The sequence below is a fragment of the Chenopodium quinoa genome, unplaced genomic scaffold (genome assembly GCF_001683475.1).
Source record: "Chenopodium quinoa cultivar QQ74 unplaced genomic scaffold, ASM168347v1, whole genome shotgun sequence".
Lineage (NCBI taxonomy): Eukaryota > Viridiplantae > Streptophyta > Magnoliopsida > Caryophyllales > Amaranthaceae > Chenopodium > Chenopodium quinoa.
The window spans coordinates 329,728-401,175 of NW_018744504.1; the positions used below are offsets into that span (position 1 = coordinate 329,728).

Consider the following 71,448-nt stretch of genomic DNA (forward strand, 5'->3'; position numbering starts at 1 on the left):
GTTATCTAAGTGTATATATATATATATATATATATATATATATATATATATATATATATATATATGACTTTTATTTCTGAATAGTATCGTATTTATATTTATATTTACAAGATCAATGGTTATAATGGATAAAAATATCTATTAGGCATATATACCTAATGACCTAATTGCAATTTGCAAGCCTAAATATCAGTACATTTGGTAAGTACGTAGTTCAATCTATCTATAACTAATACTAAATTAGAAACCGCTGACATCATTCCCTTCCTAAATTGTACACATGTCATTTTTGACAAAAAAAAAAATTCCACCTAAATGTATTGATAACATCTTTTTATTAATTTTTTTCTTTCTTTTGTGCTAAATTCATCCATCTATATATTATGATAGAAAATAGTATTAGGTATTTACCAATCTCAAATTAAGGACTATTCCGTTTCCTTCCAATTATTGAAACCCTTAGGGGCCGTTTGGTTGGAATTAATAATCAAAGGGAAAGGGAATGAACAGACTCCATTCCCTTTGTTGCTGTTTGTTTGTCACATCCAATCATTCCTTTTACCCATTTTTATTTTTGAGTTCACCCCAAATCCCTCTACATTCATTCCCCACCCCCTAGACTTTTCCATTCCCATTCCCTAGCCACCATTACACCACCATGCCAACATCAGCCACCACCCTTCTACCCTACCCCCACCGCCTATCCACCTTACCGCCCCTTGACGCACCGCCTAGTCGCACCGCTCCGCCTGTTCGCACCGCACTGCCGTGCCCGTTCGTCACACCACCTATTCGCATCGCACCACCCCTGTCGCACCGCCCTATTTGCACTTCCCCTCAAAAATCGCACCGCCCCTGTTCGCACTTCCCTTCAAAAACTGCACCGCCCCTGTTCGCACTTCCCCTCAAAAACCGCACCGCCCCTCGTTGTACCTCCCTCGTCGCACCGCCCTTGTTCGCACCTCCCCTACCCCTGTTTGCACCGCCCCTGTTCGCTCCTCCTTGTTCGCACCGCCAATAATTAGGGTTTTGTGTGATGGATAATTAGGGTTTTTGAGTGGGTGGGGGTAATCCGGGGAGGGGAGGAGTGGTGGAGGTGCGACGACCTCTAGGGGATGCCGAAAAGGTGGTGGCTGGGCGGTGGGATAGCTGGAGAAGTGGGAAAGTGAAGGAAAAGGGGGTTGTGTGGTGGTGGTGCTATGGTGGTGGTGATTCCCTTTGATTTTTGTAAAACAAACAACATGCTATATGGAATGAGTTTCATTCCATTCTCTTTGAATCCCTTTGTTCATTCCATTCCGTTTACCATGTACGAACCAAACGACCCCTTACTGTTTTTCTTCTTCTTCAATTGTGTTGTTTTGCCGCTTCTTTCTTAATTGTTTTGCTGCATAGATATGTAATTTACTTATGAAATATATTATGGAAAATGTTATACATATCCCTTAGGGATACATATAAGCATTAAAAATACTCTTAAAAACTGTTTAAATTTAAAAAATCATGACAAATTCACACTAATTACACTGATATACGCGTGTTTTTGTTATGAATTCCTAATTTCATACAATTTCCAAGAGTGTTTTTAATGCTTATATATAACCCTAAGGGCTATGTATAGCATTACCCATATATTATTAGTTTATTACCATTACCATTACTAGGCCAACTTCCAAATACTTTATAGGTCGGAATACTCGGGTATGCCATTAGACCACATGGCAGTATATAAGAGGGGCCGAGGGGAGTAGGTGCACACCTCTTAATGCCCGTCACGCTTCAGGTTATTGCCAGTATACAACAGTACAAATTATACTTGTAAGTCATAAGAACAAATGTACGGTATCTTCTTAGCTGATTCTTAGCTTAACAACAATCATCAATTTCTTAGTAAGTAATTAAGTATCATTAACTTGAATAGTTGAATATAACTAGTACAAAATTATCCATTCATCCGAAGCTTGAATCATACAAGAAACAACGAACATTAGTACAATAATTACCCAGTTCTAACCTAAAATATAATATTGTACGTAGGAGCTGAGACCGCAATGAATGATTCATCAATCATCGGGCCGGCGAACCTGATCGGAAATCATCCTGGCCTGATGCCACGGACCACTAAGAACATAAGTTGAAGTTAGATTTCCCGGCAATTGCTTCATATAATTGTTATTACAATGATTCCACTACTTAATGCCAGGAATAAGGAATCCAAGAAAAATAAAGTTAATTATCCCCATAATTTAAATTAAAGCTCTTTTGTTCTTTCATTAATTTTTCCTAGATTATGTACTATGTGTCTATGTACTAGTACAAAATACTAATAATATACCAGCTAAGTACTAATTTTATGGAAGGTCTAGGTGCATATTGAATCACAAAAGTGATCGATACTTATCTATATAATGCTTTATACTTGTATTATTGTTACTTTCTTTTATTATTTTTTTTAAATACATGATGAGAAGATTTATCTTACAAAACTCTGTATTTTATTTTTCATCATACATATCTATTTACAAGGAACAATACAAATTATAATTTTAGTAAAGATTATTGATGCATAATTTTTTTGGTTCTCCTTTAATTATATTTAGCTATGTTATGTGTAATTATATATATATCTATCACATATATGGACTCGATCTCTTCTGATCTTAGGGCTTCTTACCACAAATAGTATATATATATATGCTCAATTTTTTTATTTGGAAATTTCTAAGAGAATGCTTCAATTTTTTTCAATAGCTAGCTACATATATATTATTAATAATATACGGTCTTACTAGTTACTATATACCTATTCATCTATTTCACTCAATCAAATACAAGTATTCTACTTCATTATTTAAAATGTACTTAAGAGCAAAACATTTTAAGATGAAGGGAGTACAAAGTAGCAATTACCAAATATCCACCTTTTATAAGCTAAGCTTTCTAGAAGCTAAGTGAAACGATCAGCGGCGGAACCAGAAATTCTACATTAGGGTGGCCAAGATCAAATATGCTTATAAACATAAAAATATGTATCTCAAAATGATAAAAAAAAATAAAAAAAAATAGAGTAGCAAGAGTCGAACTCATAATCTCACGTTATAAATCCCTTAAAAATCTCATATTAAGCCAACTTAGCTGTGAATATTTCTTTGACAACATTTACAAAATTAAATTTTAAACATTATCAAGGGGGTGGCCATGGCCTACCCTAGCCACCCCCTAATTCCGCCCCTGGAAACGATACAAACGAAACAATCAAGCTAATCATAATTGAATGTGGTTGCAAATTAATTCCTCAATATAAAACAACAAATGTATATAGTTACTCCAAATTTCCAAAACACATATATATAAAAGCCACTGTTTTGACTAAACCCGACGTATAAAATGCACATACTGAACGTACTTATAAAATTGAGACAGAGAGTATAACTTTACCAGAAATATCGTGATGGTTTCCTAGTTCAGCGCCCCCATACATCACATGAAATTGTAAAATTCTTGTACAAATTCAGTTGTTGGCTAGCTTAGTCACTAATGACTGTGCACCTTATGGCAGCCAACACATACATTCACTAATTATAATATTTCTACCTTCCTTTAACAACCTTCATAAGAGTTCTACTCCTTTTTTAAATAAAAAATTTAGGGCTTTTTGACTCATTATAATTGCCAAATTGTAAGATCCACCGATTTATAAATGATTATAAAGGCTAAATCACTCTAGAATCATGCATATTAATATAATTTAAAACAACATAACACAACATCTTTTGTCTTTTCAAATAATTTCCTTGATTCTATTTTATTATTACTTTAGTTAGTTGTACGTACTATATATCATAATAAGCTTTATAATCTCAGTATAAAAACGGTCTTAAACAATATTTATAACTCACTAGCTCCTCACATATTATTGTAAATAATAATATACATACAAAGTGAACGAGAAAATTAAATTAATTAGAGAAGACATAACAAAGATGGGAAAGATGGAAGATCAATTACCAGCGATAGTAATGGTGTTATTGCAATGTATATTTGCAATTATGGCACTTTTAAGTAGGGCTGCCCTTGTTAAGGGCATGAATCCTAGAGTCTTTATGTTTTATAGGCAAGCTATTGCCACTTTCTTCATGTGTCCTGTTGCTTTCTTTGCAAGGTAAGCACTAACATCAATTTCGTTCTCAATTCTTCTGTGCTTCATGGTCAAATTGTTTTTGTTGTGTTAAAAATGGTCGTGCTACTAGGCATACGTTGGATTTTGGTTTAATTCAGCTTCTATTCGTCTGTGAAGTTAAAAGTTGAAAAAGATGGTGGCTGGAATACTTTTTACGAAGTATATGTTTCAATCAATTTTGATAAACGTGTAAAAAAATATTTCAGCCACGTAAACTGTACATAGCTCTTGACTTCTATTTTTAACTTTAAAAAGTGGAGTATTGTTTTTATATTGAAGTTTAAGAAAACTCTTGTTGTATTATTGTTTAATTTGCAGGGGAAAATCATCAAGTGGTTCTTGGATGGGATTTAGGACCTTTCTTCTAATCTTTGTCACTGCTTTCGTTGGGTATGTCAATTTCTTGTTTTTATTTTGTTGTGTTCAATAAATAAATGAACAAGCTCGAAAATTATAAGCTACTCCATCTACAAACATTATTTGTCATGTCTATATTGTAACTTATATTAAATGACAAATAATGTTAAATTCGGGCGGAGAGAGTACACATATAATTGTCAATTTTTTTCATTTTCGGTCTAATAATTATTGGGCGCTTATTATATTATTTTTTTCAGAGTGGTGTTGAATCAAACAATGTACTTCCAAGGATTATTTTTGGCTTCATCATCAATAGCAAGCGCCATGTCTAATTTGGTCCCTGCCGTTACATTCTTGATAGCAGCTATTATGGGGTAACTAATTAAGTTACATATAGGTTTAAAAAAAAAAAAAAAAAAAAAATTAAGTTACATATATATGAATGACCAATCTATTATTTCATCACAAAATTCCAACTTGTAAGACCTGTCACAATAATTAAATTACTCAACTATTAAAGAATCTGTCGCAACTAAATACATAGAAATTAAAAGAATTTTCTTAAAAAATAATTGTGATCCTAGAATAAGCCTTTCCAAGAAAGTTGGAAACATTTCAATTTAAAAGCAGATGTCACCATACCCTCAAAAAAAAAAAAAAAAAAAAAAAAAAAAAAAAAAAAAAAACATGATGACTATTTAAGGGATACTATATAAGATCATACAATTGTGAAAATCAATAAAAACATAAAAATTATTTGGAATTGAATTGAGGGACATAATAGTAGGATTTCATCAAATCAACACATTCATTTTAATTAAACATAATCAATATACTGTCATAATATACCGTATAACTTACACACATACTCGTATAACTATTTGATCTATTTGTTAAAACTTACTTTTGCATATAATATATGAGAGGAAACACGCTCAAACGAACAGATAGAGATAGATAAACATGCTTGTTTCAGAAAGAAAAAAAGTCATATATAATCACAATTGTACACTAATAAAAAAGTGGCAGTTCTTATATAATTAATAATTAAATCTCATAAGTTACATTACAAAACAATAGTATGCTAATAAGAAGCTAAAATTATAGGATAGTACAACTTTTACAGAAGAATATGAAATGTGAAACCATTAGAGCGTATTCTATATATTCACCTGATTATCACTTATCAGAACTTAAATAATCTTATGATGATAACTTAATTGAACTTCACTAAACTTATTGGATATAAAATAAGTGAAAATAAGGTGAACAGAATAAATACTGGTAAAATGACGATCTAACATCAACCACAGTGTCACATATGTATACATTTTTGTCATCATTTGGAATTAATTTTACTTCATAAAATTCATTATTTTTTGAGAAAATAATTAAACTAACTGTTATTACTATAATGCATGAAATAATGTAGGCTAGAACAAGTGCATATGAAGAAGTTAAGCAGCATGGCAAAGATGTTAGGGACAATCTTTTGCGTAGTTGGAGCAGCCTGCATGGCTTTTCTCAGAGGCTCTAAATTACTAAACAACGTCAAACTCCCACCATCAACCAACTCTCTTTTGCTCAACTCTTTTGGAGGTGATGACACTTGGTTGATTGGTTGTCTCTTTATCTTTGCTAGTATGTGTTGCTGGTCATTCTGGCTCATTTTGCAGGTAGGACTCTCTTCGTCCTTAAATAATACTTTTACTTTATATTATAGATCAAAAATAAAAGTCACGTACGTACACAAGTATACTATTTTGACATGTTCCATAAATAACCATACATATATCATAATTAAGGTTTATTTATTAATTGTATATGTTTCATAAACAGGTACCATTGACTGCGTGTTACCCTAACCCCTTATCTCTGTCTGCTTGGATGTGTTTCTTCTCTATGTTACAATCCGGGGCAATCGCCTTGTTCTTAGACCACGATCCAGAAGATTGGAATATGACCTCAAATCTTGAACTCACTTGTTGCTTCTTTTCGGTATGTATAATTAACATATTATAGGGTCTTTGTACATACAATATATTTTAAAAAAAAAAACGTTAGTATGAATAATCAAAACTTATACCTACATATATATAGATGGAGTACTATGTATCTTTTACGGAGTATTCTGTATTTGAATTTTGAATTGAGAATGCATATATACATAAAATAATAATAATAAACCTAATCTTGAAGGTCATATTCTTTTATCTGTTTTATTAGGGAATATTTGGATCCGGAGTTCAATTCTTTGCACAAGCCTGGTGTATCTCGAAGAGAGGTCCTCTCTACTCAGCCATGTTTAACCCTCTATGCACCGTCATCACAACTGTCTTGGCATGCATTGTTCTCCACGAAGAACTCTACGTTGGCAGGTACTACGACATACTTAATATCATCGTCCGTTTCTTATATATTACGGAGTATAAGAAACTTTTTAATTAGTTTTCAAACACGTATATATAAATTGAGAAATGGTAAATTTAACCCTAACATAACGACGACTATATGTGTAAAACTATGGTAACATTAACATACTGAATGATGTAAATTATACGTGATTTTGTCATAAATTCCCGTTAATCCTAACAAAGTGAATTGTTTTGTTGGTTATTTTTTTCAGTTTATTAGGTGGTGTTGGGGTGATCATTGGCTTGTACATTGTGCTATGGGGTAAAGCAAAGGAAAAGAGAGAAAATATAGAATATGAAGATTTTGAAAGTGATCCACCAAAAGCACCAAGCTTTAAGATTGTTGATGATCTGGAACAGCCATTATTATTGACAGATAATTGTACTGAACAAGTTTAATTAGATTTAGCTGTAACTTAAACCAAGTATTTATTATATTATTCTTTATTTCTTTAAAATGTACTTATAGTCCATTTTTTTGTCCAAACTCTATTTGGACAGATGTTACATCTTACATGTATCATGTATGTAATATAGCAGAGCACATTACTAATTAGATGCCATCGAGTAGTGTCAATTTTGTTGATTAATATGTTGTTGATACATGCCATTGTATTGGGTTATTATTTTTATTTCTCAGCTAGATGAGATTAATAATATAAATAATTTGGTAGATGATATGTTATTAATTAATACTTGTAAGATGTTTGAGCATTATCTTCCATTTTGTATTCATATGAAACACGAAGTTTATACTCGTTATATCCCTAAATAATACTCCGCAAGTTGCATAATAATAGCATAACAGCCAAAAAAAAAAAAAAAAAATAACTTCTTTAGCAATTTTGCCAAATTTAGACCAATTTGTAAAATGATTAATTCAAAGTATACATTTCTCCTTAGTACTCTAAAAAAATAACATCAATAAAAAAAACTCAATTAAAAAAAGTCACAAACCTTACATAATTAAGTTTTTTTTTGTATTAAAAAAAAATCAAATTATTTATGCCAACACTTGTACAAAAAGAGTAACCCTATTATGCAAACCAAGTCACCTTTAATTTACAACACTAGTAATTAACCCCTATATTACTAAGTATATAACCCCTATAAATGTGATGGACGTGTTCACTTCAGCTTAATTTTAGCTCAGTATGTTCAGTTCATCTCCAATAATAATTTCAGTTTAGTTCATTAATGTTCAACTTTTAATTTCTTCTCTCATAAAAAATTCATTTCAGCTCAGTTCAGTTCAATTCAGTAAATATGAACAAGCCCATAGTAACCCTATGACCGATATAATTGCGGACCTAGGTGGGTGACTAGGTGGCGCGAGCCCCACCAAACATATTTTAGTTTTCTTTTTTTGGTTTAAAACTCAATTATATTGATAATATAAAAGATTATGCCTACATAATTACTCTCTTTGTTCCTATTTTTTTTGTCCTATTGGGTCAAAACTTTAAAAACCTTAACCATAAATTCTCATTAATTAATAAAAAAGATAATATAGTCGTGTGGGGTATTATTGGATTCGTCTTATTTATATATCTTATTACTATCAAGTTTTAATAATACGCATATAGAAATAAAGTTATGTACGTTGCAAGATGCGTCTTAAAGTCCATATAAAGTCTAATATGGCAAAAAAAAATAGGAACGAAAGGAGTATTCACTAAGTGCTCAGACTTAGTATCATAGATTCGCCTCTGCCTATAACATTGACCGAGTTAGGGGTGGGGTGGCAATTCGTGTCAGTGGGTCGGATTCGGGTCAGATTTCAGGTCGATTTTGGGTTATGCTTAGAAACAATAAAAAATAGTGTAAAACTTAATAATATTACGAAATATGAAATTTTGGTCTAATCGGGTTGAATTCGGGTTATTCGAGTTCGGATCGGGTTCGAGTTTCTCTCAATAACTTCGGGTCGGGTTCGTTCGTGTTATCGGGTCGGGTCAGGGATTGCCAACCCTAGACCGAATATCCTTATGCATGGACGATCGGACGATGGTGCAAAAAGTTTGTGTATTCATGCACGGATATGATGTTGTTAAACCGTTCATGCACACACGTGACACACCATGCATCTTTGAGACCTTGAATCTTGAGGGCAGATGTGGCATAACCTCATAATGTAACAAAACATGTTTGCGCAGCCTCTTAGTATTAACCCAGCCCATATCAAGCAGCCCACCTTATATGGGCCTTGCAAAACACTTGCCTATGGATCTCAGTAGCCTCTAAGCCCAATTCAAATGAGTCTCAGCTTAATATAACACCCATGTGGCCATATATGAGTATCAACTATCAAGTTAACGTGATGTTCTTCATAAGTTCATAGGTCACTCTAGTCTAGCTTATTTGCAAAAGAATTTAGGAAAACCTAAGAAATATTTGGCACTCCTAACAGACTTGTCCTCTATCAGAGTCGGTCGTACAGACTCAAGAGTTAACCTATTGAGATTGTTTCGGGCTGAGCCATGCCATGTACATGTGGACATGAGGTATTGAGTTGGTTATCCTAGCTACGCACGGTCGGCCTAAACACAATGCTAGAAGCCAAGGCCGGCCATTAGGGTGTACAGTGTGAGTGGCCGCTCAGGACCTCAGATCATTAAAAATGTATAAGTAATATATGCTGTAGAATTATTAATGCATATTAGTTGTGGCTTAGTGATTTCATGAGCTCCGACATCTATACTGGCAAGGGGTCTGTGGTTCAATTCTCACTAAAGTCATTTTTTTTTTACAAAATGTATTTTAATTATTTTTGTTTGTTGTATTAAAAAATAAGCCGTGACTAGAGAAAATTCATAAGCCAAATTTTATACTCCATTTTTGCACAGGACCTCCAAAAAGGTTAGGACGACCCTGATTTAATGAGCATCATAGTTTGTACCCGTAGTTAAATATTCGTATAGTCGTATCCATTACTAACATCTTCACTTGCCCTTTTAGATTGTTTGGTCTTTCCAATGTTAAATTATACAACTTGTTACTGGAAACTTCACCAAAAATAAGTAAAAGAGTGTAGTAATTATATCTTATTACAGTTACTTAAGAATCAAATTAATGGGCAAACAAAAGGAGACGGAGGAAATAAATCGGTAAATTAGAAGGATTTGGAAATACTTTTAGGTCCCACCACTATTATCTATAGTCCCCACCAACAGCCATTATGAGTTGTTCTTTAAAGGTATGATTTGTACATGCAATTGAACACATATCAAATTGATCTTTGCAATCAAGTTTGCATGTGAGCTTATTTGGCTGGATTGTCTTACATTATAATTTCTGTAAATAGAAACAATGGCTATATTAACCAAAATGGAAAGTAATTCCTAACAATCTTAAGTCATTTTTAGGTGGAAGGAAATCAGCTTAGTCATATTTTGGTGGAAGGCAAGCTGGCAAGTGGTAGCAAGGACAAGGTAGCTTAGTCAATTAAGGAAGGTATAGTAGGGGGAAAATTTCACTTGTGTCAATTGTGAAATGATGCAATCTTGACCCGTTTCTTTTTGTTTTTTTATATTTTGTTTTTACGTAGTACTAATGAGGGTAAATTATTTAAAATTACAAAATTGCACATGATAATAATTTGTAATAATAACTTATTGTCCTAGTCTAAATGCATTAAGCTTTAACAAAATTAAAGCTAAATATAAGTTACTAGTATACAAGTATATTGTTGAGTTTTAAGGCTTACATAATTGAAATTTTAAACTAAGAGAATTGAAAGAAAATAATTATCCATAATACATTCATCAATATTTGTTCAATACTCATAGTAATATCTCGATTACAGTAAAATATTATATCTGATCTTATAAAACTTATCTGAACTTACCAAAACTTATCATAATTTATAAAAGCTTAATTTAGATGTAATTTGAACTAGAATAAGTCTTATTAAATTAAACTTTTCTATTTTTCTTAAAACTATCTTACTTGAAGATATGAAATCTAACTAAGCGAAAAATAAAAGGACAAAATCAAACTTGAACGAGCTTCTTTCATGCGACAATTTAGAAACTTTTACCTCATATGGCATACCTACGGGTTACGGAATAACGAGTAATTAAGGAGTATGATAATCTTGGTTTATCAATTTAGGATGAAAACTTATAACACACCTTCGTAGTTAGATCATGAGCTCATGACTATATATAGTAGATGAAAAATATAAGAGAAGCAACTAATGACAGAAATCCTAGTCATCATCTGATAGAAACAAATCTATAAACCAATGAGGAGACTCGCCGCCAGTACTATGCCAAGTATGGGTTTTAAGAGCTTTCTTTTGGTGTTCATCACAGCTTTTATTGGGTATGTTGTCTTAATACTGAGTACATATGATATTTAATTAACATCTTAATGATTGACCAAATCAAATATTAAGTGTTATTAAATCTTTTTGATTTTGTTTCCAAATACTAATTTGATATTAATGTAAAAACAGGGTTACTCTGAATCAGAACATGTACTTTGAAGGATTATATTTGGCTTCCTCATCAATTGCAAGTGCAACATACAACTTGATCCCTGCTGTCACCTTTATGACTGCACAGTAAGAGAGATATTCAAGGGTGTATTCTATTCAGCTGAATTTTACTTATCTAAACTTACTAATGGTGCGCTTAGGAAAATCTATGAGATGAGTTACAATCATTATTTTTTTTGTGGTAAATTAGACTAATATGATAATCCTTTCTTTAACAAAGTTCAAATATTGAGGTGTTTCATGATTTTGGCTAATAGTCCAACTTGTGATCTACTCATAGCATCCACAATCTAAAAGTAAGTGTATACAACATGTTCAGTCATCCCGAATTTCAAACATCTCATCTCACATAAAGGTGTAGTGATCAGTGTAATATTTATGAAATTGTGAGACTAATTCTGTAGTATAAAAGTGTTAAAGTTCAAATGAGAAATAAAATCTTTCCACAAACTTTGCTTGAAATAATAGGTTGGAGCAAGTGAACTTAAGGACACTAAGCAGTGCAGCAAAGATACTAGGAACGACCTTCTGCGTGGCAGGAGCAATTTCTATGGCGTTGTTGAGAGGTCCTAAGCTACTTAATACTCAACTTCCACCACTCAATTCTGCATTGCTGCATTTGTATGCGGTTGACAATGCCTGGTTGTTGGGCGTTCTATGTCTCCTTGCTAGTAGTTGTTGCTGGTCCTTTTGGCTCATTTTGCAGGTACATTTCAACTTTTATGTGGTTATAATGATTTGTTTTCCATTATTGCCACTACTTATATTCGTCTATTTGTAAAATCAGGTGCCTGTTAATGCGCGTTACCCTGATCACATATCTCTTTCAGCATGGATGTGTTTCCTATCAATGCTGCAAACTGGTGCCGTTGCCTTGTTCTTAGAGCCTGATCCTGTTTCTTGGAATTTAAGTTCAGGACTTGAACTCACTTGTTGCATTTTCTCGGTATGTATATAAGACTACAATCTAGACCGATTTTATAGTATTAGCCTTAAATCTGTAGCAATACACTGTCTGTATACAAGATTATCTACTGACAAATGTGGCATGGATGGTTTAATCTGTAGGGTGTTATGGGATCAGGGGTACAATTCTTCATTCAATCCTGGTGTATCTCGCGTAGAGGTCCATTTTACTCTGCTATGTTTACTCCTCTAGCCACTGTCATAACTACAGTTCTAGCCTGTATTTTTCTCCACGAAGAAATCTACCTTGGCAGGTAACTACATGAACAAAAGATCAGTTTTTACAATTGATGTCAATATTGTTGATAGTTTGTTCTGTTTTTGGTAGCTGTAAATCTGTAAGGCTGTAATGCAATTAACAGAGTTTTAACTTGATTTCCTCTCAGTTTACTAGGTGCTATTGCTGTGATCATTGGCTTATACGTCGTGTTGTGGGGCAAATCTGAAGAGCTAAGGGAAAATCTGGTTCTTACATCAGAAAAATGTCCAACTATAATAGCCCAAGAAAAGATAGGTGGTAAAATTGATTTGGAGCAACCACTTTTGACAGCTGATAATAATACTACTACTGACAAGGTTTATGTTAGTTGATTGTAGAGTTGTAAAATCACATTCAATTTTGTGATCAAAATTGTAATAGCTAGGTGGTGTTCATTAGTACATATCTCCATAGAATGTATGTGTAATGGATGCATTTTGGTAGTGTATTATTAGTCAATTAATTTTGCTAAGTTCGGATATCTTTGTTACAGTATAATTTTTGAACATATAGCATTCAGGCATGCTGTGCTTAAAACACACTTGTGCTTTCATGCTACAGGTCCGGCTCATAACTCTTATCAATGTAGCAAAGTTAAGTGGTTACTCGCCACTTCTTAGTTCACAATACAGTTACAGGTTAAACTTTCGAAACAGTAGCTCATAACTCTATCAATGTAGCAAAGTTAAGTGGTTCTCGCCACTTCTTTGGACACAATACAGTTATACAGGTAAAACTTTCGAAACAGTATCAGCAGTTATCAAGAACGAGATAAATCAAATAGAGTATAAACAATGAGCTATGAACACGCCAAATGAGAAGCTCTGTCATAGTATAGAACAAAGTGATCAATATACACAGCAACATGACTAACATATAAACCGTATGTCCATATACACTACTACTAGTGTATGAAAATAATAGACAAACACAAGCTATGCAGAGATTAAAAAAAAAAAAATTTGAACCAGATAGTATCAAAACAGATCTAACATCTGTACAGATAACATTCTAAGTAATAGTACTGACTAAGAACTGATCATCTAAAGATCATCACAATCAGCGATATGGCTTCCATGGATCAGCACTGTCCCACCTGTTGTTGCGGAAAGCACAGCAACCGATAGAATAAACGATGATGAGGAAGACAAGAAATACGATATTGATAACAGCAACCCTTTTCCAGTCACTCTTGAGGTTCTGCAGAAACCCGGCTTTGCATGAAGTGCAGTCATAGCAGAGAGTGGATGGGTCGTTGTTCCAGGCACCACAGTCGGGATTGTTTGAAGTGACATTGCCATTCTTAGTCCAGCTGGTTGGGCTTTCATATGCAAATTGGCAGTCTTCTGGGGGCTTACAGCAACCAGACTGCATAATGCAATTGATAGATGTTCAGTACAAAGCAAGAATATCTTATAAACAATTTGATTATTATACAGAGTAGATCTCAGACACCCTGATAAAAATGAATCATTTACTTAAGTACTTAACAAAATGCAAAGAGGCATAGTAGAATGTGAAAAAAAAAAAAAAAAAAAAAAAAAAAAAAAAAAAAAAAAAAGCAAAGTAATTAGTAATCTCAAACTCAATATCAGTTGATTTTGTATGACGGCGAAATCTCAAGCAATACAAACTAAATCCAATTTAGGGCTAGGCTCAGCTCGGTTTGGCTCAGATTGTTATAAAATAAAAATGACATCAAACTAGACAAAACTTAAAATAGACAGTACCTAAAGAGTAAATATCTAAACACTTGCAAATTGCAATTGATGTGACACAAAAACATCTAACCTTATCAAGAGTTGTAAAACTAATGATTCAAATAGGAATGACCAAGAAATACAAAAAGAATTTTCAATTTTATATCCAACAAAGAGAAAAAGTCCTACAAAGCAAAAGACCATTTCATGATAACAAACAAAAAGGCTATACTTAATTAATCAAATAATTGACAGAAAAATCAAAGACAACTTCAAATTAATCTAATAAATCTGACTAAACACTCATAAAATAAACCAAAGTCTAACCAAAGATCAAATTAGTGTAAACAATTAATAATTGAAACTTTTTAACATTTTCCTACCAATTTCTGAATTTTAGATTAAAAGGAACAAAAAAGAGAAACTTAAATATAAAGGTATAGAGTATGAAAGTGGTAGAAAATTCTGTAAAAAGGTTCTCAACTTTTCAGAAGATCTGCAAAAAGAATATACAGAAACTCATGCAAAAGCATACTACAGCACATATTCCACAAGACAAAACTTCTCAATTCAGTTCAAAAATTGAATCATCATGTTCTCATAATTGCCTAAAGTTAATCCTAAATTCACCCAAAAATTATAGAACAAATTCAATCAAATTTCAGACCCAAAAGAATATGAGTTAATTATCATAAACCCACTTCTTGAACAAGAATCATAACTAAATAATTACTATCTATAATTCTAATCAAGAACCCAGAAAATTACTAGAACATAAACATATCAAAAATTCAAAACAAACACAACAACTACACAAACCCAGAAAATCCATGAAGTAAAAACAAAAACCAAGAAAAACCCTGAAAATAAGCAGATCAAAATACAGCAAAATTCACAAACTAAGATCAAAAAATTCAAAAAAAGAAACAAAAATTATACCTCAATAGGAGACAAATGTTTGGCAAAGAATTCAGTAGCACCAGTATTACGTTCTTGAGCAAGTTTCTGACAAACTTTACCATCAATCAAACAACTCCTAATTCGATTCCAGTTCTTAGAATTATCAACCCTTTTCTGCAACCAATTGGAGTAATCACCAAGCTTATACTCCTTATACCCACGATTACTAACAACTTCACCAGCACCTTTGTTGGTAACAACAAACGCAAAAATGGTGAAACAAAACAGAATAACGATGAGAATAAACATGACAACAAGGTAAACCCAGAGAAGCCAATTAACGCGACAACAAGCGCCGATGAATCCAGCGAGAGAGACGACGAGGAGGAAGACGCCGAGTGCGATAACGGGTTTTTCGAGGTATTTTTCGCAGTCGGTTGTAGCTTTGTGAGCGAGCCAGATGCCGCCGCCGAGGATGGGGATGGAGAGGAGGAAGGTCACGAAGTTCAGGAGTCCGACGAGGCTGTTTGAGCACTTCATGGTGGTTTTATCTTGTGTGTTAATGGAGGTTTTGAGGAGAGAGAAAATTGGGGTTGTTAATGGCGGTGTTTAGGAGAGAGAAAATGGGGGAGGAAGAAGAGGGTATTTGTAGAGGAGGAGGAGAGAGAAAATGACGGTTTCGAAGAAGGTGAAGTGGAATGGAAGAGAAGACGAGGAGGAGGTTGTAACGGATTTTGGGGTGACGCGCTAACACGCGGAAGGTTGACTTGACTGTTGTGGTTAAAAGTAATTCGGTTTAATCTCGACTTGTGAATGGGTAATGCTTTGATATGACTTAAATTTAAATTTGGTTTGATTTGATCCGGCTCATTTGAACTCGACCAGGTTATTTGAATTTAGATCTCTAATGGTAAATCGGTTTTGATTTGGATTTGGAATTTTTTTTGGGTTTGATGTGGGGATATGATTGGTTGGTGAAGGTAGGTTGAGTTATTTTGAAGAGGATGATGACTAATGTGAGGAAAATGAATTGGTATTTGGTAATATTGTTTTATCTTATAAAAATGAGAGTTGACAACTTGTATATGATATTGACATTATATTAAGGAGAGAATTGTGGAAATTTCGAGTTGAGTTGGTGCTTGTAAAGAATGAGGACTTATGAGGTGAACGAGCGTAATGAGGTAGAATTAAGCAGATATAACATGACACGAAATTACTTAAGATGAGTATGTATAACACAATATATGAGAGGTGGATTGTGTGACTTGTGTCAATTGTGTGAGTGTGTGACATGCACAATGCACACAATCAGGCATGAAATCGAATAAAACTAATATGGTTTGATGGACATGCATGCTGCAGCTATGGTGCCATGGATTTCATGTTTGTGTATTTTGACTCAACATAACACATGACACTATTTTTCTATGCATGGCTCACTCTAATCTAGGCTTGCCAACTTTTGAGGTGTGTTAGTTAAACACGTCCATCAAAAGGTTAATTTTGAAATTGATTTTGTGTTAATTGGTTCGAAGTAAGGATTGACATGATTAGAAGGATTAAAAAAACATGTCATAGTATGTAATTATATATGACACATTAAAAAGTAAGGTACCTGCTTCGAGTATTTGTTTTTTTAACCCATAGTGTTAGACTTGGGTTGACCCGGGTGATTTACTCCCGGCCCCTTTTAAGGGATTTTCTTTTTTTTTAAAAAAAGAATATATATATATATATATATATATATATATATATATATATATATATATATAACCAAGACACGACAAGATTTACCTACCTAGTATACATATGTTGTAATATAATTGTCATAATATAGTCATTATTTATGTTCAATTTTGACCTACAAATGACGTAAAGGATCCAACTGAAAGTTAAACCTAACAATAATACAAATAGTAAAAAATTACTTCCTCCGTTCTGTTAATATTGTAACAAGGAGGAAATTACGCATCCTAAAACACCTTTTATATGCTAAATTTCTAAAATTGTGTAGGAATAAAAATTATAAAAAGTTGATATTGTGAAAGTATTTTATGAGACGAATCCAACAAGATTCCACTTGACTATATTTTGCTTAACGTATAACTCATATTATATGGTCAAACAAGAGTGATAAATAGTGCAAAAAGTCCATTATTGCAATATTAATAGAACGGAGAAAGTATTTTTTAATTTGCACGAAGGTTTTGACATTATCAATTCATCACTTTATATACAACAATAATGTGTTTTGTTGAGTTAAAATCGAGTTGGTCGATTTAATTTGATCCAAACATATATCAAGTTCATGTATAAAAAATTGGGATACAACTAACCAAATATATACGGTCATAATCCTCCATCTCTATTTGTTCATAAATTTTAATACCAAGCTTAACATATTATTGCTTTGCATTGCTTAGGTACATTTCATCACTAATTAATTTACCTATGAAACTACAAACTCCAGTAATTTCATAAACCTTATTCATATAAATTTGCTTTAGTGTCTTAGATTATAGGACATTGCTACATCACTACATAATCATCCAACTCAATTTTTAGCCTACAAGAGTAAAGTTTAGGCATGTCAAATCTTCTTATTATTCATTGTATTTTTGTAGTGAGAATTTTCTATTGTACTATATAATTACAAGGTGTATGTATCAATGGTGTGACTGGTGAGAGTGACATAAACCAAATGCCGTGATAATTTGGAATTACAAAGCCAAAAAAATTAGAACCAAACAAAAATAATAATAATTGCAATAAAGAGATAAACTACTTCTTCAAACAATTATTCCATAATTATTTAATTGGTTGTAAGAAATAATCAGATTATCCGACCCATTTTTATTGGCTGAAAAAATTAATCATTTTGCACGTGAGGTATTGTTTCTGTGAATCATACCAAAATTAGCACAAGTCTTCGTCAGATTTGTTGTCCCATTTTCAAAGTCAAGAAACAAGAGGGCTTAATTTAATTTATAATACGTATTAATTTTTTTCATAATTTTTAATAATCTGCAATTAATCATAAGGATTAAAGAAATGTAGGGAATCCAAAGAAAATACCAAGCAACAACAATTATATAGTCAAGGTGCAAAAGTATCAATATTTTTGTTGGGTCAATTTTGAGAAGAAAATATCAATAATGTCTCAAATTTTGTTCAAATTAAAATACAAATAATCAAATGTACCATAATAATAATTGTACGAAGTATTGTAATTATATATGTTGTGGACCTTTAACATTTTTTTTTTGTTGGGGGCTTGGAGCAAACTTCCAACCTATGGATTGAATAGGTAAACATCATGTCCAGGCATCAAGATTCAAGAATTGTTAAATTGTTATTAATCACAAAATTCACTGTAATTCTCATCCACCATATCACCGCCACAATACATCAATATATAGACGTAGAATACTTGGGGGGCAAGCCCTAATATTTTCTGAAGATAAACTTCCTAAGATACACCACAATCTTTCACAATAATGTACGTCTTTTACTATATCTCACAATATTTGATATTATCCTAATATGCCCTCTCAAGTTGGAGCATATGGGTCACAAATGCTTGACTTGCAAAGTAAAAATAATCAAATTTAACTTTTCCTAAGTCCGTCCTTGGTGAAAATGTATGGAGTTCTTATTGACTACTTTTGCGGAATAATAAAACAATGCATATAGGATCTTGCAAAGACACACAGATTTTACGAGGAAACCTTCTAGGGCCCAACTAGAAGTAAAACCCCGACCCTACCTTAGGGATTTCAAGCACAAACCACTTCACTATAATAGGGCAAACACCAAGTTACAACCTATTATACACAGACCTTTACTCACAAGGTCCAGACAGAACTTCTACTCGATAAGACCCTATCCTACCCACTCTAAGTCCCACACTTAGATTCACTCGTACTACCAAAATACAAAACTCTCAGCTTCACACTAGAAGCTTACACAATCTGTATGCGATGTAAAAAATAACAAACTCACCCAAATAACCCAAACCAATACAAATGAATGACACCTAGTATATGATAGGCAAGCTATGCATGAAATTCAAAACTAATATGACAAGGTTAGAAGCTTGGTAAACTTAATTACTCAATTAATGCTCTGTGATTTCTTAATGCATAAACTCACGAAAACTTTAAACCATTTCGATCTCTACTATTTATACAAGTATGACTTGTAAAGCAAGTAGGTTTTCTAAAAGATAAATAAATAAACTTAACTTATATTTAAAACACGGTTTTAAGTAAATCTTATTTGAAGAAAATCTTTTCCGGAAAATAAGATAGAAAAAAATTGTTAAAAAGAATCATATCTTTTTAACAAATCGATTTTAAGAAATTAAACATTTTAGAAAATCTTTTTCTAAAATCTATCTTTTATCTTTTCCTTATTAATTTATTTACCAAGCTAACTTGCCACGCTTCTAATAAATCTCATGCATTAACCTACTTAACATATTAACAATAAATCTAGAAGATAAAAACCTTAGCTAAATTATATTGCTGCGCCGCGCTTCTGTACAGATAGGTTACTTGGGCTTCACGCAGACTAAGTTCCTTTAGGAACTTACTGTCCTCAAACTGACACCTCAGCTTGCTGTCTTCAAGTTCCTGTTAAGGAACTCAGTTCTTGTTAGAGAACTCTTCTTCTTTTTTGTTTCACTTTTTGTATAAAGATCTCTTCATGTCTTCTTAGTTCCAGTTACTTCTTCCATTACCACGATCAATTTCACCTAAACTAAACAAACACTTGAAAACCTTTATTAGTTGAGTTTGCTTTAGTTTAAGTTCATCATCATCAAAACCTTTAAGCTTCAACAACTATAGTAGAAACATAGAGGTTTGATGCTGCCATCGGTAATTACATCTCTCACAAAGTAACAATTAGCTTCTATATGCTTTGTTCATTCATGAAAAACTGGATTCTGCACAATGTACAATGTCGATTGACTATCACAACATAGGTGGATGCCATTCTCATGTCGCACACCTAAATATCTCAAAAGCTGTTTTAGCCACTTCAACTCACAAGTCACAGTTGACATTGATCTATATTCTGCTTCTGAAGAACTTTTAGCCACTGTAGATTGCCTTTTGGTACGGTCTTCCATGATACAGGTTATAACCAAGCAACACAAACCAACCTATCAAGGAGATATTGTAAAAGATATTATCCCAATAAGAATACATTCGTTATAATTATATTAATTTTATGCTCGTATAGTATCAAATGTAAGATGTGGTGATTGGGTTGTTTAGTTTGGGTCAATAAGGATCAGGTAAACTATGTTAATTGATTTCTGAAAATTGCAGTTAGGTATTAAGTAATTCATGCATCTACCTAGTCTATTCTATTCCCAAGTTCATATACGTGGTATATGTTAGCTAGCTAAGGCGGCTTGTCAAAACTTAAAACAATAATTTAGACATGTTTGTTAATGCAACTTCAATTTTTTTTTTTTTTTTTTTTTTTTTTTTTTTTTTTTTTTTTTTTTTTGGGTTCATGTGTTATGTTGTTACCTACATTCATTCTCAAGTCTACACTTTATTTAAACAAATTATGATGAATAAATTAGGAAATTCCACGGCAGTTTGATGACTAGTCATGAAGATAAAATCCAAGTTTGACCAACACAATTCATGATTTATGATTTTGTGTATCCGATCTATTTATTGAAAAATTATTCATGCATATAATGCAAAAGAATATGTCATGACTCATCAAGCTAAGCTATAACTTAGTTTTTGTCATGCATTTTTTCAACAAATTATTTAGTTAATACTTGTATTGTTGTGCACAATAGACAATCCTTCTTCTGTATAGATTTGCTCATGCTCCTAGTTACATGATATATATCAATTAGTATTATATACTCCTGGATCACGGTACTCCACTACTCCATACCCAATATACTTGAGTTATTTTGTCTAAGTCTTATGTTATTTTGCTTAAAACCCTGTGTTATTTTGCTAAAATAATATGTTATTCACTTATTATTTAGTTTAACATCATGTATTAAAAAAAAACATGCATTTATTAAAATAACATGTACTTATTTAAATAATAACATATATATAAAAATTGAAATAATAAGAGGTTCACATCAAAAAAAACATGAACTTTATAAATCTAAAGTACAGCGAAAGGATCAATGTTGAAAAAAAAAACATGCAAATATAAAATAACGTATACTTATTTTAGAATAACATATATATAAATTGAAATAACAAGAAGTTCATATTAAAATAACATAAACCTAGAGTACCATGCACCACGGTACTCCAAAAGTAGCATAGAATTTGCGCGATATGTATAAGCTAATATGTTGCTACTCCTTCCCTCTTTTTCTCACAAAATTCAACGGAGTAATATTATTACACATTTAACCAACATGAGTTGGCTCAAGTGGTAAACAATTGATGTCGCTTAAGGGAGGTCTCGGATTCGAGCTTGCCGTATGTAGAAACTCTTGTTGGGAGACTCACCCATCATAAGCCAGGTGTACGTGCTACCCGAGTCGACTTTAGATGTAGTCGGAGCTACGATCCGATGAACCGGATGGACATTTTATTAAAAAAAATATATATTATTACACATTTACACCATGCATATATACCAGAATAAAGCTAGTGTACCTAATGATTGATTAGAAATTAAACATGACATTGTTGTATTATTGTAGGTTTGAATTTGAAGGTCATAATTTGAACATAGCATGAAAACTGAAAAGAAGACATGGATTATTGGATTTCTTATATTCTAGTAGCACAGTGTGGTTTTTAGTATATGCGCACATGGCATGCATGGAACGCATGCAATTGGTAATGTCGTAATGAGACCATATACGACCACCCATACATTATTTATATTATATTCACTATAAGTCTATAATATATATGTGTAAAATTATAATAAAAATTTTGTGGCAGAATATTCTAGCTGATGATAAATATATATACTTGTACTGTTGTATATTATTGGCAGTGAAAATAATTTACATATACAAGTTGCAACTTTCAATTAGTAAATAAGAGAGATTATTACATAGAATTATTGGCCAAATTTTTTTTATTTTAAGTGCATGTGACGGCTAGCTATCTAGATACTTGTACTTAAAAATTACAGAGTATATTTTATTGCCCGCGGTCTTTTTTTGTTTTTTTTTCATGTTGTAGAACTAGTCAATATTCATTAAAATCATGTTGAATGATATCAATATTAATAAAACTATGAATAAAATAGGGAGTAAATTAAAATGTTTATTATATACTATATTTCAGTTGATTAATTGTTTTGTTCTATGTAATGATTTATTAATTAAATAGAGTAAATCTCCTTTTTCCTCCTTTCTCTCTCCAAAACCCTAGCCTCCATTGTCGAATTTTGAAGGGGCTTCCATCGATTTTAATCGGTGAAAAGCCCCAATCCTTGTTTCTTTATTGTTTTTTTAGGTTTATAATAATGCTTCCTCCTTTTGGGAGGAATTTTTCTCTCTCGAACAAAAGGGTTTCCGATCTCCTCTTTTCGAGGGAGAAATTTCTTAGTTTTGAATCTATGGTAGCAGATGTAATGGATTGTCGTGAAATTATTTCGTTGGTGAAAAAGTTATCAAGTTTTCGAATACGAACAGATGAATCAGAAGGAAAATATCCTCACGGCTACAAAGGATCGTTAGATTGTCTCTCCCAACAAGACTATAATTTTCAGCGATATAAGCGGGAGATGCTTGCAAGATCTACTCGACCATCGTAGTTTTTATGAAGGAAAATTTTATTTGATTCAATATCTTATGTATTTGTTAACGTCAGTCGAATCTCTATTGTAGATGTCGTATGACTTTTAATTAATGAAATATTTTTGCTATAAAAATAAATAAATTAAATAGAGTAAATTAATAAAATATTTATGTAATATGGACTAAACAAATAACGTTAAACAAGTGTACTGTTATTTGGTATTTCAAAAAAAAAAAGAAAAAGAAAAAAGAAAAAAAGTGTGCTGCACTGTAATGATAGATTTTTTGTGCATGCCACAATAGTACGTAATGCCAATTCTTTCAGAAATAAAATCTTTTCAGTTTTTGTTCATAATGTTTAATACAAAATGTTCCTCAAAAGAAATGTTTAATACAGTAGAAAATATAATTGTAGAAATTAGATTTTTACTCCGTAGTATATAAAGAAAGGGAAGAAATTAGCATTAGTGGTTCTAGACTCTAGTACCAAATTTATTGACTTTGTTTAAGTGGTTTGGTGCTTTAAAAAACCTTTCCAACCACATTTATTTTATTTATTTTTGATAGTTGATCCTCCACATTAGAGTTTTTTTTTTTTTTTTTTTTTTTTTTTTTTTTTTTTTTGACAAGCTCCACATTAGAGTTAATGAGTTATTAAGCTATAGTATATAAGATAAGATAGAACTATTAAGTTAAAATAACATGAAATAAATTTTGATAAGTTCAAATAAGCCATAATCCATCTTATTGATAAGTTGTGATGAGATCTAATAAATCTTAATAATAAAATTCAATAAGATAAGATAAGCCAAGATAAATAACTGCTTTAAATGATATTATGTACTATTCATCTCAACAAGATCCATCTTTTTGGACAAAAATGTACTGAAAAAACTCATGTTAATTCATGAGAATGGTTATTGCTCTTCGATATGATGCACTGATTCACCCATAAGAAATATACTTGTATAATGAGACTATCAAAGCATACTTAATTTGATTAAAGGAAATAATCTCATGGTATACTAAGGGCCTGTTCTCGTACGTTTATTTTCAGTTCAGCTCCTAATTTCCTTCTCTTATAAAATATTCATTTTAATTCAGTTCAGTTCAGCTCAGCTCAGCTCGGCTCAGTTCAGTTTAGCTAAGTTTAGTCGATGAGAACATGCCCTAATTTATATGTTAACCAAATAGAAACTAAAGCTACCCATGGACATAGTTCTACTATAAGTGACAAAAAATTCAAGTATGCATCGTTGGAATTGAAAAAATAAAAGGTGATATGAATGGAATAATGGTGTAGTTGTTTGTATTTATCTGTTAGACAATTGACAAGGTGTCGTCCAAGCAAATGCAATTAAAGACCCATCAAATTTAAATTATATGGTGCTACTTAATATAATGTTTGCCTCATCTTTTAGAGCTGGCTTATTCGCCATAATGCACTACCAGTCTTTCTTTTTTTCTTTTCTTTTTTTCAACAACAATTTGATATCCCTAAAGAACAATTATTTTAATGAGTTTGGAATTGGATTTTGGGAATTAAAATAGAATATAATTAAGGGTCTTATTCCAATTAACTATTTTATTTCTTAAATTAGGGGCAGAGAATGTGTCATACTTGGGAATTATTAATTTTTTTTTCCCTTTGGTAAACTCTATCATACAATTAAGCTAAGAGGGGAGGAAAATTGAAAAGTTGATATCCAAGTTTGAACTTTCCAAAGTATCTCTGTCAAAACTAGTGTGTGATCCGGGTTTTGTTTTGAGTGATACTTTGAATGATTTCTTTTTTTTATATTAGACACTTTAAAAGACTTGTTGTTGAAGAATAGATCTCCCAAGTATCACCACATTTAATCACCACATGTAAGTGTCCTACATTGGTTGAAGAAGAGAGAGTTAATCACTTTATAAGGCTAAGGGGCTACTCCCCCTATTGCCATATGGTTTTAGGATAGAACCTCATTTGAACTCGTGAAGTAGACTCTTTCTCTTGGTTTGCGGGTGCGGCCCAAACCCATTTATCATGGTTTCAGAGCCAAGTTGAGTTATATATTGCTCTAGACCATGGACAACTCACATTAGAGGGGGGAGTGTTGAGCCCATCAAAAAAACCCACATGTGAGTGGTGTGTATCCCAAGTGAAGAATTGAAGATTTAGACACCCCCCCCCCCTTTTTTTTTTTTTGAGGGAATAGACATCTTTTTCTTATTTGATCAAATCTATGGCTACATTTTTTCTCAAAATTTATGTATGCATATTGTAAGCAAAATAATACAGTAGTTTATAAAGTATTTCGATGAATTAATATGGGTTAGTATTGACCTTAACCGCGGCAACTAATTATATAAGAGTCCATAGAATTAAAAACAATGTTTGATATTCTACTTGCTAAAGAAAAACGAGTAAAATTGTGGAAGAAACTACGTTAGCAAATGAAATGAAGGCAAAATGCAACGGCTACATGAGGCAGTTATAAACACGTTTATATGAATTTACACTTCTTTCACCAATCTTTGACCAAAAGACTAGTTCTAGGAAGTTAACAAAGATGTGAAAATACTCCAAAGCGCGGAAATATACTCGGTTCATTTATACATTTAAAATGAAATCAAGTTTAATTTGGATCAAGTTCAAAACTTCACAAAGGATAACTTTCTTAGAAGTTCTGAGCCAAATTTGGATCAACTTATGAGCTCAGGTTGACAATAGCATGGTCGAAAACATAAAATCAATACACAAGCAACGCAATCAAAGATAACCATTATCTGAAACTAACAATGAAAGTCACACATGGACAGCAATGAGGATAAAATTCCAGAATTTCAATGGAAATTTATATCAATCCAGCCAAGTTAAGGAAAAAAAAAGTGATTAGTTGAGGGAAATCGAGAGCAATTTAAAGTTTCCAAGTGCCAAAAGATTGATCTTTATCAAGCATTTAGTGACTACAGAGGCCCGGGAAAAGTCCCATTCTCCCTCTGCTCGTTCCAGCGATCAACCTGCCAACAGTTACAAGGAATCCATCAATATGTGATATTCGTCTCAAATAATTGCCTTCACAACACTAGGAAACATTGCATGAGAAAACATTAGTACAGAACATAAAATTTTTATAGCAGCCAATTTGTTGGTTGCTATTACTAAGCTCATTTTGTTGGTTATCATTACTTAGATTGTTTTTAAGGTTCCAATTTAAGGATTCAGGACAAGAAACCACCCATTAGGGAATTATTCGTACTACTACTCTAAAATGAAAAACATTACAGTAATTACAAAACAATCATATATGGCCAAAAACCAACTGTGCCACCTTTTAGTGGTTTCTATCCAACCACCACTAACTTCAGCGTATATCCACCAGACCGCCATTCCATCCTATTCCAACTACCCCAAGTCCCCATATACCACCACTGTTACAACTTCTAGAAATGGATCCACTTTGACTGCAGTATCACCATTCTTCATAAAGAGGATAGAGTATACAAAAATAAAATATAGGATGGGGGTTTCAAACCTTTTATTATAGGCAACAAAAATCAAGACACTTAATATATTCACCAATTTTATATTCCAACAAAGGCTAATAAGAATGATGGCTAGAGAATTATAGGTGAAAATGCTTATATATGCCTGGGTGCAAGGTGCACCCAAGGGTAATTTTTGCTTATTTGATGAATGATGATTAAATGAGCAATAATCATCAAAACAAACGAAAATACCCTTAGTTGCACCATGCACACAGGTGTTTATATGAATCTCCGAAGAACAGGAGAGGGGGCTAACTGGCTAAGTAGTGAGGTAAAGAGAGAAATATGACATTTTTTTTTTAATAAACTAGGTTTCAGCATGAGAATGGTGAAAAGTTCTAAACAAAAGGTTTTGGTTAATTTTCCATAGCATGGTGCTGTTAAGCCTTTTGAACACGATATATATCCCATTATGAATTTATGATACTTTGATCTTTCCTCCCTCACCCTAGTCATTTCCAGTGGAGCAGGTCCATTAGAAAGAGGAGGGTGCGCTTAGAAGAAAAGGTATCGACCCTGTCTTTGAATCCTTGGAATCCTGAACAACCCTCCTCCAGTCCTGTGCTAGCTATGATTTTAATTCTCTACGTGCGTAGTAAAATAAAGGAGGTATTTTAAAATAGGTGTCAGTTCAATTTGTTTGGATTGAGATGGATGCACAGAGATCGGATTTAATCTCCCTCAGTCAGCGAATATAAGATTGAAATAGAAGTAAATACTGTTGTTGTGAGTAGGTTAAAGCAAGACACTGAAAACTGGTAATTTTAACTGCAATTCAAATCGGCCCTTTTGATTCTACAGTCACATGATGAATGGACAGATAAGACAAGCAAAGCTTTCATTTTCCTTAGGAATCGACTCTCAACCATAAGAATACCATGGAGAGAAAATTCCTTGCAACAACCATAATACCATGAGGCACAAGCAATTAATGGATGACAGAAAGTTTCCCATCTTCAGTTATCACAAAGATATATGGACGCCATGTTTTTCTCCATCTTCAACAGGGTATGTGGAGGAAATGATAAGCTCATTGATCAATTGGTGGAAGTTTTGCCAAGAAAATGCCAAAAGGACTTTCAAGATCATTTTTAAAATATGGGTTTGCAGCAACAAGAGTGAATGGCACCAACAAAGAATCAGCTGTGATAAATGACTTCAGTTGATTTGCTATTAGGTTATAACAAAAAGGATATATTTGTGTCCTCATGGGAAGGAAATAGGAAAGAACGTAAATAAGTTGACTAGGATCTTAATGACAAGATCTTTAAAGATCAACTTGTAGATAATATTGACCTCAGTACAGCAATTCATAAATAAAAACCATGTATAGCCTGTAATATTGGATTATTAATAAGACTTACCCATTCACCAGGACAAAGTGCACGATAGAATCTGGCAAACTTTTCACAAGCATCGGACTCTTCACCCTTAGCTGCTGTGCACCTGAGATAAATACCCATTAAACAATATCCAGGTTGGAATAGATTCATCTGGTATTTGTATCCTTAACAAAATTAGGAATTCATACATCCGCATAAGCAGGATATGCCAGAAAAAGCAGAATTCATACCTGTGGAATTCAATATATCTGGTGAAACAGTGTCGAGTTTGATTTGTAGTTGGAAATCGAAAATCAGCTGGAGCAGTCTTCAGTTCGATCTGCAAGCCAATAAACATAAATAATATCATTAAAAAACAGGTAGCAGAACTACATGTAAATAAGATGAACCTGTCCTGTTGATTACAAAAACATTGAATGTGTATATGATATGGTACATAGTCTACATACTTTTATGAAACAATAACTTTTACTTGTATACACTCCGTATTTCTATTTCCGAAGAAACCACCTTTTAAGACTTTCTTTGTAATGGGAACCACCTTTTACATGAACTTTTTCTTTGATAATACCGACTCTTGAAATTTTCTTTCAAAGAGTACTGGTAAATTGGTAATTCCTATCTTACTGCTTATATAAAGTGCAAATAGAATGATTACCTCACCTATAATCCCTAATTTTATCTCCTGCTCTTAATATGTATTTTCCCTCCCAATTCTTCACTAAAAATAGCTAGAAAAATTACTAAATTACTATCCTGCAATAACCCCCAATCCCAGACTCTCATTAATTATGGTAACCAAGACATAGGATTTTAAAGTTTAATGCATAACAATTGTAGCAATAGAATGAATATATAATTGCCTTCAAATTGTCTTTTAAAACAAATTTCTGATTATAAAGCGTCTCTCTTTACCAATCATTATATAAATCCCAGACTATTAACTCCTACTTTTTCATAAACCTATTCTCCACCAGCAGGCTTTTGATTTCAAATATGATTCCTATTACTCAGTATTTTGTGTCTGCTTTGATCAAAATATATTAGAATTATGGAGTAATGTGGGACATTGTGATGAACTCGGGTCAAGGGCAGCCTATTCGGGTCTATTGGAGGAGGAGGACTTCCGGGCACCAAGTCCAACAACAAGGATAGCAGCAGCAGGGGAGGATTCAAGGCAGAGCAATTCCAATTGAGTAGAAGACAAACACAATTAAGAAGAAAAGAAGGAAAGTCAGCAGTTAGTTTTATTATGTTTTAGTATGGTTTGTCCTAATTAAGCTAAGTATTCACATGTAACCTTAAGGCCAATATTGACCATTAGAGTTGGTAGTATAAGAGTTGTAGTCTGGAATTAAGGAGTTTTTATCCAGAAATTTGTGAGGAACAATTGGAGAGTGGCAACCTCAAGTTGCTTAGGAGAGTGGTAGCCTCAAGCTACTAATTTGTATCATCTTGCTATCAATTGAATGAAAAATCAGACCTTCCTTCGTATTAACATTGCTTACAAGTCTTAGTTCATTACAGACATCTGCTCCCCCCCCCCCCCTCTCTCTTCCCTTTTTTGGGTGCTGTCTGAAAAGTGGTAGGTGACAAGTTCACGACGAGACCAAATATCTGAGCATATTTTTGGCAGCATGGTCTAAACGAGTGTTTCAAAAACCAGAATGAACTATCTCTCACACTCTAATTTCATCACCCATGGTTTTTTTCAACATTAGAAAAGTATTCCAATTCCATTATGTGCTTGGGGTCTATTCAAAATCAATGTAATTTAGGTCATTTTCATAAAAAGTGTCCCTCACTGATTCATCACATCTTCCAAATTTTCTGTCATAAGTGGAGAGTTATAAACATCTACCTATCCACAATTCAAAAATAAGATATACCTCAAACACAATGGATAATTAATAAATTTAATCCCTACATCAAGTGGTCATGTCACTAGGAACTACAATGCAATCCAGTTTGGAAATCTAGGTTAGCTACTCCTATCAAGCCAAACACATGCACAATTCTATCAATCAATTTAATCACAACATTCAATCAACCAAAATCCCTAAACCAACAATGATCAATAATTCAATACTCGTATTATTGTATCCCCTTAATGTCCAATGATGCTCTTTATTAGAAATCTCATATCACATAAATAAGTCAGTGTAATAGCAGAGCTCCTCAAGGCTAATCTGACAAGTCATTGTAAAACCAAACAATGATCAAGAATTCAATATTATTGTATATAAGTCAATAAACTATAATTAGCACTTGGCAACTCTTTTACATACATGATGATTAAGCCTCCCTTCAAAAAGAGTACTTAAAGAATTTAACTCTTTAAATATTTGCAAATCTTCATAGTTCCTAGTTGATCAATTGATCAAAGCTCGACAATGCCACTTACCCGCCGCCCATAAAGATAGTCTTTGAAGTTTGAACAAATACAACTAGTCCAATCAAAACATAAACAGAAAAATTTGAGAATAGAGGAGGAATCATAGGGAATGGAAGACGTTTTACATCGTCCATACCATTTAATACATATTATATTTCTTCCTTGTTTCTTTCTTGGTTGGGGGAAGAAAGGTAAGACCAATCACTATTATGCATTTATATTATATGAAGCTGCATTTTTGCTTAGTTATTCATTCTTTTCAAAATATATCTACAGGTTATGTGCATTACAGCCAGCATTAGGCTTTTGTAATCCCATTGTACCTCTAAAATGAAACGCGAAACGTTCACTACAAATACATGTTTAGGAGTATTTTTGGACACCTTTTCATCACATCTCTTCAGGAAAACCCTCAAAATCGATCAAAACACACTATAAAGCTTCACAAAATTACAAGGGCGTAATATCACTATCATTTGTCTCGAAGGAAACAAGTTCTTGCTATTAATGAGATATTGTAATATGGATTAAAGCTCTGGTATAGTTTCTGTCGTGCAAAATACTCAAAGATAACAAATTTTGCCCAAAATCATAAACATCGCAAAAATTGAAATTTCAATTGTAATTCAATTCAAAAACAAAGCAAAATAACGTAGAAATTTCACTAAATCACCGCGCTTGCATTAATTCCACAAATAAACGTAGAAATTATCGATAATTTTGAACATAATCATATAATGCATTCACCCAATAACAGAATTCAAATTGGCAAAATTAATCGCAAAATTCAACTAAAATTGCAAATTATAAATAAAATGCGTGAGATTCAGGAGAATATAAAAGAGAAATTCATAGCAATGAAGAACAGGGAGAATTACCTCGTCCATTTTCCGATCAGATCAAACGAAAGTGAGAAGCAAAACGATGAAAGGAGGAAAGAGAAAATATGTAGATTATTGTTCTTAATTGCAGAAAAATGAAGTTAATGGTACTTTTAGAAAACAAAACATTTGTTGGTTTTATTTGACTTGGCCCAACCTGGTAGCAATAAGGTAAATGGGCTTGAGCGACTAACTGACTCGATGGATTATGGAGTTCAAAGAGGAAGATTTCTCATACAACGGTTACGAACCACAACTGTACATAAGGCTTGTACACATTTATTTAATTTAAGTTCAGTTTAGCTCCTATCAGTTCAGTTCATTTAAGCTCCAATCAATTCAGTTCATTTCATCTCCAATCAGTTCAGTTCAGCTTCTAATTTCCCTCTCTCATAAAATATTCATTTCAGCTCAGTTCAATTCAGTTAGCTCCAGTCAGTTCAGTTCAGTTCAGCTCCAATCAGTTCAATCTTCAATTCAGTTCAGTTCAGCTCAGTTCAATAAATGTGAACATGCACGTAGACTAGATTTGTCAAAAAGGAATGGTTGAATTGGTTCGGCCGAATTCAAGCTTAGTACAATGAAGAGTTTTAGTTGAAGTCAAATGAGCTTGATTTATTACTCTATTTCACTTCGGTTCAACTCAAAGAACCGGCCAAAGTTAAAATTTGTAGTATATAAGTTTGCTAAATAATATTATCTTTTCTGAAATAAAAATAAGTTATGATTAAATTTTCATGACATGCCTTATATAAACATGAAAAAATGGACATATTATAAGTTTATGACGCAAAAACTATGAATAATATACTTCAAACAAATTGACATGTTTACATTTCTCATATTTAAGGAACATATCAATTTTTTAAAAGTACATTTGAAAGGGCATGTGGTTGATGTAATCAATTAAGGCCGTGTTCAACTTCAAGTACCAAATATAAACATGATTTGAGTTTAGTAAGAAATATTTAGATTGTCATTAGAATAATTTAATTTCAATGTTATTTAAACTCAACAAAAATAATTCAAGTTCAGTATGCATTAAAAATCAAGCACATGCTAATCAAAGATATCAATCAACCAACAAGGTAAGTTTATATATCAAAAAATAAATTATTGTATTCATACAACATGAACATTTGAACCATACATCAGCCCAACAAACTGGGCAAAAGGAAGGGGAAGGTAGCAACTTAGCTCAGCAGGCTATCTGATGCATTAGCACATAAAGAGCACACCTCCACCAACTTCTTATACTAAGCTCAATCATCATATCTGAAATGCAGCAAATATAGATACAACCACAAAACGTCCTAAATGTAATACACTGATAAATTCATCAACGAGAATCACCAACACACTAGTTGCAACTTGGATCCTCAACGTTTTCCATGGCCAGGAGAATCTTTGATTAAATTGAACCTAAACTCATTTTATTTGACATTTCCAGGTTCAAGGCCATGACCAGATCCCTTTGGACAAAATAAAAATTATATGGTGTGTAGTTTTTCAATGCTCAACCTACAGCATGATCCTTTCTACCTCATCTAGGATTCGTAATGTCATTGCTGCCAACCATATTGCTGCTGATTACGATTCATATTTGAGCCTCGGCCAGTACCTGAACCGCCATAAGGACCACCTTGCTGAAAATTTGGTGCACCTGCTCCATAGCCGCTTGCTCCACTACCACGTGGGCCACTTGAACCATAAGGTGGGCCACGCCCTTGCTGTGGGTAGGGGGCATTTCCATAGCCCCCTCCGCCACCACCTTGACTTGCACGATTAGGGTGATTATATCCACCATTAGGATTTCCACTCTGGGAATATCTGTTGGGGCCTCCAGCAGAGGGCCCTCTAGGTTTTCCATAGTGATGGCCAGGCCCTGCAGGAACTGACGATTGAGAACCATGCATGGGCTGGTTAGGTCCAGGCCGCATCTGACCATGTGATTGACCAGATTGCTGAATAGGTGGAAGACGAGTATGTGGTGGGGGATGCTGAAGTTTCTGACGTTTCGCTGCTTCTTCATGTTGTCTTTGCTGCTGGCGTTTCTTCTTTGTTTGGAATTCATGTGATGCTTCATATTTTGGCAAACTGATTTACAAGGAATTAAGTTTTTGCTGGTTAGCTTGAAAAAAATTGGTCTATTATATCCAAGACAGAGAAGTAAAAGAACCTCTTTGGATCACAAGGCAATGGATCAGCCCAGAAGTATTCAGCATCTAGTGCATCCTTTGCAGAAATTCTCTGAACCAATATGAAATAATTATAAGTCATAATATGCAAAAGAAAGACAAATCAGCTCATCTAAACAAAACAAAGACTAGAAACTATGGAAGCAAAGCAAATGACAAGCAACAAGATCCCTCTATCCCATAGAAAATTTCACACTTCCTATTTTAGAATGTCCCCAAAATAAGCATGCTAAGAACCTTTTTCTCTTTGCATCCCGTCACTTTCTCATACAACTACTTCACTGAATAACTTATCCACTTTTCATTTTTCGTTACACTCCATTTAACAACTTCTATTAATCTTTAACCATTTTCAAATGAGAGTTTAACATGGGACTTGGACAATGAAAAATACTAAATTTGATTAGCCAAATAATCAAATATTTGCTCCCTACTTCAGTTAATTTCTCCAACATTTTGCAAGAATCAAACAAGAAAGATTTTAAGCATAGGTAATTTGCCAATTTTTACCTGTGCTGGATCAAGTGTCAGCATCCTCTCCAACAACTCCAAAGCATGTCGATCAAAGCTGCCACAGGAAATTTTCAAAATAAAATTAGGGTGACTATCTACAAAACTGGAAATGGTTATTGTCTTTTCAAGGCAGGAAAAAGGAAAATCAACATACTGTCTAAAATACTCCCGCAGACGTCTCTTCATTGGCCTATTTGGCTTAAAGTTGGTATACCAAGGGAGTTTTGTAACCCCTGGCCAGTTGGCCTCATCTGGAGCTCCACAAAGCTCAAAAATCTTATTTATTTGCTCTGGCTACAATAGCGCAATACACAATAAGATCAAATCATGCATCACACAGGCCAGAGTAAGTAGTAGGGAAAACACAGCTCTTCATACTACTAAAGACAGGATTGCAGTTCAGAGCCAAGGGCATCACATAGTAACACCTAACACAACAAGAATCACTGCATAAGATACGACAAATGACACTAGGCTGATCAAACCCAAGACTCAATTGATGACGTCAATTCATGGCTTTAGAAGTTTAGCCTGACCAACCCAAGAAAGTAGACAACAGCCACTCCAAGATACTGGCAAACATGCTGACAGTTCTGCTAAAGTCCAATATCCACAAATGTGCTAAAGAAGCCACTGCTCTTCCAGATCTAAAATTTAATTACAGTTTAACCACCCAAAATCTAGATTTATTAGCTGTCTATGAAAGGTAATCTATTACCCAAAATTCTACCTTGGTAAACACTTATAATTGGGGTAAGTAGTGGTTTGGCCACTTACAATTGGCTAAGTGATTGTTTGAGCATCTACTCTAAAATCTAGCCATAGCACCTACAATCGGGATAGGTAGAGCTTCTATTTAGAGAGAAATCAGCATGTCAATTGTCAAATTCTTACTATTGCTTCGTTTGTCTCATTTGTCGAAGGATTATCGTCATTTTAAATAAATTTCCTTCCCTAGCGCCGCTGACGCATACATACAGGAAAATAAAAACTCTACAGAGAGAGGGAAACATGGCTTAAACCAGCCTCCTATTCCTCATTTATACCTCATCTTTGCCAGGAAATACTGGTTTTCCATGGAGCAGCTCTGCGAAGATACATCCAACTGACCACATGTCAACAGCAGGACCATACTTTGTGCTACCAAGCAGCAGTTCTGGAGGTCTGCCTCAATTAAAAAAGGATTAAATACTGACCAAGAATGAAAAGTTGATAAAGATCTATAAAGGGCTTTGAATAACATAATGGAGGATATCAATAAACCCATATTTTAATTCCTCAAATCAACCACACACCTGTACCACAATGTAATAACACGGTTGGTGAGATTCCCATTATGATCACTAGAAAAAGAGCGGGCAAGGCCAAAATCTGCAAGCTTTAGCATCCCCTCATTGTCAATGAGAAGATTTGAACCTGACATATACATATATCAGACAGGGTCCTAATACTCCTAAACTCAGCAAACAAACCAAACACCAAAATCAGAGATTATAAGACCTTTAATATCACGATGCAGTACTTGGTTAACGTGACAATAGTGAAGTCCCGTCAAAAGTTGTCTCATGTAACACTGCAACCACAAATATTACTCGTTCAGGTTTTTTTTTTTTTTTAAAAAAAAAAAGTGGAATCTGGTCAAAAGGAGATAAGAATTCAGTAGTTCAGTACACTTGTTACAGACTTACAGTACCTTGATCTGTGGAACGGAAAATCTCATCCCAGGACGATCAGCAAGACCAGTTAAATCATGATCCATATACTCAAAGACCATGTAGATTCCACCTTTATATTTATTACCATCTGCAGCAAGAATTCAAAGGCCACATAGTCTAAGCTAACTTGAAAAACAAATAACATGTATTAAAGGTTATATATATATATATATATATATATATATATATGTGTGTGTGTGTGTGTGTGTGTGTGTGTGTGTGTGTGTGCATAGAAACAATATAATATGCGAAGGATATCATAGTCTATTACCTGGCCTCCCTTGCTCATCCTTTTCCGGACCTGAAATAGAGCATGCATACCGTAAAAACAAAATTTTGGAAGAACATAATAGAGTTGTTAGCAGGCCAAAGGTCAGAGTAACTCACCAGGGGATGTTACAATCTCCTTTAGTTGTATCACATTTTCATGATGCAGCTTTTTCAAAATCTTTATTTCACGAATGGCAGTTATTGGAAACTGAAGCAGTAATCAAAATTAATTTTACATCTAGTAAATCAAGTTTTATACATTGTTTAGCTACCAAGTATATTAAATTTGGAAAGCAACACATAGAGCTTGCTGCCCTGAGCACATACCCCTTCTTTTTCATTGTCCATTCTTATTTTCTTCAAAGCAACAATTTCTCCAGTCTCAATTTCTTTAGCCATGAAAACTTGCCTGAGGTTAGTAACACAGAGAGAAAATATCATCAGATCACTATGACATTGTACGCATCATTTAAAGAAAGCCATAAAATATGTATCCTGTTATGTAAATAGAGATATTACTCGTGGTAAGGACCATATAAATGTAAGTTTTATCGGGGTAAAACACATTCAATACATTTCTATCATGCAAGCATGGAAAGATCAAGCAAAAGTTCATGATAAAAAACTAATTAATCAATGAGCAAGCAACAGAAATACAGCACAAACTAACAAAACCAATACAGAAACAACCCAATATACCAAAAATCTCAAAGTGAACGTTTGAATTTCACTCAATCAAGAAGTGCCCATTGTCAAAACACCCAAAACTGAATTACCCAACAACAAATTCATCTTTACATTGGCGAACCGTATTCCAACACCAGTCAGGCAGTCAATAATCTTTTTTCTTTTCATACAAAAAAAATCACTCCCAGTATAATTCACACCAACTCATCTAATCTCCTGTCCCCATCTCACCCCGCCCCGCCCCGCCCAGTGAAATAAGACAAACAAAACTAGATGAAAGCGTAAACATTGCATCAAAAGAGTAAATTCTCGAACAAAAACACACCAATCTTGTTCCATAATTACATCAAAATTAACAATCCCACACAATTCAAATTCGTAGAACACAATGCCCAATGAGGAAACTTCTTAATTATAGACCCAAAATTCAAAATTAAACAACTAAGAAAACCAATCAATTAACAAAAAAAATAACATCAATTTGAAAAAATTTCCAAAAAATAAAAAATTAGTAAAATACCCATAAGTTCCTTCACCAATTTGTTCCAATTTCTGGAAACAATCGACGCTTCTAGAACCCCAAGCGGGTGATTCATGGAGGTTGAGTTGGCCGGGAGCTGTCACCGCCATGGCAGTAATTGCGGAAGAAGAGAGGAGAGAAACTAGGGTTTCGTAATTGTAATTATAGAATTCTCTGCAATTAAAATTGTTTCAGAAAGAGTGTACAAAAAGATAGCTTCAACAAAAAATATTGAAATTCAACACCTTGTATAAATACCTTTTCCCTCTTTATTTTAGGAATTGGGTTGGAATTCATCCAAACACAAAGTACTGTAAGAAATTCTAAATCAATAGATTTTATGAAATGGTTTCCTTAAATAAAGTTTGTACTTCGTGCTCTATGAAAGAAAATAATTTGAACATCTAGTATCTTTACTTCTTTAGAAATAGTTTATGCAAGCTTAGACTTTTCCTATAAAAAAAAAATAATAATAATAAAAAAAATACTTGGAGTACATGTTGTCATGCTTTCTTCGTTTTTTTACTTAGTCTATTTGACTTTTATACTATTTAAGTATTTATATATACATACTCCAAATTGAGTTACCTAAGACTTAATAAATTCAATTGATTAATAGACAACATTAAAAGTATTCCGCATTAAATAATAAATAAATAAAAACAACGCAACACTTGAAGATTGTTATTTCAAGGCTAAAAAAATTCTTGTTTTACTTTGTTACACTTTGCAACATGAACTAAATTTCTTTAGCTGTGAGACTTGAGCGAAAAATGTTTGCAAAAGAAAAATATTGTTTCTTTTATAAAGTAAATTAGATAAATTCTTACTCCTTAGTCATGCTCGATTTTTAAATTAAACGGTAAATCGATTTTTTTTTTTTTGAAACAAAAATGATGATTGAAATTTAAATATAAGGAGTAGTGGTTTCCTGAAAAACATAGCCCAATTGTTAATCATATAATTAATGATTTTGCAAAAATCCAAAAGAAAAAATAATAATAAAGTAAAGTTTAGCAGGAAAAATTTCCTTAAAATAAACTAAAATTGGGCTTAACCTCGACCAATCCTAATCAAAGTTTTTTTTTTTTTTTTTTTTTTTTTTGAGGATATCCTAACCAAAGTAAGGGTGCCTTTTATTTACATATATAAGTAGAGGGCACCTAAACAGCTACACTAATTTTTTCAACTACAAAATAGACCCTACCCAAAAAAAACTACACACGCCTCCAAGGCTACAACGGATATGCAACATATACTTTTGTACGAAATACTCCATAGATTACCTACAAAAACCCTAATGAGGTTTTGTTAAGATATATTTAGGAAATATTTGGTCTAGATATTATTTAGATATTATTATTTCCATATCTCTAGAGTAGAGTTGCCATATTATCTTTGTTTTCCTTAGCTGTTAAACACGAGTTGGTGTAGGCTTAGGAAACTAGTTTTGTATTATTATAAATATTGGGCTCATGAAGCTAATAAGATCAAGCCAAAGTTTACAGTTTTACATGGTATCAGACGAAAGGTTTTCATACACTTCATAAACCATGGCTGGCGGTGATGATCAACCACCACCACCACCTCCAAAAATTGAACCAAATTCTCCATATTACCTTGGTTCTCAAGATCGACCGGGGGATTTCATCACTCCCACCCGCTTAACAACAGATAATTATGACTCTTGGGCTGCCGACATTCAAACGGCGTTAGAAGCTCGAAGGAAATTTGAGTTCTTGGATGGCACGATCACTACTCCATCCCCTCCTTGCACGAAGTTCGATTGGACGGCGATAAATGCAATGCTTGTTTCTTGGATTTCTAATACCATTGATCCTGATTTAAGAACAACCCTGACAAAATTTAGAGAAGCAAAATCCTTTTGGGATCATCTTAAGCAACGCTTTGCTCAAACAAACGGACCTCGCATTCAACAATTGCGTTCCTCGATTGCAAAGTGTGAGCAAACTAAGTTAATATCGGTCTCTGTGTATTATGGCAAATTACATACTTTGTGGCAGGAATTAGATAGACATGAGCCTTTGATTTCTTGTTCCTGTTGTGCTTCGTGTACAGCCGGAAAATTGCATGAAGAGCGACGAGCACAAGCCCGGTTACACGATTTATTAATGGGTTTATTCCCATATTATTACTCTGCCTTGCGTACACAAATTTTATCTCAGGATCCGCTTCCGAGTCTTGACAGAGCCTATCAATTGGTAACTCAAGAAGAGCGTGTTCGATCAACAAAACAGGAAGTCGAATCCACACCACCTGACCCCGTTGGGTTCGCTGTGCGTGCAGGCAATGATGTGGCAGCGGCGGCTCGTGGTAGAGGTAGGAACAATGATAAACCTGTATGTTCTAAGTGCCGCAGGACTGGCCATGAAACCTCGAGCTGTTGGGCAGACATTGTGTGTGGATATTGTAAGAAGAAAGGCCATCCTGAAACCCACTGCTATGAGCTTGTGGGAAGGCCAGATAATAAAAAGCAGGGGCAAGGTCGTGGACAGCCACGTGCTAATGCAGCCACCAGTGGCAGTCAGTCTTTACTTACCCCCGAACAGTGAAAGGCTATTGCGGGTGTTATGGGTAATGCTCAAATTCCGGAAAATAGATTGACCGGTAAGTTTGATGTTTCATCTTGGATAATTGATACCGGCGCAACTCATCATGTCACCGGAAATAGCTCTTGGCTAGTTGATACGAAAAATATTGAATGCCCTGTTGGGCTGCCGAATGGTGCAAAAGTAATTGCTACTTTGGTGGGATCCGTTTGTTTATCGGATAAAATTACTCTAACTAGAGTTCTTTATGTACCAAATTTGAGTTGCAATTTACTTTCTATTTCTCAACTTAATGATGATTCTAACACTATTGTACAATTTGATTCGCATGTTTGTGCTATATAGGACCAAGCGAAGGAGCTGATTGGAACAGGACTTAGGAGGGATGGACTATACTATTTTAGCAAACCGAAATTTGTGTCTACTATTGAAGCTACATCAAAGTTGGAGTTGTGGCATTGTCGTCTTGGACATCCTTCCGAAAAAGTAGTTAAGTTGATTCCTACAGTTAGTGGTAGTAAAGATCATCTAGACATAGGGTGTGAGGTGTGTATGCATGCTAAACATCCGAGAGATAAGTTTCCTTTAAGTGATAATAAAGCTTCTCGTATATTTGAGAAAGTACATTGTGATTTGTGGGGTCCATATCGACATACTTCGTCATGTGGAGCTCGTTATTTTTTTACTATTGTTGATGATTTTTCAAGAGCAGTTTGGATTTATTTGTTAGTTGATAAATTAGAAGTTTTTCAAATGTTTATGGCGTTTGTTGCAATGGTTGAGAGACAATTCTCTCAAACAATTAAAGTCGTTCAAAGTGATAATGGGACTGAGTTTAATTGTTTGCTTGACAATTTTCGGGCCACTGGAATTCTGTTTCAAACATCTTGTGTAGGAACTCCTCAACAAAATGGGCGTGTTGAGAGAAAACATAAACATATTTTGAATGTTAGTCGAGCTTTGAGGTTTCAAGCAAAATTGCCCATTTATTTTTGGGGTGAATGTGTTCTCACAGCCGCTCATTTGATCAATCGTACTCCAACTCCCCTTTTACAAAATAAAACTCCCTTTGAAATTCTCTTTGACAAATCACCCTCTTTTGATGCCATTCGAACCTTTGGGTGTTTATGCTTTGCTCATAATCAGAAATCAAAGGGAGACAAATTTGCTAGTCGCAGTAGAAAGTGTGTGTTCATGGGATATCCGTTTGGTAAAAAGGGGTGGAGGTTGTTTGATTTGACTACGAAAGAATTTTTTGTCTCAAGGGATGTCAAATTTATTGAAGAGGTTTTTCCTTTTGAGAGTCCTGAAGCTGTGAACATTTCACATAGTGAGTATGATGCTCAAGATATTCATGAGGATTTTTCTGAAATTATTTTCGAGGAGAAATTGGATGTTGGAGGTAATTTAGAAGAACAGGTCATCGAATTGGGCCCTAGTCATGAACCAGCGACAGGTCCACCATCATCAGCGCTCAATGGGCCTCCCAACCAGCAGCCCGAGTTGGAGTATGCTCAGGCCGCTGGAAACCCATCGGCTGCTGGGTCTTCCAATTCGCAGCCCAATGCTGCTTCTTCTTCAACCGCTGGAAGACTAGCGCCAATTGGGCCTATGCATATGCAGCCCACTTCAGAAACCTCTAATGAGGCCTACAATGCAACAAGCACCGGTGACAATGCTGAAGACATGGCCGGTTGTGATCAACAAATGGGTCGTGGATTTTGACAAAAGTTTCCAAATGTCAAGCATCGTGATTTTGTGACACATACGGTTTTTGCTAATAGTCCTCTTCCCCCCCCCCCACCCCCCGTTGTGATCGCTCCTTAGGTACTCCTTATCCTTTAGCACATTACATAAATTGTGACAATTATTCTAGCAATTATCAGAAATTTCTTGCAGCTGTTATCAAGGGTAACGACCCAAAATCTTTCAAGGAATCCATGAAACATGATGAGTGGCGACAATCTATGAAGGAAGAAATTCATGCTCTAGAAAATAATGGTACATGGACTTTGGAACATCTTCCTCCCGGGAAACGTGCTCTCGGCAGTCAATGGGTCTATAAGACCAAGTACTTATCCAATGGAGATATTGAGCGACTCAAATCAAGATTAGTGGTGTTCGGTAATCATCAACAAGCCGGTATTGACTATGAAGAAACTTTTGCTCCGGTTGCCAAAATGACTACAGTTCGTGCCTTTCTTGCAATAGCGGCTTGCAAAAATTGGGAGATACATCAAATGGATGTTCAGAATGCTTTTCTACATGGTGACCTGAAAGAAGAGGTTTACATGAAGCTTCCCCCCGGGTTCGAAAGCCCGGATCCTTCTTTGGTGTGTAGATTGCGCAAGTCTTTATATGGCTTGAAACAAGCCCCTAGGTGTTGGTATGCAAATTGTCGTCGGCTTTAAAACGGTATGGTTTTCTCCAAGCCTACTCTGATTATTCTTTATTCACATATACTAATGGCAAAACCCAAATAAATGTCTTAGTTTATGTGGATGATCTTATTATTTCTGGGAACGATTCCGCTGCACTAAAGGTTTTCAAGGCATATCTTAGTGATTGTTTTAAAATGAAAGATCTTGGACCTCTTAAATATTTTTTGGGCATTGAGGTGGCTCGTAGTACTTCCGGGTTGTTTCTGTGCCAAAGAAAGTATACTTTGGATATTATTTCTGAAACAGGTCTATTGGGAGCAAAGCCAAGTGGGTTTCCCATGGAACAAAATCATAGACTTGCTCATGCTAGTGGCGAATTGTTGCATAATCCCGAAGCATATCGTCGTCTTGTGGGACGACTCATATATCTTGCAGTTACTCGACCGGACCTTGCTTACTCCGTTCATATTCTATCCCAGTTCATGCAACAACCTCGCATCGAACATTGTGAAGCTGCTTTGAGGGTCGTGCGTTATCTAAAAGGAACTCCCGGACAAGGAATATTGTTGCATTCAGATAGTGAGCTCACCCTAGAGGGTTGGTGCGACTCGGATTGGGCGGCGTGTCCTCTCACACGACGCTCGTTGACCGGATGGTTAGTGTTTCTCGGAAAATCTCCGATTTCATGGAAAACTAAAAAACAGCCTACAGTTTCTTTTTCTTCTGCAGAGGCGGAATACAGGTCTATGTCTGGGGCCACTTGTGAATTAAAGTGGCTCAAAGGCTTATTGTTGAGTATGGGTATTCAACATCCAAAAGCAATCAAGTTGTTTTGTGATAGTCAGTCTGCGTTACATATCGCAAGGAACCCTGTTTTTCATGAGCGTACGAAACACATAGAGGTCGATTGTCATTTTGTTCGTGATGCGATCAATGAAGGCTTAATTTCACCATCCCATGTGTCTACTAAGGATCAATTGGCGGATATATTCACAAAAGCACTCGGGAAGACTCAGTTTGACTATCTTCTTTCCAAGTTGGGCATTTTCGACCCTCATGCTCCAAGTTGAGGGGGGGGGGTGTTAAGATATATTTAGGAAATATTTGGTCTAGATATTATTTAGATATTATTATTTCCATATCTCTAGAATAGAGTTGCCATATTATCTTTGTTTTCTTTAGCTATTAAACACGAGTTGGTGTAGGCTTAGGAAACTAGTTTTGTATTATTATAAATATTGGGCTCATGAAGCTAATAAGATCAAGCCAAAATTTACAGTTTTACAGGTTTAAATGCATCAACAAATTTTTCCAAACATATATTTCTTCTAAAGATTTCATCAACCTTCATCTCCGTCACTCCATCACCTCCAGCACCAACCGCTTTGTCATCTTTTTAGCTGCTGAAGGCGACAACAGCAACACAGATCGGCTGTATTAATTAGATTTGAGTTTAGTGCATTCACCCGAGCCCCAGGCTCATCATTGTCTCGAACTTCCTAAACCCATCAGCAGTGGCAAATCTGACATTCATGTTGTGGGTTGTTGCAATGGTTTAATCTGCCTTAGATCCTATCGTCGCTTTGATTATAACTGGTTGGATAAAAAAAACAATAATAGTAAGATCGCGTCAAAATTGATGATTTTTAATCCATGTACTGGTATGTTTAAGTCTAACATCTCATTGACATTCTCAGACTTGTGTTACCGTACAAATATGATTTGCACGAGTATTGGATTTGGTTATGACAGCGTATATGATGATTATAAGACTGTTGTTGTGGATTACTACAACGACGAAAACCAATGGTTTGATCTTGATTTTCATTACTCGTCCTTTAACTACTGGGACAATCTTGTCGTCCATAGAAAAACTTTGGTGTATAGCTTAAAGGCGGATTCTTGGAGATGTGTTGATGAATCGTCGGATACATTGATGAGACATCCAGATCATTATTACGGACTTTGTAACAATGGTGTTCTTATAAACAACCATTTAGTCCATCTGTTGTATCGCTATCCAACCAACAAAGAGACGCGTATTGGAGTCTTCAATCTTGAGACCGAAGAATGGGTTGACAATGATTTACCATTGCCTAATGTTAGTTTACCACTTCCTTACCTTGTTGACAACGATCTTGATTGTGCAAATTTTTATCTAGGGGTTTATGATGGGTGTTTGTGTTTTACCATTAATTTTAAGGGTAAACACGAAATTTGGAGGATGAAGGAATATGGAGTTCACGAATCATGGATGAAGTTTGTAAGTATCCCTTTACGTAGATGTTTTGTTGTTTTTCCTAATGATTGTGGTACAAGAGGAGAAATTTTGCTTAGGAAAAATTTGCTGTCTATAAATATATTATTCATGCCTTGTCATGAATTTGATAATCATACACTAAACATTAAAAGTAGTGTTTGGTATGACATTGAAGATAAAACAATGGAGAGGTTTTTGACATTCACTGGGGCTCCTCTTCGTCATAAGGTTCTAGCATTGACCGTCGGAAGTCTTGTTCCAGTGTATGGAGGATGTCAAGCTATCGCGATAGATGAAGGTTTACCACAAGTAAATAAAAATTCTGTTATGAATTGAATTAGTTTAAATTATGTTTTGTTATGTTAGTTTATTTGTTTAGCTTATAATGTTGTTTGATTGATTTGTTATCTTTCCACTTAATCATCATTTTCTTAAGGGTTTTACAATTATTGTGTATGTGGCGTTGTGTTTTGCTCGTTTCTAATGTGTGGTGTCGCCACTCTCACTAGCAACCATCACGGATGCTAGTATAGTAACACTGCTTTTTTTAAGCCTTTATTTGGGTGAAAGTGATCAAAATTTTCTCACTTTTACTGATTTATTATACTACCTCCGTTAAATATTATTTGCAACGATTGGACATTTTTTTCTCTCTACTTTATGTCAAATCATTGCAAATAATATGAGCAAGATGCTCCTACGTATACATAATAGTTCAGATCCTCCTAGACTCGGTAAGAATGATGGGCTGTGCCATGGTATCGAACCTGTAACTTCAGTAATTGCTATGGAGTAAAAGATTTGTAAGTTGCTGGAGCAATAGGAGTGAAACTGTGCAAGGGCTTAAGGGAGCTGCTCTTCAGAGCTGCCTCCGTCTCAAGCAATTGATGCTGGAAAGTTACTTCTGAATGCAGATGTATCTATTAGTCAGATTCCAGTTTCCAGATGTTTGCTCCCCTTAGATCTAATTGAAACATATAACATACTTTGCCTGCAATTACATCTCATCAATTCTGACTTCAATTAGTGCCAAAATTAGCTGGTTGGGTAAGGGACAGGGGACTATGATGACCGGGAGGAGTGATGGGGTATTGGAGTGTGGGTGTGGGTGCAGGTGTGGGTGAGGATGCGGGGTTGGGGCTGGGAGGGGTGAGAGATGGGAGGGGCGAGGATAAGAGTTCTCTAGATCAGAGGACCCTGAACTCTGTCATTGTCTTCGTATATGTCCCTGTCGCTACTTGTTAGTAGTACCTTCACAGGTGAAAATGGGAGATTCGTATATGCTTTATAGTGTACAGATAGCAAATGCTGCAATTTAGGGGAGTGAGAAATAGTGAAAGATATAGATATTTACACATACAAATTCAAACACTCAACCCCGGAAATTGTTAGCAAGATTTCTCTAACAGCATAAGCTCAACTGCTCATTAATTCAATCTACCGTTTCAAGAATGGTAGTGCTAAGGAGTAAACCTGACAATTTGTTTCTACAATTGTTAGCTAAGAACCCCACGTCCCTGGAACTACATACTGGGGTAATAAATGCAGCGAACACTAAACCTGGCCCAAACAATACATTCATGTGAAAACTACAGTTTCATAGCTTCAATCTCTATTGCCGGGCAAAGATTGGAACTTTGGATCATAAGCCACCCAATGCCTATGCGGATGGGAGATGGCGCCAACTGCAGGTGATGGTTCACCAGAATTGCTATGAGAAACCGTTCCTTCAATTGCTGCTCTTCTATATGGATCATAATACAGATCATTGCTCTGGTATAGAGAAGGGTATTGTGCATCTTGATTTGGGTGTGTGCTGTCATAGGGTTCTGGAATCACACACAAAGATGAGAGAACTGTCAGCAAATGCAAAAAATTCCCACCAAAGAACTAAAACGACATAATCTTTTTAACCCCAACGGAAACCTAAGGGTATTCTGTATATCTAGTAAGATTCATTGAGATAGGATATTCATTGTTTGTTTCCTTAATTTAAGAGATGTACATATATATATATATACATATAAGCCAAGAAAGACATTCCGAAAAAGCCGAAACAAAATTTCCACCAAAAATATAAAGTATACAATATAAAACCGAAAAGAATAACCTTGCACTCTCTTCTCCACATCCAGTATTTTGGCTCGCAGGGTTTCTACCTCCCTATCCATGCTGACCAGATTCTTCTCCTTCGTTTGCATATGTTCCACAAGGTCAAGATTCATGTGTTTTTCATGTTCAAAGGCCGAACTTCAAAAGAAACAAAGTCACTAGGTTTATAATCAAGTCCAAAGTCAAATGTGAATACAACAACAAGAGATGACATAAGAGTTTCAATGAAATTGAGGAGATAAATTCAAAGAGAAGATGATAATGAGATAATTGACGCACGGAGTACAACAACAAACAAATTCAGCCTCTATAACAACAAACAAATTCAGCCTCTATAACAACAAACATCAAGCTAAAAAGCCGACAACCCAAAAATAGTATGATTGAACTAAATGGTCCAAAGCTAAAATTAACTCCTTTTTTTTAAAAAAAAAAAACAAAGAAAAAATCAACTAGTACTTTCCTAATCGATCACTGTAGTATGCTATCATAAAAGTATCTTGGTTACTCTGCTCAAAGAGATCTAAAAGAACCTCGGGAGTTAAATAATTCAACTCACTTTCACTAGACTATGTCAAAGTAATGGCTATTTACCTTTTACTGCATGAAGTCCAATCCAGAATATTAGATCTAACCTAAAACTTTGCTAGTTAAAAAAAAAGTACAAAGAAGATGCAAAGAAAGAGTTATATGGAAAATATACTTCAGCAAAGCAGAACCATTGCCATATTCCAAAGTCCACAGACTGCAGAAGCAAGTCAAGCAACACTCCAAAAAATAAACAAACAAACAAATAAATGAATTAATATCCAACAGGGAAGCCAGATTATAAATGACATAGCTTGCACTTGTAAACTCGTAAATGTACAAAACTACAAACGCATGCACATGTTTTATACAACTTGCTGGCTTTATTGGTTTACTGCTTTGCCAATACTACGTGGTCTAGAAAATTACAAACTGATTTCAATTTTAGAACACAAGCACAGACAACACTAACCGTAGACGCTGGTGTTCCAGCTTCATACTGTCCAATTTAGAGAGCAATTCCGGAATCCTCTTAATGTCAGTATGCCACTTGTCAAGATCTTGACTTGCTTGCTTAATTTTCAATGTCAGCTCTTGTCTAGCCGCCACTAAGCTCTGTGCATCCTTGTGGGCCTGTTGCAGGTCCTTCTTCACACTCTCTCCAGCTTTAAGGCCTAACTCCATTCTTGCAATCTTCTCAAGCAAAACCCGAATTTGAATATCACTTTCCGTCTCAATACTTCTAATGTGAGCCCCAATTCTACGTATTTCTTCTTCAACCATGGCACGATCTTGTCTCATAGCTGCTATTGATGTTGCCAATCTCTTATTTTCCATTACAAGATGATCTATCTCATCAATCTGTGTGCCATTTCCAGGTGGTTGTCCATGCCGCATCATCCCAGGCATCGTGAGATGACCTCTTCCTGACATCTCCAAGTAATCTACTCAGGCTAAAACGAGTGCTTCTGCCTGGAGCGCTAGCACAAAAGGCACATATTCATCAACACATAAATAATATTATCAATCCTGTAGAGCGTTTTCTGTCGAAGCAAAACTCAGAAATGACATTTGACCAATGCACAGTTCTGTGTTCAAAAATAGAGTTTGTAAGTGGCCAAAATCCCAGGTATAGTGACCCTTTTTTTGTTTTTTAAATTAGAAAAAGATATTCAGAACATGCAGCTGAGAACAAGGCTAAAGCACATTTATGTATAACAGGTTTAAGTCCCATTTTATATCACATTGTTTCTCAAGTTCAAGGAAGATTCATAAAAACCTCCTACCTTAAATATTCTTGCAATCTTCTAAGTAAACTGATAAAGCAACTGCATGTACAATATAGGCCATGTACAGAACAATTGATAAGGAGAACCTCCGGCTCAAACAAGAATTTAAATCATACAACTTCGACAAACTTGGGATCATACGAAAAGAAGAAAGCCAAGAAACCAATTATTATTGATTCGTAGTTCTTTTATCTACATAAGAAAATATACAGAACAGGCAACCAATATGACATAACCTCAAACCATTATCAGAAATGCCTTTCAGACTTATGAATGAAAGGCCCTTCCATTACTCTCATCTCTCCAACTAATGATATCCAATCAGCTATTATCAAAGAAGTATAATGAGTATCAAATTCCATCAATGAATTTTTGAACTACAAAAATATAACCTGGATTTTAAAAAAATTCTGTAGTAAACAAACAGAATAATTCTGTTCAATCTTTGTGCTACTTGAAAAAAAAAATTGGCAATAACTGGAGAAGAAGAAAGCCGACACCCTAAACCTAGCACCTGACACTCATATCTCTCAAACACATTGGGGGGGGGGGGGGGGGACTATTTAAAGTATATATGTGTCACCGCAACAAAGGCCACTAAACCCTCGCATAACCCTTGAAAATCATCCTTACCTCACACACTCTCTAAGAGATAAAGCTTTCCAAAATCTAAATAGTCAGTTATTAATATTACCCTCCACAACTTCTCCAATCTTAGAAAATCTACTAATTATCAATCAAAATTATGTTTTCTGTTTGTTTGTTTGTTAATTTTCAATCAAAATTGAGGGTTGTATGTGAGTCCAAGGGATTTGTCTACCTTCCAAAAGGCTTTCATTGCCTTTTTCTTTTGAGAAACGTTTGCCATGTACAACGTGCAACAATATTGTACAAAGGAAGTACTACTTCCGCTCCATTTTATTCTTTAAGCTTTCACCATAAGTCCATTCCTTTTTGTTCTTTACACTTGTGACTTAATAATCTTTTACCTTCACAACCCACAACTAAAGAGCCTAGTTTTGCCACTTGCAACCCCAAAATTTCACTCTCTTTCTTCGTTTCTTAAATCTTGTGCAAATACTCCGTCGTAAGCATCAAGAGCATTAAGAAACGGGGGTAAAATTATCCCCAGATATCATTTACAAAAGCACGTACTTGTCTTATGTTTTCCTTACAACACAACTAAAACATTAAATTTCTAAGCTCGGGTCGATTCTCCATTGACATTTACACCCCCGGTGGCCGGTGCATCAGTCATCAATTTGTGGTAATCAGTAGCAACAGTTATAGACATTTTCCAAAAATTATCAATTTAATTAACATCATATAATGTGAAAAATCAAAACAATAAATACTTCATAAAACCACCATTTCACACTTTTTTATCACAATAACAAATCAAGAAAATGCCACAGCAATCAAACAATCCACATTTACAAATTATCATAAATATGAGCAAAAAGCCATCAAATTAAGTTAATTACTTCATTAATTAATTAACCATCCCATCATCTTAAACAAAATCCAGTTCAAACCCATCAACAAACAAACACAAGAATTGAATCACATAAATTATAATTCAAATTTAACATGCACTTAATTATCTCCGGTAATTCACCCAAACAATAAAATCAAAAGAGCGTTCAAAGATTCAAACTTTATATTAAAAAATGTAAATTATTGACAAATTTCAGTAGCCCTTAAAACAATCTAAAAATTCAGATTAAAAAAATTAGGAAAGAGAAGAACACTTACGAATAATTGGGTTAGATGTTTCTGTCGACGGAAGCCGGGAAGCCCTGCTCGAGTGCTCGGAGCCTCGAAAGCTTTAATCGGCCTCTTTTGAACGAGACCAATGCGAGACGTTTTTTTTTTTTTTTTATATATATATTTTTATTTTACGGGGTGATTGTTGGCTGTATTAAGCTACCAATTGACGCCTTGGCGGTTGATGTAGTGACGATTAGGGGTACATTTGGTAAGAATAATAATTGAAACTTGGGAGGGGATTGGAATATAACTACCAATCTCGAATTCGGATTAGCTCAAATGGTGAACCGGATATAACACCACAAATAATAGATAATTTTGAGCGGTGTAACTCGCGAATAGCTCAAATTCGACTGACTCTAGTTGGCTTGTGCTCGTTTGAATCAATGAAACTTGTAAAATGTCCAAAAAAAATTCACGGTACTTCCTCCGTGTTTTTATAAGTGTTACACTTACCAAATCCGGTCATGGTTTAATAAGTGTTACACTTCTTTTTTTGGCAAAAAACTACATTAAAATATTATATATCTCTCCTCTCATGGTCCCCCACCCAAACCCACTACTACTTTTTTTTTATTGTATATCTCCTCTAACATTCATAGATTTTCAATAAACTATTAACTTCACTATCTTTCTTTTACAATTTTTTAATATTTTAACTACCCCACTTACCTTTTATTTTATTTAAATCAATTAAGTTGTCTAAAACTATGTGCCGGTCAAACTATAACACTTAAAAAAACACGGAGGGAGTAATATTTTTCTTTTTTTTAATCTTCAAAAATAAAATTTTATGTTGAAATTTAATAAATTCAAAATAATACACTTAACTAGGAAAATTTTATATAAAGAGCAGAAAATATAATCAACAAATGTTTGAAATTCAAGAGGCCAAACCTTTAAACGAGCAACTCATGAATTCGTGATCTCGACTCGCTCGATTAGAACCCCTAGAAAGTAAGAGAATAAAAATATATATATAAGGAAAATTTGACATTTACTTAAGCGAAACCCTAAATTCGTTTTGGGTGGTTTTGGGGTAGTGGTTTAGGGTTAGGGAAGGCCGAAAAAGGGTAGGGGAAGGGGAGGGGGTCGATTTCGGTGGGGGAACGGGGATGGGGGCGGATTCTGGTGGGGGAAAGGGAAAGGGGTAGTTTTGGTTTGGGGGTGGGGGTCTAGGCAGCAAGAACGGGGAAAGGGAGGGGGTTCGTTGTCTGCGTAGGGTGGGGGAACGGAAAGGGGTTCGTTCGCGCTGGCGGGGGGGTGGCAGTTGAGGGGAGGATGGCATTGAGGTGGAGGGGTGGCGGATTGGAGGGGTGGCTGCAAGATAGTTGAACGGTGGCTAAATCTAACTAACGGAAATAGTAACGGCGTAAGTCATTTGGTAGTGAAGTAAATATTTTAAAGATTTGAGTAGTAGTAAAAAAAAAAAATTAAACATGTAGCAAATGTGACACACAGTTCTTTTACTGATAGCAAATGTCAATTTTTCCATAAAAAAAAATGTACTCCCTCTGTTTTACATACTTGCTCCATTTCTCCATGTACGGAATTTTAGGAGAAATTGGATAAAGTAATAATATATATAGGTAGTGGTGTAGGTGGAAGAATAAAATATTGTAAAAAGCAAAAGTAATTGAGAGAATTAGAGGAGAAAGAATATAAAATTAATAAAATATAATTTATGTTGGGCCCAGTAGGTGAGATCGATAAATGAATTAAATACTGTAAAATATTTCCAAATAAGGAAATTGAGCAAGTATTTAAAAACGGCCGAAAAAGAAAATGGAACAAGTATTTAAAAACGGAGGGAGTATGTGATATGTTGAGGTAGTCCTGCGCAACACATGTATTAAACCCTAATTCGTGCGATTCCTTTTTAGAATTACACTTCCTATTTTGAAAACCCCATACAATTTAATAATATATCTTAACCTACTAATAGTTCCACTCTCTTTTACTTTGTCATTTCTCAGTCCTTCAGTGGTCTCCACTAAAATCTTACGGAGTATATTATTAAATCTCATAAAACTTCGCATAATACTAACTCTAGCTTTTAAAAAATACGGAGGGAGTATGATTTGTTTAAGATAGTTGTCAGCATTCTTTATTCGAAAAAAGTGTATCAATGGAAAAAGTCAAAACCACGAGTGTACCAATGGGAATTCCCCCTTTTTATATAAAACTTTTATATTTTAAGAAATTATATTATGTACAATAATAATTATTATTGTTACACAAGATTTCAAATCAAACCATGGATAGATTTGTTTTTTTTCCCCAACTCCTCTACAAGTGTAACGAAAATTTAACGTTAAAATTGTATGCATGATCCATGGTTTTATACTCTCCACCATTTTTAAGCATTAATTAAAAACTAAATTATAGTTTTAATTATCCCTTAATTAAAAGATCTCAAAATCTTGTGTATATATGACTAAATGATTGATGAGTGAAAGTAGATATTACTTGAATCATTAGAGACAAGAAACATCCATAATTGGATCACTTCGACGTGTATAGTTATAATTTTTGTTTATGATGCTTAATAAATGTACATGATATCGTACTTTTTGTTATTTATCGCCTCAAAAGTTTATATGTAAATATTTGCCAAAAAAATTAAGGATGATCTAGAGATGACACTTGTCACTATGTCAGGTGTGTCTTTTAGTATATAATAATAATATATATAGTTTATCTCGACCAAGCTAAGTATCACATCATTGTAAAAAAAAATGTATCGCATCAAAAAATAATATTCTTCTTATTTGAATTTAATATTTTTTTGTTAGTAGTTGTCAAACATATTTTAATTTTATAACCATATTTAATACTTCGTTTTTCTTCAATAATACTCCAACATAAAACTCTAATGTAGAGGGTATATAAAAATTAATGTTTTAAATTAGTTAAAACAAAGTATTGTGCAAGGCAACAATAAGTGAGACGCTAAAATAATAATCAATAAATATAGCAAAATTAAAAACAATGGTTGGTACAAATCAATACGAAATGGACAATTGTACGACATTTTAGAACAGTTCAGATCAGTCGTTATCAACCATTTCGTAGTGGTTTTCACGTGATGCAACACCGTTTTCAACGGTCGCAACTCTAGCTTTTAAAATATACGAAGGGAGTATGATTTGTTTAACATAGTTGTCAAAATTCTTTATTCGAAAAAGTGTAATCATAATCTCATTGATTAATTTTGAAAGAATACCTATATTTATTTTTATTTTTTTTAAACAAATCAATTCATTAATAGAAAAATCATTCCACATCTACAATTTAAATCTAAATTAACAAATATATAAAGTTGAATCAAAATAATGTTTCCTTTCATTCATCAAAGATACGATAGTTGAAAAAACCTTACACTGTGGTACATCTCTCGCACACATCGTTGGGATATACAACATTTTCCGGAGACACAGTTTTACGATTTTCATTTGATTCACTTGAACGCATTTGAAAACTTGACAGCCATCGCGATCCTAAACAAATCTTTACCAATAAACTAACAATAAGGGAAAAGATGATTACCATTTTTATAAACCCTAACACACAAACAAACCCTAAATATAAACAAACAAAACCTAATGACTCCACCATAGGGAGACTGACAAATATCTACACTATTTGTGTAGATTTATTGAAGCTTACATTGCAAAACTAAAGAAAATTAAGGAAAAAGGGTCGAAAATAATTTAATTTCCGAAGAAACTAGACTATTTCCCGCCTACATGGTCAAGATTTGGGAGAAACCCTAGAAGAGAAAAGCAGAGAAGAGGAGAGGAGAGGCGTGTACTTATTTAGACTTAAAACATAGGAGGAAAAAAAATGATGATATCAAAAATAATTTTGCTAATAGTTATTCCGTTATATATACTAACTAGTTTTAATCCTATGCAATGCACATTTAACCAAAGTTTATAAAAATTTACAATAATTTGTATGTAGTTCAATAAATTTTTTACAAATTTATTCTCTTTACTAAAGGCACTTCCTCTGTTTTTTTTTTAGTTGCAACAGTTTGACTTTTACACTATTTATGTGTTTCACTTTGATTAGCTTTGTTGATTTATATACTTAAGGAAAAATAAAGTCATATGGGATCTTTTTAGATTCCTCTCGATTTATACTGTTTTAATATTAAATACTTATAATTTTTACATATTGACTATTGAAGATATTAACGATTGAAATTACTCATCGGCAAGCGTGAAAAGAGAAGCGTTGCAACTAACTATATAAAAAAAAACAGGGAAAGTATAATAAAGTCCATTTCATTAAAAAAATATGATTTTTTTATAATCTACTAAATTTTCTATATGTAGTTACAAAAATTTATATTGATTTTGGATCATTACAATTTTTTAAATATAAATGATATGGAATGATATTTATCTTGAATATAATGGTAAAGTATATAGGAATGAAAATATTGTAGTAAATTTTATATTTCTTAAGTTAACACTGAATTTTATTTGGCAGAAATTTTTTTAACCGACATGTGTCATGTTTTATTCGTCTTTAGTATATAGTTATAAATAGATAAATATTATTAAAAAACTATCACATATAATCAATCAATAATCAATAACTGTATACTAAAAGACGCACCAGTAATGACACGTGTCATTTTCTGGTGTGTCCTTAGTTTTTTCTATAGGGAAATTCCCATTGGTACACCCGTGGTTTTGACTTTTCCCATTGATACACTCTTAATTTTTTGACTTCCCATCGGTACACCCATGGTTTGGTCTTTTTCCCAACCGTGACTAACACCGTTAAAAAGTATTTCATTAAGTTAAAAATAATTAAGGAAAAGACTATAATACCCCTTTTAAACATCTAATGTCTCGATTTGCGTATCAAAAATTGTCCGATTAAAGTTTTGGGAGTCATATTATATCTTAAGGAACCAAATTAATCTCGAAATTAACAAAAAAAAGTTATAGTTTTTTTAAGCATTAATTAAAAACTAAATTATAGTTTTAATTATCCCTTAATTAAAAGATCTCAAAATCTTGTGTATATATGACTAAATGATTGATGAGTGAAAGTAGATATTACTTGAATCATTAGAGACAAGAAACATCCATAATTGGATCACTTCCATGTGTATAGTTATAATTTTTGTTTATGATGCTTAATATATGTAAATGATATCGTACTTTTTGTTATTTACCGTCTCAAAAGTTTATATGTAGATATTTACCAAAAAAAATTAAGGATGATCAAGAGATGCCACTTGTCACTATGTCAAGTGTGTCTTTTAGTATATAATAATAATATATATATTTTATCTCGACAAAGCTAAGTATCACATCAATGTTGTAAAAAAAATGTATCACATCAAAAGGTAATATTCTTCTTATTTGAATTTAATATTTTTTTGTTAGTAGTTGTCAAACATATTTTAATTTTATAACCATATTTAATACTTCGTTTTTCTTCAATAAATACTCTTACATAAAACTCTAATGTAGAGGGTATATAAAAATTGTTTAGAGGTATTGGAAACAAATTTTAAACAATGTTTTAAATTAGTTAAAACAAAGTATTGTATAAGGCAACAATAAGTGAGACGCTAAAATAATAATCAATAAATATAGCAAAATTAAAAACTATGGTTGGTACAAATCAATACGAGATGATCAATTGTACGACATTCTAGAACAGTTCAGATCAGTCGTTATCAACCATTTCGTAGTGGTTTTCACGCAACGCGACACCGTTTTCAACGGTCGCAATGATCGCAACCACTAAAATCTTCACATTTTCTCGATACTACAACAACTATTCTTTTAAATTTCTGGAAAATCGGTTATTATCGATCGAATTCATCAATTACAAATCAAAATAAAAAAATAAGAAACAAATTGTAGACACCCATTTGTGTCTCCCCAAAACCAAACCCAGTGATGAGTACCTTTCACGTCGAATTATAATCGAATGAAACGAAAGTGTGGAAAGGTCTAGTGTTGCGGAAAGTTTTATTTCTTTTCTTTTCTCTTCTCTCTGTTTTTGAAAACTTTATTTTAAGAAAACAGCCAATCCAGTTTGGTTGGTCCATGATATGGGTCCTGATTAGGGGATTTTGCTCCCACCAATCGGAATGCGCCACGTGGGCCAATCAGGTCCTGCCAAGTGTCCCCCAGTTGGACCTCTCAGGGCTTGCCACGTGGCACACGCTTATTCGTCCACCCTGGACTTATTATGTCATGACACGTGGCATACTCCATGCCTAATGGAGAAGCCGGTCACCTAGGCCCAACTTCTGAGGGAAGCCCAATCAGCCCAAGGTTAACCTAAACCTAGATTGGCACGTTTCCCGAGGTTATAAATACCTCCCTTAATCCTCATTAAGGGAGATAACGCAGATTACACACATTAAACACTCTCACCTAGAGAGACCCAATCACTTTAATTTCCGCATTAATTACTCCTTAATCAAGTACTAACTTGACCGTCGGAGGCGGATCTCCAATCATCCGGAGCATCCGTTTGTTTTGCAAGTACAGGCGTCCGGTTCCAGTCTCGGAATTGTAACACTCCTGCAGGACATCAGAAAACCCCGAAACATTTTGGCGCCATCTGTGGGGAGAGTACTTCTGAGATGGCACCCACGTTTGTACCGGCTCCTGAAGAGAGACGTCCCCTGGACGATCCTCTAGTTCAGTCGGACCACGATACTGAGAATGAATTTGAAGTTGAAGCTCACACAGCTTCAGAGGGGACCCTAAGGGCCCGACGTACCCGTCATACCGAAAGGAGGGAACGAGAACATCTTCAAACTGGAAGCGAGCCAGCAGGCGCACCGCCTGTTCAGCAGCAGCCGACTGATGGGTCTGCTCCCATCACAAGGAACGAACTCATGACCTTCATGAGGGACTTCAAGGGAGAAATTCAAGAGTTGATCAACAAGAAGCCGCCTTCTCTGGACAAGGAGCAGTCGGCTAAGAAACCCTCCACTTCACGGAAGAGGAAGCCAGTTCAAGGGCGAGAGGCGACCCCTCATCCTAAATCTAGGAAGTGGGAGCCACCTGCCCTTGATTTCACAAAATACCGTTTTCCTACTCCAGGAAATAGGAAACCTGTTCGTCATATTCAGGCGGACGGGTCGAGGAAAACATACACAGACGCTCGGCTACTGCTAGAGCAGAAGAAGAGTGACCGATTGTCAGAGTCGGCCTCTACTTCAAACTTCCAAGACAGTCTGCGAAATACCTCGATGAGGCATACTCAGTCGTATCATGAGGGTCAGTCAGGCGGCACCTCCCGTCAGTCCGTCTTTCATAGCGACCAGGCGGTACCAAACTTACCGTTTGTACCGCAACAACAGTATTTTTTACAGCCACCTCCGTTTGGTGGACATGCAGCAAATAATGTCCAACCTATGGACTGGCAGCTACGGTTGCTTAGACTTGGTGAACAGCCGTCGGCCTTCTCCAAGGAAATTACTGAAGCCGCTCAGCCGGCTAAAGTGAAAAATGTATTAGTAGGCGCCTATGACGGCACTACTAACCCAGAAGACCATCTGATGGCATTCACCAACCTGATGTACCTTCAAGGGTTGGATGATCCCACTTGGTGCAAGTGTTTCCCAGCGACTCTCAAAGGAATCGCACAACAATGGTTCGGCAACCTGCCGACTGGTTGTGTAAATAACTTCAAGACGCTTGCTTACTTATTCACCTCCAACTTCGCCATGAACATCCCTGCGAAGGAGACGACCCTTGATTTAGGAACAATTCAGCAGAGCGAGAAGGAGGGGCTTCGTTCTTACATCAGGCGATTTAACCTGATGAGAATACAGATTCAAGGGTTACCGGATGAAGTAGCCTATACTGACTTTTTCAGAGGTCTCAAAGACGGGTCGACCTTCAAATTTGATTTGGTCCGAAAGAGGGTGGCGACTCTTCAAGAGGCCTTGATTGAAGCGGAAGCCTATATACAGGCGACTGATCTTTGTAGTACGGTAAAACAGTCAGACGGGAAAAGGTCCGACAAAAGAGAAGGACGACAGAAGCAGTCGTCAAACAAAGACGAGAAGAGAAAAGAGGTCTGGGCAACTGATTCCTCTAAACAGCCGTCCCAGAAGAAGAAAAAAGAATTCAAACCATACTCCCAAAAGTATGTGTTTAACAAGGATAGCCTATTTACCCTAAAGGAAATCAAGGGACGAATCTCAATTGAGAAGCCGGTTCCCATGAAGGGTTCTGCAAACAATCGGAACCAAGAAAAATTCTGTGATTATCATGAAGATGTTGGTCATCACACCAATGAATGCATCAGTCTCATGCGGTATCTGGACCGCCTGGCTGAGCAAGGTGACCTTGACACTTATGTCAAGAAATCTACGGGGAACACTTCTTCGAGAAAGCAGTCGACCAAAAAACAGGCCGACAGCTCCGATACAGATGATGCAGTCGTCTACACCATTGCAGGCGGCTTCTCAGGAGGCGGCCCCACTATTAGGGGCAAAAAAGACAATATCAGACGGTTAGATGTAAATTCCGTTCACCAAGAACGACCCTCCAAATATTCATTTCCTGAGATTGTAATCACTGAAGAAGATCTAGGAGGGGTAAGAGGGCCGCATGACGACCCTATCGTTATTGAATGTAAAGTGGCCAACCAGAGAGTTGGCCGAATCCTCATAGATACCGGAAGCTCCTCAGATCTCATCAGTAGAAAATGTCTGTCGAAACTAAAATATCAGACTGATTGCATACATCCGGCATCCCACCCTTTAGTAGGGTTTGGAGGAGGAGAAGTCCACCCAGTGGGACGAGTGGATTTACCCATCCGCCTGGGCGAAAAAGGGGAAGGACGACACATGGTAGTCCGGTTCCTGGTAGTAGAAGAACTCTCGGCCTACAACATGATTCTGGGACGACCAACCCTGAATAATTCCAAGGCTGTTATAATCCCATCTCTTATGTTGCTCAAGTTTGAGAGGGATAATGGAACAGTCGGGTCCCTAAGGGGATATCAGAGGATGGCCCGAGAGTGCTATCTCTCGGATGTCAAGCCCACTGTTATGGCCACTGGGTCGAGCGGTGGAAAAATAGACCTTGACAATGTCAAGGAGAGTGCGCCTGTTCAAGAAGCAGGCGACAAGAAGAGAAAGGCATCCTAGACAGGGGCCGCAAGAAAAGACAGAAAATAGCAATCATTGGCAGAGGAGCGGTCGGATGAATTCCGCCCTCAGCCAGCTGGTGAGCATACGGACCTGATCTTAGATGACTCGCGTCCTGACAGAACAATCAAGGTTGGGACGACTGCTCTAAGGGACCTGGGTGACGACTTGCACAAACTATTGAAAGAATACAAGGACATCTTTGCATTCGAAGTCCATGAAATGCCAGGCATTAGTCCTGATCTGGCGGTACATAAACTGGCCGTGGATCCGAAAAAGAAGCCGGTACGGCAGAAGAAGTGGAACCATGGCGAAGAAAGAAGACAGGCGGCAGCCGCCGAAGTTAAAAAATTACTTGATGCAGGGTTCATTCGGCAATGTTACTTCCCAGACTGGGTTGCAAATGTGGTGCTTGTTAAAAAGCCGAATGGCACCTGGCGAATGTGTGTAGACTACACAGACTTAAACAAGGCGTGCCCCAAAGACAGTTACCCTCTGCCTAAAATTGATAACCTGGTCGACTCAACAGCCGGCCATGCTTTGATGAGCTTTATGGACGCCTACTCTGGTTTCCATCAAATTCCTTTATGGAAGAAAGATCAGGAGAAGACGACCTTCGTCACTGATCAGGGGTTATACATTTACACGGTCATGCCGTTTGGTCTTAAGAATGCCCCGGCCACTTTCCAGCGAATGATAAACACTGTGTTCTTTGATCAGATTGGGAAGAATGTCGAGGCATATATTGGTGATATGATTGTCAAGTCAAAACTTCAGAAAGATCATCTGTCGGACCTCCGAGAAACTTTCGCCACACTAAGGCGGCAACATGTCATGCTCAATCCCAAGAAATGTTTCTTTGGAGTTGATTCTGGGAAATTTCTCGGATTCCTTATCAATCAGAGAGGAATAAAGGCGAACCCTGAGAAGGTGCAGGCGGTCATCGACATGCAGTCGCCTCGTACCATCCGAGAGGTTCAGAAGTTAACAGGTTGTCTGGCGGCCTTGGGAAGATTTCTAAGCCGATCAGGCGACAAATGCCTATACTTTTTCCAGGCAATTAAGAAAAAGGCAAGGTTTGAATGGGGGCCGGATGCTGAGGCGGCCTTCCAGAAATTGAAAGTTCACTTGCATTCCTTGCCGAGGCTGGTCAGCCCTTTGCCCAAAGAAGTACTCTACATGTACCTGGCCGTCTCTGATCATACGTTAAGCGCTGTTCTCCTTGCTGAAAGAGACGGTTGTCAGCTCCCGGTCTACTTTGTCAGTCACGTACTGAAAAATGCTGAGTTGAGGTATCCCTTAGTGGAGAAATTTGGTCTTGCACTCTTCATGGCTGTTAAAAAATTGAAGCCCTACTTTTTGGCACATGCAGTCGTCGTGTATACAGACCAACCTATCAAGCGGCCACTGACCATCATGGAGTCGTCAGGCCGAATGATCAAATGGGCCATAGAAATACAGAGCCTCGAAGTTACCTTCGAGCCTAGAAAAGCAGTGAAGGGGCAAGCCTTTGCTGACTTTATTGTTGAGATGACTCGTCCTCCTGACTCTCAAGTTCCAGACCAAGTCTGGAAGGTATATGTGGATGGAAGCTCTACTTCAAATGGTTGTGGAGCAGGCGTCATATGTCAGTCGCCAGAGGGCGACAGGTACGAGTATGCTCTACGTTTCAGTTTTCAGGCCTCAAACAATGAGGCAGAATATGAAGCTTTACTAGCCGGAATCCGCATGTGCAAGGCGGCAGGGGCAAGAAAAATAGACGCCTGTTCCGATTCACAATTGATAGTGAGTTAGTACAATGGCGAATACGAAGCAACCCATCCGGCCATGATCAAGTATTTACAGGCGGTCCGACAAGCAGTCGGCTCCCTTGAGGATTTCCATCTGACCCAAGTGCCGAGATCATAAAAAAACCAGGCGGATGCACTTTCAAAATTAGCATCATCCGCCTCCTGTGATACTCCTCGAACTGTTTTTTGGGAAGTAATGGAGAGGAGAAGCATTGAGGAAGACCCTATTGGAATCTTAGACAGAAGCTCAACCTGGATGGATCCAATCAGGGCATATCTGACAAATGGTACCCTGCCGGATGATCATCAACAGGCGGCAGCACTGAAAAAACGAGCAACCAGTTTTGAAATAATAAAGGGAGAACTTCACAAAAGGGGGTACCTTAAACCCTTCTTAAAGTGTGTTACTCCAGAAAAGGGGCGAGAGATACTAGATGATCTTCACTCTGGTTACTGTGCTTCCCATATAGGCGGTAGGACGCTTGCTCAACGGGCAAGGCGGTAGGGCTACTTTTGGTCTACTTTAGAAGCATATGCGATGGAGATGGTGAAAAAATGTGACAAGTGCCAAAGGTTTGGCAAACTAATTCACCGTCCGGCTACTGACCTCACTACCATTCATAGCCCACTACCGTTTGCTAAGTGGGGCATGGATATTCTGGGTCCATATACGCCTGCTACAGGCGGAAGGAGGTACATACTTGTTGCCGTCGACTACTTCACTAAATGGGTAGAGGCGGAGGCTGTAAAGGGAATCAAGACGAAGGATGTAATTTCATTCATTTGGAGAAATGTCATCACTCGGTTCGGGGTTCCCATGTCTATGGTTTTTTATAATGGTCCCCAATTTGAGACGCCTGTTCTCAAAAGCTGGTTGGGTGACCAAGGAATTGCACACTACTTTGCATCTGTCGGCCGTCCACAAGCAAACGGCCAGGTAGAAGCCTTTAATAAAATCATCTCAGACGGTCTCAAGAAAAAGATTGAACGAGCAGGCGGCCTATGGGCGGATGAATTACCACATGTTCTCTGGGCCATTAGGACGACTGAAAAAGGGGCGACTGGAGAAACTCCATTCCTCCTAACTTATGGTGCGGAAGCTGTTCTTCCAATAGAACACTACGAGCCGACTCTTCGAGTAATGCTATATGACGAAGAGGCAAACTGGGAAGCCATGCGCCTGACATTAGACTCACTTCCTGAAAGGAGGGGCAATACTGTCTTGCGCCATGAAATTTACCGCCTGAGAATGACTAGATCATTCAACAAAAAAGTACACAGGCGTCCACTCAAAGTGGGGACTTTGTACTTAGAAAAATGGAAGCAGTTGGAAGGGCTAATGAGTCTGGCAAACTAACTCCCAACTGGGAAGGACCCTACCGAATCTGTGAAGAGGTCAGGGACGATACCTACCGTCTGGAAACACCAGACGGCCAACCGTTGCCTCGAACTTGGAATGTAGATAATCTTAAGAAATATTTCTTTTGAATGATATAAATAGTCAAGGGCTACTTAATAAAAGTTTGCATACTTAATATTCAATTTTGTACTAAGAGGGGCACGCCTACTAACAAACAGTCGGCTACTCTCCATACTCGGTTTTCATTTTTATTTAAGAGGGGCATGCCTACTGACAAACAGTCGGCTACTCTCCATGTTTAATTTTTATTCTTACTTAAGAGGGGCAGGCCGCCTATACATTTACAGTCGCCTACTCTCCATTGAGTATTTCACTTTATCATCAGAGGGGCATGCCGTCTGTACCTTTACAGTCGGCTACTCTCCATTGAGTATTTTACTCTATCTTCAGAGGGGCATGCCGTTTGTACCTTTACAGTCGGCTACTCTCCATTGAGTATTTTACTCTATCTTCAGAGGGGCATGCCGCCTGTACCTTTACAGTCGGCTACTGTCCATTTAATATTTTACTCTATCACCATAGGGGCATGCCGTCTGGACATACAGTCGATTCCAAGACAGATGACCACCCTCCTATACTTAGCTAAAAAATGATGGTGGCCTGGCCGACCCTATGCCTAAATAGGCAGCTGCCCTCCTCTTACTTAGCATCTGCGTCCACCAAAGGACTAACCAAGGCCACAGGCCGAATGATCAGACCAGGCGCCAAGCCAATTGATCCAATCTTCAAAACTAATACGACCTGTCCCAACATCATAGCAGGCGTCCGGCGGCATCCCTCCGGATGAAATTCGTTGCAGAGAGCAGCTCCCTTTTGGGTGGAACATTGCTCTATAAACTAATTACACGACACCTATACGACTGTCCCCAAGGGCAACCACGTAGCCGTTTTTGAGACAAGGATAACTCTATCACTAACCAAACCAGTGGTAGCAGTTGACATCTGAGTCAGATGACCGCCTATATTACTTGGGATAAATGTAGGGGGTACCTCTTGAGTTAATAGCCAACAAAAATTGGCGAATCAAAAGGTTCAGCCGGCCTCCGCCGCCTGGTACCTTTACTACTCAAGCAGGAGTGACGGCGACTGAGTAACACCAAAGTTATCTCATAGTTAGTCTCTCAAACTTAGTATGGAGCCTAAAAGGTAAGAGTCGTCCACTTGTTTTTAGCAAACAGGGGCTCTCAACCACTACTCCTGCTAGGTTAACAACCTATGAGTTAAAAGCCAACAAACATTGGTGAATAAAGGGGAACAACCGGTACCCACCGCTTGATACCTCTACTACTCAGTTACTTGGCGACTAGGTAACAATCATGTTTACTTGGTCACTCCTTAAAAATTTAGTATGAAACTAAAAAGGTGTTCATACAGCACCTGTTCACACTAGATTAAATATGGCGGGGAACAGTCGGCCTAGACGGCCTAAAGTCTCTAGCCTAAAAACATGACAAGTAGGAAAAATGGTTAATTTTATATGACAGAACCGCCTGCCTAAAGGGGATCTAGTCTTTAAAATGGTTCGAATACCGATTGGATAAATGGCTGACTGATCGTCTAGCCTGGAAACAGACAACCAGTCGTCCAGGGGCATAGGCGGCGTGACTAACTATCCGTACCTGTCTGCAACTATCGGCCATGTAAAACAGTCGGTATAGTGTACAATTGGATATCAGAATATTCAATACTTGAACAAATTTGAAGCAAAACAAAAATATTCATTAAAAGGAAGCCGGTCATTAAAGACCGGCAAAATATTCAGAGCCCCGGCCCCCTGGCCGGGTAAATACAAACAAACGGCACGCAGGCCGGGGAAAGAAGACATAAAGCTTATGAAGGGGGCAGATCTTCAATATTAGCAGCTGCCGCCTGGTCAGCACTCTTTTTGCTGGACTCGGCTTCAGCTGCATCCTTCTTCGATGTATTACCCCCAAGCGGCACAAGCGCCACTACCGGCTGCTCCTCCTCCTCCAGCGCCTCTTCCTCAGCAGCCGCCAGGATCTCTTGATTATATCTATCAGAACACTGGCGGTACGTTTTTTCCCAGGAGGCAAAGTCGGCATTGGGGAAGAGGCGGCCCCAAGTCATGCGCTGGATTTGAGCAGAGTCTTCCATCATCTCCCGGACCAGCTCTTTCTTTTCTTGCTCGGCCTTTTCCGAGAGCTCCTGAGTAAGACTCTTCTCCTGGGTCACCAGGCGTTTCTTTACGCTCGCCAAGGATTTCTCCAAGGTTTCGTATGAGGACATCTTTTGGCGAAGAGGTCTCAGCTCGGTCTTGAGGTTGTTGATGGTCGCCTCCAGCTCGCTATTCCTCTTCTGGGCCGCCTCTAACTGAGCCCGGATAGCGGCGGTAGCCTGCGCCTGATAATAAAGAATATCAATTGTCAGAACTTCATTTTGGGCAATTTGAAACATTGCCTTATCACAGTCAGAGGCGGCCATAGCTTTTTCAGCCTTTACCTCTTTGTTCTTCCGGTCAAGCGGCTTGCGAAGGCCGTTCACTCGAAGCAGGGCCTAAGTAAAAAGGGGAACATGCGTCAGTTTCCAAACAAAAAAGAAAACAGGCGTCCTGGAATTCAAATACTCAAAAATATGCTAAGTATACCTCAGCAAGGACCTCTGCAATCCCGTCTAGGTCAAGGGTGCCGACACCCCTGACCGCCTCCCTTTCAGCTGGAGGTACGGCCTTGATCATAGACTTGGCCACTTCGACCAAGTCAGGCTCCTGAGGGCCGGTTGCATCAAGCATAAACAAACGGATTAGACCTAGTAAAGAAGGGAGCAAGTCTAAAATTTACAAGGACAATTTCATACTTCTAGGTGGCCCAGCTGGACTTTTAGAAGAAGTGGCCGGCTGTTTCTCAGCCGCCGCATGCTTCCTGGCAGAACCAGGAGAGCTCGCAACAGTCGTCCTCCGGGCTTTGGGGTCCGGCTGTTGGGAAGAAGAAGCTCTTGGAGCGCCCGTCTAAAAAAGAAGAAAAGAGTCAGTATATGCATAAACACAACTCAAAAGGAGGGTGAAAGGTTCGAAGCCCACCAAGGGTGCCCCCTTGTTAGGGGAGTCGGTTGAAGACTGTTGCATGATGGAGGCCCGCAGCATGGCCGCCGCAATCTTGGAGGCGGTAATTTTGCTCATGGCGTTCGCTGCAAAAACAAATAGCAAAGTTAATAAAAGTCATAACAAGAAATGCACGGAACAACAGAGTATTCGACAGGCCGGCTACCTCTTGAGCACCGACTGCTGAGGCCACAGGCGGCCAAAAAGTACTCGTCGTAGAGCCATTTGAAGCTCGGGACGCAGTGCAGGGGTACTTGCTCTCGTACCCCTGAAGTAGAGTTCACCTTCGACTCTACTTTGAAGAGTCCTTTATCTAGGATCTCTTTCTTAGCCTTGGGGGGAACAGGCGGCATGCTGCGGCCGCCTGCAAGAAGGGGCGGATTCCTGTTCCACCTGTTAAAGCGCTTGTTCAACTCTGTGTCTGAACTCTCAATGATAAGGAAGGTGCTCCGCCAGTCCTTCCATTTGTTTGCTTTACCTCTCGTCATGAGGTAGCCCCTGTGGCTCGTCAATTGATATCAGCCGGTACCGCCTGCCTTAGGGGTCCGGCTGAGGTAGTTCATGTGGGCGAAAGCCTTGAAGTTCGGCTCCACCCCGTGCAGTTCGCACCCGGCCACATAGCCGAGTACGTTGACCCAGGAGTTCGGGGCTAACTGCCATAACCCCAACTCATACCCATCCAAGATCCGCTGAACAGCCGGATGTAGTGGGAAGCGCAGCCCAGCCTTGATGGCCGCCTCGTAGCAGCCAAAGCAGGCGCCATCATAACTGGTACCAGCCGGCCAGACGACTGTGTCTTCTGGATCCGGCACGAACACTAAAAAGCCGGGGCCCATTGTGTGGTTTGCGATAAAGCTCTCCACTTTCTCTTGCATGGCCGTGATCCGGCCCCGAGGTACCGTGCAGTAGTAGGGGGTATTTTTCTCTCGGTGAGAGGCGGATGGCTCCGCCCAATCGTCCCCCTTCTCAACTGCGTGAGAAAGCCTCGCCTCTTGTAGGCGACTGTTTTTCTCTTCTGTGTCTAGAGAAGCATGGCCAGAAGAGCTAGACTCGGATTCGTCCTCTGACGAGTCCGAAGAGGACGACTCCTCCCCTCTCCCGGAGGGGCCCGCCTCCTCTCCTTTAAAAGGAGCAGGAGAGAATGTAGAATTGTCAACTGTAAAATGGGAAGGGGTCACTTTGACTCCTCCCTCAGAATTGCCGGCTTTCAAGCCTCTTTGTTTCACCTCCACATCTGGCGCCTGGTCAGATGTTTCACTAATCGGCACCCTGTGGGAGGAGCCGTCTGAGTTTGAGATCCTGGCAGTCTTTTTTGTCCTGGCCATCATGCTCTGCATAGACACAGATACAGTCGGACTTTGTATAAAGGGCAAAGATGGGTCCAGAAAAGGGCAGGCGGCACTCCTAGTCCTAGATTCAGCCGTCCCCGGTGATCGGCTGATCACTAACCTAGGTCGTGTCGTGTGTTTCCGTGGTGCCATTTCAAAAAAGAATAAAGTAAAGAGAAAATTAAGAGTAAGAGAACCGACGGTTACCTGAACGAGTGACGATTGATGAAGTTCTGAAAATCCTTTGCAGTCGGCTTGTCAGAGCAGGCGGTAGGCAGAAAGGGTCCAAAATGTCAGGGCAAGTTCAGGGGTCCGAATGTTCTCTAACAAAGTTTTCAAGTGTGAAAATGACCGAAGTCAACACTCCTTTATATAGGCGAAGGGTCACTTCCAGAATTCAAAATTTTGGCGGGAGAATCTCTCGGCCTCTCGCCGAGTGACACCTGTAGCAGGTCGTCGCCTGTTACAGGGCGATACCTGTCACAGGTAACACGTGACCAGTCACGTGCCACCTGTGAGGGGCAAATGATTAGGGGATTTTTCTCCCACCAATCGGAATGCGCCACGTGGGCCAATCAGGTCCTGCCAAGTGTCCCCCAGTTGGACCTCTCCGGGCTTGCCACGTGGCACACGCTTATTCGTCCACCCTGAACTTATTATGTCATGACACGTGGCATACTCCATGCCTAATGGAGAAGCCGGTCACCTAGGCCCAACTTCTGAGGGAAGCCCAATCAGCCCAAGGTTAACCTAAACCTAGATTGGCACGTTTCCCGAGGTTATAAATACCTCCCTTAATCCTCATTAAGGGAGATAACGCAGATTACACACATTAAACACTCTCACCTAGAGAGACCCAATCACTTTAATTTCCGCATTAATTACTCCTTAATCAAGTACTAACTTGACCGTCGGAGGCGGATCTCCAATCATCCGGAGCATCCGTTTGTTTTGCAGGTACAGGCGTCCGGTTCCAGTCTCAGAATTGTAACTCTCCCGCAGGACATCAGAAAACCCTGAAACAGGTCCAATAGTGGTGTAGTTGGATGGGGCTTGCAAAGACCTTTCCAACGATATATTATAAGCCCAATTCCGATGAATATTGAGGAAGTTATGGCCAATTTACTAAACTGGGCCCGGTTTGAGTTTTAAGTACGGCCCAATGATCTAGGGGAGGGTCTAATATGATTTATCATTCCTAATGTAATTAGGAATGGTTTTGGTCTTCTAGAACATTCTAGAAGGTTCTTATCATTCTTAATTCAATTAGGATTCTTTAGAGTTTTAATCAAGATCAAATAACATTTTCGACTGAAATTATATTATTTTATCTTCTAGTACGGGAATTTTATCAGAATTTCGAAAACGCGTTAAAAGCCGGTTTGGCGTCCAACCCCAGGCCTTGGCGCCTGGAACCAGGATTGGCGCCAGACGCCAGCCATTGGCGCCTGGCGCTAGCCACTGGTCCTGGCGCCAATGAGCCAGGGCTGGCGCCAAGGTGGTTTTGCGATTTTCAGACTCTGTTTTGATAAATTATCTTTTTTGGATGTTTTTCTCTATAAATATCGTATCAAAAACTCCGGTTTCAATCATCAACAATCACCAACATTCACCAATTCTCCTTATTCTTAAGTCTTCATCATTCACCAATTATCATTCATGTAATTCTTCAATTCTCTTCATTCATCATCTTTCTTTCATCAATTCTCAATAACATTAATCTTTTAGCATTCTTTTCTAAAATTTAGTTTTTCATACAAAATTCCGCATTCACAAGATCTTGATACACCTAGCCATATTCGAAGTTGCCTTCGCCCTAGACGTGAAAGGTTTTAATTTCTGAGGGTTTGGTCCCAAATCTCTAGTTCAATTATTTAATTTAATTGTTTTGTTTATTATTTTCCTTGAAGTTACTAACGTGTGTATTTTGTAATTAGAAAGAGGTACGAGGCATCCAAGTAAGTACTTTATTGATTTTATGATGTAGACATCATGTTTATATTGTTATTATGATATTCTTATTATCATGTCTAGGGTGTTTTTAATATTAAGCGTGATTAAGAGTATGATGCTTCCTATGTTCTTTCTAACATTTATGATTATGATTAATTATTGATTATTTATTATGTTTCTTGATATATATTTTATATTGTTATTGCTTGATCACCTTTTATTGCAGGTTAAAGGGAATTGGTATTTGCAATCACGCTTAATAAGATAATTAATAATCTTGTTAGGTTAATTGTGATTATAATTCAAGTGATCGCCAATAATAGCTTGTTTGTGCATTAAATTCAACCAATATAGATTAAACAGGTTTAGGGTAATCCTATTGATTGTATGTTAGTCAGAAAGCGCACATGAATACGAGCAGAATAAAGTAGAGGCCTATTATTAGGGCAGGTTCAATCTCTTTTAGGTTGGATTTGTACCTTCATCATCGGACCCTTATTTGGTTCATGACCTTATGGAGTTGACGATCTCTTGGATCGTTAAGGGGTGTAACCTTCACCTCGTGAACGGTTTACAAGTTCCTTAAAAACTTGTTGGCGACTCTTTTGCTCTATCTTCTTCCCTTTTGGACGCCACCGTACTTTAGTGTATGATCACAGTGGGGTTCGAGCTAGTGGGATTTTTAAGGCTTGAAACTATTCCCCACACAAATAAAAAAAGTATTTATTTGTTTTAAAATGATAAAAATTAAATAGTGATGATGATTTCCATTGATTTAATTGTTGTATTTGAAAAACTATTCTTCATAAATCAATCCATATTCTTTATTGGTAGAAAAGCAGACATTAATTTAATTATTTATAAATCAAAAAAGAAAAAAAATGTTGCTGAAAAACAAAATGGTTATCTTTATACTCTCACTCCCGTTTCAACCTTCTAAATTATGTAGCATATTCTCACTTAATTAAAAAGTCTCAAAATATTGTGTAAATATTTTAAGTAAATTGAACACGAAATAAAAATAAATACAATTATTATTAAAATAATATACAATATTAGTGATAAAATATTTGTAGAGAAATAACAATGACCCTTTCTCATAATGAGCATGTATATAACCCTATTCTGGTTCGGTATGGAATGAACTTATAATCATGGAATCGACCCGATTATCAGATTCTAGATTATAAGTCCATAACCCTAGCCCATTCTCTTTTTGGGCTGAACAAATCTACTAATTCTTTGATTCTAGTTAGTAAGAGGGATCTTTTTTTTTTTTTTTTTTTTTTGAGCAATGGAACGAGCAATTTAATTCATTAAATCAAGATCCGCCAAAGTTTGAAAGCTTTGGGGAAAATTAGAGGTACAATTACGAGCCGAATTAATGTCTGTTGCCATCGAGCAACTAAATGGGCAACAGTATTACCGGACCTTTTCACGTGAACACACTTAAAGCTATTAAGAGAATTATAAATTCTGAAAATATCCTCAAAGAAAATAAATATCGGAGCAGCTCCTTCATGTTGTTGTCTAATCACTCGCCCCACGTTAGCAACATCACACTCAAGCACCACATCCATATACCCCAGGCTCCTTGCCACAGTCAGTCTAAACGAGGCAGCAGCAGCCTCTGCCATAGCAGGCTCCCAACAACAGCTTAGGAGTTTTACAGTAGTAGCTAACAAAGCCTCATTCCTGTCCCTAATCGCAGCACCAAGACCCACACCAGCATCACCTAAAACAGCAGCATCCACATTCACCTTCACAGTGTGACAATCAGGCAGATGCCAACATATGCCAGAAGGGACAACAAGACTTATAGGGATGCCTCCACGCACTTTTGAGTTGTACACCCCATATTCTTCACAGAAGGACACAAAACCCGTGGCAACCTTAACCCCATTCACAGCCTCACCATCTCCAAACATCACCATATTCCTACAATGCCACGCTGCCCAAGCTAGAGAACAAAAAATACAAAGCTGGGATTTCTGAAGCTTACTCACCACCCAAACAAACAACTCACGAAAAGAAGTAAATTGAGCAGTGTTGAGTAAATCATTAAATTGACTGTGAGCTTAAATAGGTAGACTATGCTTACATTTGAATAATGAATGTAAAATAGTCTCCTCAACCTCCCCACACACCCCACACCTTTTGGAGTCCCTAATATGCCTATGGTACATCACATCCATCACACCCAGGGAGCCTTTACACGCACGCCAAATGAAGTGACTTAACTTGGGAGGACCCTCTAGACCCCATACCGCCTTCCATAGATCATTTTCGCTTGCGCCAAAAAATAACTCCCAAGTCCTCATATGTCCAAGTCTCCCGAGCCAATAAGCCGAACGGACCGAGAATACACCATCAGGGGTCGGCCACCAATATCTTCTGTCACCAGTCCAACTACTTGGAAAAGGTATATTTAGGATAGCTTTAATTTGCAGTCCGCTTCATTGAAACAAGCACTCATCTGTCCATGATTCCAACATCCCTGCTCAAAATCAATCAATTCACATACTCGCATTTCGGTATTACTATCACTTCTTGGGGTAGGCACTCGAAGGTTCCTTTCTCCTGGCAGCCAAACATCAATCCAGACATTGATCGATGCTCCATTACCCACTCTCCATTTCAGACCATCGATAAGAAGAGCCTTGCCCCCCTCCCCCCAAATTCTTCTCCAACTATAGCTCGGGATATGACCCCTAGCCGCCTCAATGAAATCCGAATG

General features: G+C 36.5%; 6 protein-coding genes across 7 annotated transcripts; 2 read left to right on the forward strand and 4 right to left on the reverse strand.

Moving 5' to 3' along the window:
* The first annotated feature begins 3,902 nt into the window (after window positions 1–3,902).
* Window positions 3,903–7,738, forward strand: LOC110698324 (WAT1-related protein At4g30420-like). Its single transcript, XM_021875736.1, has 7 exons — window positions 3,903–4,162; window positions 4,499–4,570; window positions 4,798–4,914; window positions 5,973–6,216; window positions 6,380–6,538; window positions 6,767–6,918; window positions 7,167–7,738. The coding sequence occupies exons 1-7, from the start codon at window positions 3,984–3,986 to the stop codon at window positions 7,351–7,353; spliced, it is 1,110 nt and encodes a 369-aa protein (XP_021731428.1). The 5' UTR covers window positions 3,903–3,983; the 3' UTR covers window positions 7,354–7,738.
* Window positions 7,739–11,135: 3,397 nt separating this feature from the next.
* LOC110698290 (WAT1-related protein At4g30420-like) lies at window positions 11,136–13,652 on the forward strand. Its single transcript, XM_021875695.1, has 6 exons — window positions 11,136–11,280; window positions 11,414–11,521; window positions 11,924–12,161; window positions 12,243–12,401; window positions 12,524–12,675; window positions 12,808–13,652. The coding sequence occupies exons 1-6, from the start codon at window positions 11,201–11,203 to the stop codon at window positions 13,010–13,012; spliced, it is 942 nt and encodes a 313-aa protein (XP_021731387.1). The 5' UTR covers window positions 11,136–11,200; the 3' UTR covers window positions 13,013–13,652.
* LOC110698291 (tetraspanin-8-like) lies at window positions 13,496–16,068 on the reverse strand. Its single transcript, XM_021875696.1, has 2 exons — window positions 15,320–16,068; window positions 13,496–14,048 (listed from the first exon to the last, which is right to left on the reverse strand). Exons 1-2 carry the CDS (start codon window positions 15,818–15,820, stop codon window positions 13,740–13,742), a joined length of 810 nt encoding a protein of 269 aa, XP_021731388.1. The 5' UTR covers window positions 15,821–16,068; the 3' UTR covers window positions 13,496–13,739.
* Window positions 16,069–25,652: 9,584 nt separating this feature from the next.
* Window positions 25,653–31,332, reverse strand: LOC110698292 (cytochrome c oxidase subunit 6b-2). Its single transcript, XM_021875697.1, has 4 exons — window positions 31,193–31,332; window positions 28,150–28,238; window positions 27,941–28,022; window positions 25,653–26,048 (listed from the first exon to the last, which is right to left on the reverse strand). The coding sequence occupies exons 1-4, from the start codon at window positions 31,199–31,201 to the stop codon at window positions 25,995–25,997; spliced, it is 234 nt and encodes a 77-aa protein (XP_021731389.1). The 5' UTR covers window positions 31,202–31,332; the 3' UTR covers window positions 25,653–25,994.
* A 933-nt stretch (window positions 31,333–32,265) lies between these two features.
* Window positions 32,266–37,511, reverse strand: LOC110698293 (cyclin-dependent kinase C-2-like). The gene is made up of 13 exons (XM_021875698.1): window positions 37,357–37,511; window positions 37,099–37,272; window positions 36,219–36,300; window positions 36,009–36,099; window positions 35,893–35,922; window positions 35,600–35,709; window positions 35,407–35,479; window positions 35,202–35,322; window positions 34,953–35,070; window positions 34,061–34,200; window positions 33,904–33,961; window positions 33,375–33,445; window positions 32,266–33,292 (listed from the first exon to the last, which is right to left on the reverse strand). Exons 2-13 carry the CDS (start codon window positions 37,206–37,208, stop codon window positions 32,758–32,760), a joined length of 1,539 nt encoding a protein of 512 aa, XP_021731390.1. The 5' UTR covers window positions 37,209–37,272; window positions 37,357–37,511; the 3' UTR covers window positions 32,266–32,757.
* Window positions 37,512–45,633: 8,122 nt separating this feature from the next.
* Window positions 45,634–50,399, reverse strand: LOC110698294 (protein FLX-like 4). Of its 2 annotated transcripts, none has more exons than XM_021875700.1 (4): window positions 49,994–50,399; window positions 47,422–47,921; window positions 46,420–46,559; window positions 45,634–46,138 (listed from the first exon to the last, which is right to left on the reverse strand). In XM_021875700.1, exons 2-4 carry the CDS (start codon window positions 47,880–47,882, stop codon window positions 45,915–45,917), a joined length of 825 nt encoding a protein of 274 aa, XP_021731392.1. In that variant the 5' UTR covers window positions 47,883–47,921; window positions 49,994–50,399; the 3' UTR covers window positions 45,634–45,914. The 2 variants fall into 2 exon arrangements, with proteins under 2 accessions (XP_021731392.1, XP_021731391.1); XM_021875699.1 differs by having other exon boundaries at window positions 47,422–47,929; window positions 49,994–50,398.
* Between the last annotated feature and the right edge of the window lie 21,049 nt (window positions 50,400–71,448).

What these genes read in the sequence shown, in the direction of transcription:
- LOC110698324 (XM_021875736.1), top strand. Translation starts at nt 3,984, where the DNA reads ATGGGAAAGATGGAAGATCAATTACCAGCGATAGTAATGGTGTTATTG. An exon ending in TTGATAGCAGCTATTATGGG is followed by an intron (nt 4,915 to 5,972) that starts GTAACTAATTAA and finishes GAAATAATGTAG; the next exon opens with GCTAGAACAAGTGCATATGA. An exon ending in GAAGAACTCTACGTTGGCAG is followed by an intron (nt 6,919 to 7,166) that starts GTACTACGACAT and finishes TATTTTTTTCAG; the next exon opens with TTTATTAGGTGGTGTTGGGG.
- LOC110698290 (XM_021875695.1), top strand. Translation starts at nt 11,201, where the DNA reads ATGAGGAGACTCGCCGCCAGTACTATGCCAAGTATGGGTTTTAAGAGC. An exon ending in GTCACCTTTATGACTGCACA is followed by an intron (nt 11,522 to 11,923) that starts GTAAGAGAGATA and finishes TTGAAATAATAG; the next exon opens with GTTGGAGCAAGTGAACTTAA. An exon ending in CCTTTTGGCTCATTTTGCAG is followed by an intron (nt 12,162 to 12,242) that starts GTACATTTCAAC and finishes TTGTAAAATCAG; the next exon opens with GTGCCTGTTAATGCGCGTTA.
- LOC110698291 (XM_021875696.1), bottom strand. Translation starts at nt 15,820, where the DNA reads ATGAAGTGCTCAAACAGCCTCGTCGGACTCCTGAACTTCGTGACCTTC. An exon ending in AACATTTGTCTCCTATTGAG is followed by an intron (nt 14,049 to 15,319) that starts GTATAATTTTTG and finishes TGCATTATGCAG; the next exon opens with TCTGGTTGCTGTAAGCCCCC.
- LOC110698292 (XM_021875697.1), bottom strand. An exon ending in AGATATATTGAATTCCACAG is followed by an intron (nt 28,023 to 28,149) that starts GTATGAATTCTG and finishes TATTTATCTCAG; the next exon opens with GTGCACAGCAGCTAAGGGTG. An exon ending in CACTTTGTCCTGGTGAATGG is followed by an intron (nt 26,049 to 27,940) that starts GTAAGTCTTATT and finishes AACTGTTGGCAG; the next exon opens with GTTGATCGCTGGAACGAGCA.
- LOC110698293 (XM_021875698.1), bottom strand. Translation starts at nt 37,208, where the DNA reads ATGGCGGTGACAGCTCCCGGCCAACTCAACCTCCATGAATCACCCGCT. An exon ending in GGATGAGCAAGGGAGGCCAG is followed by an intron (nt 35,710 to 35,892) that starts GTAATAGACTAT and finishes TTCTTGCTGCAG; the next exon opens with ATGGTAATAAATATAAAGGT. An exon ending in CTGCGGGAGTATTTTAGACA is followed by an intron (nt 33,962 to 34,060) that starts GTATGTTGATTT and finishes TTCCTGTGGCAG; the next exon opens with CTTTGATCGACATGCTTTGG.
- LOC110698294 (XM_021875700.1), bottom strand. Translation starts at nt 47,882, where the DNA reads ATGTCAGGAAGAGGTCATCTCACGATGCCTGGGATGATGCGGCATGGA. An exon ending in CTGGAACACCAGCGTCTACG is followed by an intron (nt 46,560 to 47,421) that starts GTTAGTGTTGTC and finishes TTTCTTTTGAAG; the next exon opens with TTCGGCCTTTGAACATGAAA. An exon ending in TGTGGAGAAGAGAGTGCAAG is followed by an intron (nt 46,139 to 46,419) that starts GTTATTCTTTTC and finishes GTGTGATTCCAG; the next exon opens with AACCCTATGACAGCACACAC.